Below are 72,089 nucleotides of genomic sequence, written 5' to 3'. Positions count from 1 at the left end.
CAGTTGTTCATTGGGAAGTATTAGAAGCTCATCAACCCACAGTTGTCCTGCTCTAAGGGAGAGCTGCAGGTGTACCTGAAATATTTAACTGGGTTCTCTGTACATCCTCCAGTGCTGGGTTAAATTTGTGTTAGTGAAGAGGACTAAATAAATGTTAATATGCTGTTAAACTCTTATTTTATAAGACTTTCAGTGGGTACTACTCCTGTTCTCTAACAAAAGCCTGTTCTCTAACATCAGCCTTCCTGACTTACATTAGATTGAAATAATATGTAAGCATGTGAATGTCTCTCCATATTTAAACATACATACATTTGGGATTTATTTTTCACTAACTTAGAGCTGTCCAGTGGTAGAATTCAGGAACAGTTTAGAAATTAACTTCTTTCTAAAGGTAAATGCTTCTTAGCTTTAAATAACATTTTCTTTTAATAATAAATATACTTCAATATCTCTGAAGTTATTATTAACTTATTTAACCTTCAGCAGGATTAACTATAGAAGAATGTGACTAACCCTAGCCATTAAACACTTAAAACCAATACAGTTTATTTACCTACTACAGATTTCCATCATGCTGTTAGTAAAATAAGAGGAAATTTCAACAAAAGTCAGTTTTCAAGCCTGCAAGAGATAGGTCATGAAATTATAACAAATCTAGCCACTAAAAAAGTGAGATATTCCAGCTAGAAAGTGTTAGACATTGACATTATCTCTCTCCATTTCTGGACAGTTTTTCCCAAGTGTTGTCCATTACTTTCACCCTATTTATTCACATCAGTGAGGAATATTGCTTGAAATTTTGGGGGTTTATTTGGTCCACAGTAAAATTTTTTCATGTGGTGTCAGTTCAGAATCAGCCATCATTCACACCTTGCTTTTAAAAGGGTTGCTCTATTGAGTACTTTTTGCATATTGCAAGCAGTAAGGTAAATATTAAATGGGGAAACAATTTTTTTCTGTTGTCGGAGGACTCCCAATGACAGTGATAAGCTCTACCTACAGCAAAATCAAACTGATAGTCCAATATGTTTAATGTGTTTCAAAAACAGCTAGTTTATGAAAATAATAAAAATATACCTGTTGTACTTAAGTGTAATAAACTCTTTATCACATTTTCTTTCTGTTCTTTGCCTAATAGAACTATTTTATAAGCCCCGTTTCTCAAAGACTACATCCATCCTGCATTCCAATGCTTATTCCTTTAACCAGATGAGACAATTATAATGTTGACCTACATTGTTATAATGATAAATCAAATTCAGACTGCTCACAAATAATGTTTTATCTTGTCAGTGTGCAGCATCAAGGCTGTGCTACAGGAAATTTGTGGCCTGACTTTTTTTTTAGCCATGTGACTTCAGCCTTCTTTAAGGCCACTGCTCGGAGTCCAGTGTACTGTAGGCAAATACCATCACAAGCTTATGACCTTTCCTGGTTTCATTTTGTAGCCAAGGACAAATAAGTGCAGTTCACCTTTGGTTTCAATATATCTTTCCTTTGAAGAAGTAGGTCTGGCCTTTCATCAATCTAGTTGTATGCTGCAACCAATTCTTTCTTCTTTTATTTTGAATTAGTTGATTGTCAGTGTTCTGGAATGAATCAAAATAGAAGGGAGAAAAGGTTTTCTTTGCTCAATGTTTAGCTTGTAATAAGAGCAACAGTAATATTACAGCATGGAAAAAGCAGACAAAGTGTTTTAAAATGTTGAATTTCAACCTTCTTTAGCAGGTGTTTTAGCAAGTACTCCTTTAAAGCATTGTCTGCTCTGGATTTAGTAAATTCTTGATCTTTTCTAAGTAAATAATTTTAAGAGACTTATTAATAAATGCCCAAGATGACTCAGCCTTGCAAAGGAGAAAGAACTATGCCTTTAGAGTCCTCAGCGTTGCAGTACTGTGAGGCAATTGCCTCTTTGAGGTGAAAAAACTTTCAGGGCAAAGTGTGTAATTTAAGTCTAAACCAGTTTTTTTATTAGAAGAATTCCTAATGGAAGGTGTTGGAAAAAATGGAAAAAGTAATCAGAATATATTAATCATTTAAACTTCCTTGGAGTCTGGAGGACTATAGTTTTAATTAGTGATGGCCAATAATGAAAAAATTTCTTTTGTTTGGTAGAGATAAAGGATGTGATGCTCATCATGTCAAAGTAAGGAGCTTATGGCATATTTTGTGCCTACCAATATGTTTTTGTAATAAATGACAGTAGAAGGAGATTAAGCAGAAAAGGTTATTTAAGTTTTATCATTCCCTGAGTGTTTGTAAGTATTTGTACTTACTCCTTTTAGCTTGTGTGGGCTGCTCTTTGTTTACCTTACTGTAGTGCCTGGAAGCTTTCCTTACTATATAGACCATAGCTTTTGTGCTGCATGGCTTATAAATGATGCTTGCACATAGAGAAAAGGGTCAAGTGTATATATGGGAGTGTACATACATGTGTATCTGGGAAACTTCAGCCATTAGTGAAGACTCTCACTTGTGTGGATCAAAAATAGGGGGCTAATTTGTGTTATTCCAAAAGTTTCTGTTTTCATAATGAAAACTTTGAAATTGGTTGAGTTCTGTGTTCCAGGTGAAGAGGAAAGAGAAGTTAAATTCTAGATATAAACCTGAAATCAAAATAGAAAATATATTTCTTTCTGATTTGCAACAGGCCTTTAAAGGTCTTGTCACAAAGGGCTGTTATAGGATAAGAGTTTAAAATATAAAATTGATGCCTTTTACTCTATGCATACATGGAAGTAAGACTTAGACAGTTGCATACTATTTTAAAATCCTTTACATCCCTGTCCATCAAGAAAATAAGATCTAAAATATTTCTATTGCATGATATAATAAGGAATAGCAAAACTGATTATTTTAGAACTTACTTAGGGGTGGAAAAGGCAGAGGTAGGAATGAGATTAACAAAATAGCCTAAATTCATCTGCAAATAATAGGATTGCATCAGGGATAAATTTGGCCCAGTTTGTTTCCTAAGCTTTTTATATCTGAAGCTTCAGTTCAGATCAATAAGAGAAGCTACAAGATGCCCTTAAGTGAGTTATAGGACATGACAATGCTAAATGTATTTAGATTTTTTTTGAATTGTGTTATAATGCTCTTTGCTGCTCTGTCACATTTTCTGGCTGTTGGAACATCACCAGAGGAAGAAATGCAGCTTCTTGGTGACTGAAGAAATTCAGCCACAGCTCTGATGGATCTTAGATTGTACCTATAAATGTTACATGCCACTCTCCTTCTCTGCCTCTCTTTTGAGATCCTCTAGAAGGCAAAGAGAAGAAAGCATTGAGATTGCAGAATATAAGCTAAACACATCTTTCATTTGAACTTTTCAAAATTTCTTATTGAGTTTTGACCTTGGTGATGTTGATTTGCCTGCATTCTAATTCTGTTCAAACAAGTTCTTCCATCTATGACTGATGAGACAGTTTCACTCTTTGTCCATTTAAAAATAACCCAAAATGATAAATCTCTAATTTGTTTCACTTTTGCAACATTTGCCTTTTTCTCTGCACAAATGAATTTCCAAACCTTGCTAAAAGTAGTTCACAATACTCTGTGGACTTGGCTGACCTCAGGAGGTTTTCTGCTTGTAATTTGAAGGCTTCAAAATCATCTTTCTTTGAAGTGAAACTGGACCCTTTATTTTTTTTTTTTTTGGTTGAGGTGGGGGTTATTTAATTTCATTAAATCTTGCAATCTAGAACTATTTGTTTGCAGAGAGAAGACTTCTTTTTTATTCTTTTTTTCCTTTTTTTTTTCTTCCCCACTCTTCTAGAGATATTCAGGAACTTTGCTCTGGGTTAATGGAACACTTTTGTTTATTATGTTAAGGCATAGATCTTTAGCTGTACTGGAAAAACATGTGTTAATAGAAGGGATGCATTTGATCTGTCACCTTTCCTTTCAGACATTGCTTGTTGTATTGTGATATCCTCAGAGTGGTTTGAGGTGTTTGACAGGGGCTCTCAGAGGATTCCTTTCAGCAACTCTGTGATTAAATATAGTCCTCCCACCCCCAGAAATGGGCTGGAGTGGTTATGAAGAGCCCAACCAACTTGACAGGTGCTTTCCCTGTTAGAGGTGGAAGAAGAGGCAGATCTTATCAAACAGACGATATCCTCCATCACTCAGGTTGTTTTTCCAGCTGCCGTTTGAGACCTTTAGAAAAGGTAAATACAGTGGCTCTTTCAGTGGTGTAGAAAGCATCTGACTAGTATTTTACATGTGAATATGACTGAAAAAAACATTCTGTCTCCCAAACTTCTACCCCTGTCAACCTTTCTGTGAGAAGTAGGCAGCTTTCAGGCTTGAAGCTCATTAATTAGACACTGTAGTGTGGGTAAACTTGCCCCAGTCCTGCCTCCTGTTCATAAGAGCACCAGGTTCAGAAGTTCAGTGTTGGGTCTTGCTGGAGCTTCTTCTCTTACACTCCCATTTATGAGTGTTATGTTTGCCTACTGAGAAAAAAGCAATGGCAAATAAGAGAGAAAAAAAAAATGAAAAAAGAATGACCTTTTCAAGCTGGAGATGTATAACACATACTCAGAGCTTTTGAAGGTTATAGACATAGCTTCAATTATGTCCTACAGCTTTATTGAAAGCATTCTTCGTTGCATCACAGAAGTTCTCAATGCTGGCAAGCAAAATTCCTCTGTACCTGAGGCATTTGAGGGGTGTTTTTGTAACTGCAAAACTCAGACATATGAATACAAAAGGTGTGTCCTATAGTTGTAGTTGCTCTTATGTTGGTTTTTCAAAATACTATTTATCAGCAGTAAACTTGGCAGCCTGTCATTTTTATTTGAAGAAGTATTGTTACATTTAAATAATCAGTACAATCACTGACACTGTAATGACTTAAAAGCAGCCATATTTCCTTAGGAAAGTTGTCCAGAAACTATGATTTGGATGCTTTAGATGCAGAGAAGTATATTAAATAAAATGTCTAGATTCTTAACTTTTGTATTTATATCCTTGGGGAGAAATCTGGAATCTTCTGCCAACTGGCCAGTGAAAAGTCATGCTTCAGAATGATATTAAAAAAATTCATGGCAGGGAAAGGTATATGAGGACACTCATGTCCACTTGCTATCTGGAGATCTGCACTCTATCTTGAGAAAGTGCACTGATATGATTTCTGTGAAGTGATTCAGTGAGGCTTTACTGCTGTCTTCTGAGCAATGACCAGAAAGGACAGTGAAAAAGATGTCACTGCACACTGTTCTTTGGTGACCAGGACCTGCAAAACCCAGGATAATCCTTGTTCTGGTTGGAGGGGTTGACATATTCCTTTCTCAGCTTCTAAAAAGCATCCCACAAAAACTGTGTGAAAGTCTTCACTGTACAGGAGAAGAAAAAATACTGGAGCAGATCTGCTTCTTCCTGCTCTGTGCTGCTGCCTGAAGGTAAAGGCACGGTTACAGAGGGAGTCCTGAGTCCTTTCTTCAGATTTTGCTTTAGCTGTAGTAAGTAGATAGCAGAAAAATATCACATAGCTTTGTAGGTTAGTAGATGGATATTATGTATCTCTTATTATGCATGAAATATGCTTTGAAATCAATTCCTTCCGAAGTGAATGCCCTTTCACTGGTTTGGAAACATTTCATCCCATACAGGTAATCCTCAGGCACTCGATGAATTTGATTTTTTCCACTCAAAATACATTGCAAAGCTCCCATTGTCTTCTTGCAGCTCAGGTTGAAATAGTTGTGATGCTCTGTCTGAAAAGGCACAAGAAAACAGGCAAAGAACAACTTTTCAGCTTACTTTGATGATACTGTGTCATGTTTAATCAGTGGAGAGTGAACCAGTCACCTTGAGATTCTGAGAGCATGGTTCAATACCATTTAAAACATTGATTTTCTGTAACTATGAATCCTCTCAAGTAGTCATTAACCAGGAAGCAAGTTACCTGGGGGGTGGGTTTTAATACAGAAAATGTTTGAAAGATAGAAATCTAGCCTGGAGGAGGCAAGCTGGAAACTGAGGAGCAGTTTGTCAGACCTGAAGCCAAGGTACATCTCCCAGGACTGGCAGAGGTGATGGTATTCAATTGATTCTCAGAAAGAACTAGAACAACTTTCCGACCTTACCTCACCTGACAGCAGTACATTTTAGATGACTAAAAATGGACAGAGTGGTTAAAGAAAATAAGAATCTCAGTAGATATGAAGAAGAGCTAAACCTTGGATCTCTTTTTCAGAACTAGCATCAGTCGTGAATGTTTACTGCCAGCAGATGTTTCAGTGTTAAGGCAATTACTTGAAAACATTGCCAAAGATTATGTGAACCTTTACTTCAGCAAAAATTTATTTTCCATAATCTCTCTTGGTGCTTGAAAATGTTGAGCTAAAAAAGAATGGTTATTACAGGTGTTTACTGTCATCACTTTTCCTCCCGGTTTTAAAATGATGGAGCAGCACAAGTACAGTGTTGTCAGATGATGTTTAAATTACAACAGAGGCTTGGAAAACCAACCATACATGCTAAAAATCAGCAGTAAGGAAATAAAATACCTATATATATCTCTTTTCTAATGTAACTTTTATTAGCTGTCTGCTTCTGACAAGTGCTATTTACCTAAATTACAGCAGTCCAGAACTTGCTGGAATCCTGCTAATCTAAGAAAAGCCCCTAAATAAAATTGCCTGCTGCTATAATTAGAAGTAATTTATAGGGGTATCCATGTGCATATATCCAAGCTATTGGGATTTTATATTGACTTCATCGCTGTGGTGTGTGGTCTGAATTTGGTATTGTGAAGTACAGAACCATTGACAGAAACTGTTATGGGTTATAGGGCTGTGTTGTACTGGGGAAAAAATAATGGAAATTACTAAAATAGTACATTGCTGCACAATGAAAGAGTGGGTTTGAAGGCTGTGTTTGGCTGTACTTCAACTTTGTCCTTCTCATCAGAGAGAACTGGTTCTGAAACTTATTTTGCAGCTGTCAAAAGGAAGGGAGCAGTTTGGGATGCAGCAGTTGAGATTCCATTTTTCCTGTCTGGCTACACAAATGCAACACTGTCTAGACATTTTGTTGGACTGGAAGAACAGTTCTGGTGGATAACTTCATAGAATTACAGGATTCTGGAATGGTTTGGGTTGGAAGGGACCTTTACAGGTCATATTGTTCCAATTCCCTGCCATGGGCAAGAACACCTTCCACTAGACCAGGTTACTCCAAGCCCCATTCAACCTGGCCTTGAACTTGGGGTTATTTTGTAGGTGCCTCAGCAGGAATTACCTGAGCAGAATAAACATAAACTGTGTAGTAATAAATTCCAACATTTCTCTGTCTCTGCAGTCAATGCTAAAATAGTTCATATTATTTCAATATTGAAATGCAGCAAATGGAACCAGTTTATCAGTGTTTCTTCTGTAAAACTTGTCATTAATACTCTTTGCTGTCCTGCTAACTCTCCTGTAAAATCTACAGACCTCAGTGAAGATTATGCATCATAATTGATTTCTGGATTTTTGCAAATGGCATAAATTTACCTCAACCAATTAATTTATTAAAGTTTCTAAACATTTTTCCTTTATCCACCACGGTTCTGATGGTTTTACATTTCTGTTTGAGAACCTGCTTTCCTGAAGGAGCTTTTGTTGTAGTGTAGCAGAACTTATTTAAAAAAAGAGGGATTAAAAATTATTTTTAATTATTTAATTTAAAAAGCTTCGGTAATACAAATAGGTTTTTAAGGTTTACTGAGATAGGAGAGTGGACAAGTGAAGATACTGTTGAATTGTCTCTGATTAAGAAGCTTGGCAAGGAGTTTGGTGAAAGCTATGGTGATGTAGGTCTTTGCTTATTGTGTGCAATGATTGCTCTGGGCCCAGTGGGAGAAGATGTTTATGTCAACATCACTTAATGTGACAATGACTCTCTCTATGTACCTGCTTGAGAACATACTAGAAAACTATCTGTGAGCAGATATAACTGACCTCAGCAGGGACTAATTGCTTCATTATGACAAAAATCAAGGGACTTAAAAAAAAAAAAAAGAAGGAAGAAAAAAAAAGACCAAAGAGTGTTGCAATTAAAATTGGCAGCTTTTTAAGTGTTTAAAAAAATTCTGTTGCAATCTGATGAGAAACTTGGCTGGGGAAAAAAGGTGCAAGTTGAAAACCAGAAATACTCTATTTAGAAAATATTAGAATGAAAGGCATTCTGTGTTCTTTCCATCAAAATGAACAGCTTGGTGACAGTTGCATGATTTCATATAAACACTGCAGTTTTGTCATAGCTTTAGCTTAAACAGACATTACAAGAAAATTGCACTTCACTATAAGATGTCAATCTGATTTATTTTTTCCCCTTGTCACAGCAGGCCTTTGGTTTTTATTTGCTTTGGACAGGGATCAAATTTTTTTTCCCCTGTCCTTTTACCTACTCTGATATATCTCACACTGGTTGTTGTTCTAGAGGTTGCTTTGTTAGAAGATCAAGTCAATACCTCATTTTGAGTAGCTGGGAATGAAGGGCCTGTCATTTTTCACCTGTAAATGTATCTTAGAGGGCATATGATTAATCAATTATTAACTCTGATCAGCTGCTCTCAGAGATACATATGTTCAGAAAGCCAGAAGAGGCTCCTCCAATCTCTTCAAAACTCACAGGTTTGTTCGTCTTTTCTTCTGGAGTGCTTTTCAGGCCACCATAAATCATGTCTCACAGTGGTCATAAATACTGATGAAGTTTAGGTAAAATTCATGTGTCTGAGATCTGGCTCAGTGCTTATTTCCTTGTGGTTATCCTCCCAGTATACATTCATCCATGAATAATAACAATACATATCCCCTAGTCAACAAAATGAACCTTAATCTAATGTAACAAACATATTTACCATGTATGATTCAAAAGATATTTGTATATTCCAAATCAGAATTCCATCAGTTATTAATGCTTTAAAATATTTAGTGTGAAATGAAATATTCATTTGAAACTACATATATGCACAGAGGATGAGCTTTCTGTGTTTCTGCACTACTGTGCTATTCTTATTTTTTTTAAATTAACCCTCTTGCTTGTGTGCAGGGAATATCTGTGGCCCATTTCATACTGCTTTTAAATTGATACATTATTTTTGTACCTTGACACTTCATTGAGCAATCCTGGTCTAATCATCAGTGTAGCCTCTAAGAAGTTCAGGTGTCCCATCTCCAGGCTACATCCCTTGGATGGAAGGTGGGTTTTAGAGAGAATGTTTGAGTCAGGTAACACTTCAGCCCTTCTTTCCCAACATTTGTCAATTTTTTGTTTGTTTGTTTCATAAAATTATCCAAATCATATTAATATCAAATAATTCTTATGGTTCAGGATTTCTATAGAAATAAGCTTATTTTCAGAGTAAACCTATTTATCTTAAGGAGAAGTGGCAAAATCTGGCCTAGATGGGAAGTAAGGATGATACTTAAAAATGCAAACAGTTTATCCAAAAACATGTACTAGTAATTAGAGGTACAATTATTTATTATGTTAAAAAATTCATGTTTTTAAGATGCAGAACTTCTAGTGATACCATTAGCACAGTGATATGTCATCAGCTGTTCAAATTTTTCATGTACAATGTAGTTAATTTTACCTGTTTCTAAAAGAAGTGCATTTAGCACTCAGCTGTATCTGTGCAGACATTATAGGAGAGTCACAGAGCTATACAACTATTTAATAATTCCTATCTGCCAATTGTTGCATTTTTTCTTCATTATTTTAATCTGTTGCAATGAATACTGTTGAATTGTCATGCTGTATCTGCCATACTGTGAGTCACTGAAAAAGCAAAGAGAATTAATTTGGTTCTGCTTCGTTTCCTGCTGGGTTTATAAATCCATTTCCAAGCAACCTCTAAAATGTTCTGTGAAATGAACTAGTTCACAGCTTACATGCATGTTTTGATAAAGACAGAGCTGAAAAATCAATAGATACCAAATGATAGGCATTGACACCGAGGCTTAGAACATCCAAATGTGAGGTTGTAACCTTCATTTCACCTACAGCTCTGGACAAGGATGGGGTAAGTAGTCTCAGGACTCTGACTTGGAAGGTGAGGTTGCTGGCACAGGTTGCCCAGAGAAGCTGTGGCTACCCCATCCCTGGAAGTGTTCAAGGCCAGGTTGGAGCAACCTGGTCTGGTGAAAGGTGTCGCTGTCCATGGCAGGGGGGGTGGACCAAGGTGATCTGTAAGGTCCCTTCCATCCCAAACCATTCAGGTTCTTATAGTTCTATTGAACAAACCATAAACCAGTCAATTCCTTTACTGACACTTGTTTATCCATCTTTGAAGCCTGGTCTGCATTATAACCAGTCATTGGTGCAGCTGCACCTGTGCACTGTGCTGGCAAGGTACTCCTGGTGTGACAGCAGCTAACACAAGTTAAAGCAGGCTTAGACAAATCCACCTCACTCAGTCCCTTCCCACAGGGCACAGCAGGCTGTGCCAGCAGGGACACAGTGTTTGCCTTTGTGACTGTCTGCCCCAGGAGCAGTGGTGCTTTGGTCACAAATCACACCTCATTACACAACTCTGCCAGAACTTTGTAGAGTAGAACTTGCCTGGGGCACAACGTCTCCCAAAGCTATTTCTGGGCTGCTACAGTTTACACAGAGCCTTTTGTTCAAGGCTGTGCCGAAAACCACAATGCAGCCCTTGCTTCTAAACAAACCAACACCTTCTTTCTTTTTTTAACATTTCCATTTTCATCTCTGACATTAGTACGTTTTGTGGCTTCAAAGAATTAATATTTAAGCTTTAATGTTGTTAATAGATCAGCCTTTAATTTACCTTTGTTGCTAGAAGCAATTAATAATACCTTAGTGACTCCCCATGAATAGCATAAAATATTGATGTAAGAGCAGAAAGACTATTTATACTCCTGGAATTATATACCCTCATTTTACTTGTCTATAGCAGACAACTTTAGTTAGACTTTTGGAGGAGAGTTATGTTGGCTTCTCATGTATTCTCAGCCTTATCTACTAATGTATTTGCTTTTAATCTGGAGTGTTTTATCATTAGATATTTGATATGCTTTAGTCAAGGAAAATATATTGGGTTCTCCAAAGTGCAAATGGGTAACTTTTTTTTTTACATATGTTCGTAGCAAGTGATACCAGATGGTCTTAACATGCCTCTTGTCCTTAACATCTCCAAGCAGACAGTGAAGCAGGGCAGCTAATAAGACTTCAGTTTAGGGACTAAGCTGAAAATTCTGCAGGAGAAATGATTTTAAGCCTATTGTGAGCAGAAATTGTTGGGGGGAGTTGGGTAGACACTATAAATTTGGAGGTGATTTAAAGTAAAAAGCAGTTCTCAATAGGAAAAGGCCTGTTTCTGTCAAAGCTCTGTAGGTAAAGACTAATAGGGAATGAGAGAAAGGTGGGGTACCTATTCCACTACCATTGCTACTGAATAATATATCCCCATTTGACAAGCAATGCTCACAGATCATCTTGCAGAGCAGAATGTGACTGTTATATGAATATTACTTGGGAGAGGAGAAGACAGATCACCCCATCGTGCTGAATAAGTTATCAGGGAGGGCAAAGGGAAAGGATTCCATGCTGATTGCTTATCCCTATTGTTCCATTGCAGTGAGAAAAATGCACAGTTCATGTGATTCTGAGTTTTAAAGCCCTAAGTGCCTACACTTTTGTTCCCCGAGTACTTGTCACAAATTCTGTTTTCTCTGAAGCTCCTTTGCAATTATATTTGTTATTAAAACCTTTTCATATGTATTTGTATCTCCCCCCCATCTCCTGTTTAAATTATAACTGGAGACCTGCAATAAAACCCCTTTGTTCTAAAATTGTTTGAAGATTTGTGCTAAGATTGCTTGAGATATGAGTCCAGATTTACATCTAAAGCTCAGCTAAAAGTGGGGAACTGAGAAGATGCACTTAAGTCATAAAGAGAAAACCAGGCCCTATTATAAAAAATCTTTTACTACAATGTCTGTTTGCTAAAATCCTAAGGTATAATTATACTTCAGAAACACCAATGCACGGGTGACAACTGTTCAAACACTTCATTGTGGTCCTCAGAATATTACTATATTATGAAATTAACTCAAAACATATCTAAAGGAATAGGAAATAGCACTATATCATCATATTTCATACTCTTTCATGTCAGTCTTGCATAAGAAGTCTGAAAAGCCAACAGTATATTTTATAGTGTATTGCAAATGTTCACAATCTCAGTAGCAAGCGACTGTGAGGAAGGATGGACAGCGAGTGTGGAACTAGTCCAAGGCTCACATTTGCCACTTCTACACCTTTTCTTGGGAACAGTTTTGCATGTGAAATTGGGAAGTGACTTATTCTCAATGTTTCTTAGTCCGGTATGTGGGAATGGGGCTAATAGAGTTTTCGTGTCTCACAGAGAAGATAAATTATAAATGACTGTGAGATGCTCAGGTTCTACAGTAAATGTGTGTGAAGTGTGAAATATACCCAGGCAGGGGTAGTTAATGTTATTTTAATAATCTCAAATCAGAAACCTTCACTGTCAAAACTGCATGTAATAATGGTACTGATGTGTCACTGATTACTACTGTTTCAATTATCTAGTGCTTTACATTGCCAACACACTAAAAGTAGTTTTATTTTGCCAGAAAGACAGTTATACTGAATTATGACAGGCTGGGTTGCTCGTGATTTTTGAAACATTAAAAGTTTTGTTGCTTTTTGGGCTTAAGGACAATGGAAAAGAAAAAAACTATTTTTTATATATAAACATATATATATATATAAAAAAAAAAGATTGTGACATTTTAAGCAATAGAGAAAGGTTTCTCAATAAAGCCTTTCTAAGGAGCTCCAGGGATCCAGGAATTACAAGTTATCTTATTGAATGGAGCAGGTCTTACATACATTGTTCAAGATAGAATTTCCTTCCTCTACCTCTCCCAGGAGCAGATGGTTTCAGTGTTTTCTTTCTTTGTTTTCTTCTGGATTTATGATTATTTCACTCAGTTGCCAAGACTTTCTTGTGTGAGGATTGGAACTTGACCTTTTCTTTCCATCACGTTTGGTTTTTTTGTGTTTTGTTTTGGTTTGGTTTGGTTTTTTTATTTGTTGTTTAAAAGACAAGAACATACCAAACTAAGTGTGACTTTGGGAAAATGTTTGTTTGGGTTTATGTGTGTTTTAATAGAAAACTATGGAGTTTGTCCTCTTACAATTGCTACAATTCAAAAATTACGTGCTAGAGAGACCAACTCTCAGCATCCATGGAGTTAAATGATGAAACCAAGCAGAAGTAGAAGGAGGACATGCAGAAGGAACTGTGAAGGTGTAAATGGCAGCTGGAAGCGCAATTCCCTTGGTAACCGACTTTTGTATCTCACCCAATATCTTTTATTTTTTAGTGCCATGTTTCATAGAGTCAATAGGATAAAGTCATGTGAATAGCAAAGATCCACTGGGAGTGAAAGGTGGCACAGGCAGGGCTGTGGGGCCTGTGGATACTGGATTTGTATCCCTTGCAGGTAAAGCTTTGTTTTTGTGCTGTTGGCAAATCTGCTGTGCCCTCTGTAGTGGTGTGTGATCAGAGTCTGAGCAGGGCATGGGGGTTGCAGATGATCCTGCTTCCTCCAGCAGGCAGCTTGGGTGGCTTTGAAATGTGAAGAACTGTAGTTGGGATCCACTTCTCCTTAGAAATTAATCAGAAGAAAACTCAGTGCAATGACATTTGGGAACCATTGTAAACACTGGTGTGAAAAACAAGACCTGGTGTTAAACATTGCTGCACTGTGACATCCACTTGGTCTTTTGCTTCTGACACACATGGTGTACTTATACCACTATAAAATTCTGTGTAAAATATTACATATAATACTTGACACAAGTATCAGGGGACACTTAGTTGTTCGAAACCCCAGTAAATTAGTTCACCTTGTCACCTCTTTTGGGTAGAAATGCAAGAAGTGGTATTTAAGTAGATTTTAAAATAGCTGCAATATTTTTCTTCGTATTATTGCCTTTACACTGTGTGTCAGATGTGATAAAGAGAGAAACATGTTGTCTGTTTGTGAGCGTGGCAATACCTTTGAACAAATCCAGATGACTTCTGAGCTGACAAGGAAGACAGACAAGCGTCAAAACCTAATACACATTAGACTAACAGGCAAATGTCATCTCCTGCTCATTTCCACATCACAGCTTTTGCTGTGTGCTTAGTAATTGCGAAAGCAGCAGGTATATTTTGGGGATTTTGACAGAAAAGTTTAGAACAGATGGATGGATTAAATTTGTCGAGTCAAATACTCCCATTTTCATTTGCTGTTATTCAGGCCCTGAAAAGAGCAAGGTTAATTTTTTTTTCCTATGAAGAAGAAAAGGCTAAGACAAATGTGATTTAATTAGCCGCATGATTCTTAGTAATAAAAGAAAAATGCTAAACAAGGAAGCTCAAAAGGTGTTATGTCTTGAGAATTATCCAATTGCCAAATTCAAATTTTTTAAAGTTTGAAAATATGACATCTATGGAAAGTAATATGGTTACTTCATAGCCTAGTTAGAAAGATGATACCATAATATTTATATAACAAATCAAAATGCTTATAGAAGTAGTATATTTATAATCAGAAAGCAGTGTAAATTTCAACTCAGGAATGTTCTTTCTTGTGTTTAGTCTTTGATTTTTCCAGATAAGCCATAGATTGTCAGGTCACTTTTCCACAAGCCTCTATGATGTTTTGAAATTGTCAGCTGACTTCAGTTAGTACTTTTGTATGTCCCAAAGCAAAAAAAAAAAATACTTTGTTCTTAAAACCCTGAGAATAGAGACAACTTTGTAATGAAATATGCAAAACACACAAATGCATTCTGCATTTTTTGAAGAATTTCTCTTTTCCATATACCACCTGGAAGAAATAACTAAGGTTTCAATCAGAAATATGAGTGTTTTCAATGAAATTCAGCTTTTCCTTGAAATGATGATAGATTTTTCACACTGATGTGATAACACTTAAGCACTCAGATTCCAAGCAGATGTTTTCCTATATTTGTGTATTTTGCAGCATTCAGGGTTTTTTCTGTGACCGTTTAAAGCAATTTGTTAAAATCACACATCATCCATGATGGTAACACTTTGTTAAGTTATTTACATTGAGGAGTATGTTTTGCATTTTGCAGAATTGCACACATGAAGCTTTTAAAAAAGACTCTGGCTTAGTTTAGGTTGTGAAATATCTTTTTTTTTAAATAGGTACTAACTTGTAATATTAAACAGATTTCATCAGTAAAATGGGATAAGTTCAAGAGACCAGTTCAGAACTTTATTAATTCATATACAGTTTGAACAGTGTTTGTTTGGTAAATCCTCATCTGTAAATGGAAGGTTTATTTCTTTATGGATTAACATTTGGTTTAGATAGTCATATAATTTAATTTAAATTTCATGAGCCAGTCACCTGTATTCACAAAGAAGAAGGTCTGCAAGCCAGAATAAGAATGTTGGGCCTGAATATATTGTGCTAGGACTGAGAAAGAAACACAGCTACTCTTGCAGAGCACATTAGGGAGTGTGTTCACAGATTTCCCCAAGGTTATCCCTGTTTACAGGCATGAGAGAACAATACAGCCTTTTAAAAAAATACACTTATAATTACTTTTATTGTGAAATTAAAGATGATGAATTTGAAAGAAGAGAATTAAGCATGCTGTATGTTATAACAAATCCTTTAGTTTCCCTTCAGCTGTTAGGAGTGTGCATAGAAGAGTCTGCTAAATTAAAGTGTAATAAAAGTCATAAAATACTGAACTTTTGCAGGACTTATTGAAAACCATTCATGAGAAAAAACCATAACTGTATATGCAAAATAGTGACTCAGGAAGCAAATAGGTACAATAGGTGGCTATTTGTGGAACAAAAGCCTGTGTGAGGCTCTCTTATCTTTTTTTTTTTTTTCTATCAAATTGAATTTACTTAGCATCATACCCTGTTGTCTTCTGTAATCTGCCTTTGCCAGTCTTTGTGCTGTTATTGTCTTCCTTATGGATGCACCTCCGTTCTGACAGGATGAGAACTGTAAATCCCTTTGATTTCCAGAACAGCTGTATTGATCTGAAGGACAGAAAGACAATCTTGGCCAGTTTGGGATGACATTGGACAGAACACTGCTCAGGGACAAGGCTTCCCGGAGCATCTCTGCAAAGGCTGCACTCCCCTGAAGTGTATGAACATGAGAATTTGAAGGCATTAAGGAATTCCTGCTACTCTTGCTAAATGTCTGGATTAAGGATGGTTGCAGATAGCAGGTTACTCTGTGCTCTGAACCACCCAAATTTGTTGCCACACAGTGAGCTGTAACTGCGGGGTGAACAACCAGTCATGAGATTCATTCGAGCTGATCAGGACTAAAGGGAAAAAAGTGTGAGTAAAATAATTGGAGTTACTTTTTGCAGGAATGTGCCTGTTTAAAGAAGCTCTTGCCGGTACCACATTTGTGATCAAAGTGTGAAGTGGATGGAGTCCCTGTGGCCCCAGAGCAGAGAAGCAGATGCTCCAGCCTGTGGCCACATCAGAGGAGCAGGGTCAGGCATCCGACTGTCGCTGGGTTGTCCCCAAAGAACCACTTCAGCTTTCAACTGTGTGAGAGCGACCAACTCTGTCAGTGGAGGCAAAGTCTGGAGGACAAGACAAGTTTTAGTCCCCACTTCAAACAAACAGAGCAGGGATTTAAGTGCACACACTTCAGGTGAAAGCTCGCTACTGAACCTTCGGGCTGCCTGTGATGAGCTGCTGCTTCCCTCTCTCTGCCACAAACAGTCTTGGGTTCATTCTGATAAAATCTAAACATTTCAATTATATTCCTATGATGGAATTTGTTTTGCAGCCAAAATACATTCAATTTAGTAGATTATCTAAATTTGAAATCATAGGTGATACTTTACACCCGTCTCTGATACAATTCCGTTGATATCAGAGAACTAACTTTGATCTGGGTGAGCTGCAGCAATGTGTATATTTTCCAAGACAGTGTAATACCAACTTCTCGCTGGATTTTTGTTATTGTTTGTTTTACTGCTGGAAGGGAAAAGCACACTGCTTATCCCTGCAGAGAAAGACCCATTTTGGAATGACACTGGAGTGTGCACACAAGGAGTGCCCCTGATGGGCAGCAATTGCTGATGGGCATTCAGTCCTCAAAGCCACATCAAATCAGTTGAAATAAATTAACTCCAGTGTGTATTATGGGGGCATTTCAACACCTTTTAGAGCCATTTCTATTGCAGTACAGTCCAGATGTATCCTGAATTTATAAGATTTCTACCAACTGTAGCAGAAGGGCATTTTGAAGGACTGGGAAGGATATAGACACTTACAAGGATGATATTGTTAGATAAGAATGTGGTTACACAGAACAGAAATCACACTCCAAAATTTGAAATATGAAGTTTTAGCTGGACAAGGTCTATTTTTTGTGACATGTTGTAATTGACTGCAGGACTTTGTGGTAAGATTGCATAATGGAGGATGCTGCAAGTGCAAAAGATAAAGACAAATTTCATGTGTTAAGGATTGAATCCAATTCTGACCACTATTTTAGATTTAAATCAGTGCATTTAGATGTAATTTTTAGATTTAAGTCAGTACAAATAGAGACTTTATTTTATGTACATCAGTGGAGGTTCTCACTCAGACAACCTGTAAGATTAAATATTAAAAGGTCCTATTTTGTTCCTTTCTCAGTTTTTGCTTTTTGTGTTTTTACATCATAATTCAGTATTGCATTTCAGATAAAATGCTTAGAAAATTTTGTTGTTTAAAAGTGAAAAATCAAAGTGTCCTACGAGTGAGATGTTATAATTTTCTAAAGAAATCAAGCAATTTCTGGTAGAAAATTGCTCTTTTCTTCAAGGGGTATATCCAGCTAGTATTTCAGCTCTGCTTGGATTTGACTTATTCACTTTTCAGTAGTGCACTGTCAACTAAAAAATATGTGTAATGCTGCTCTTCTCTATGCTATTATGGGATTTTCCTTCTATTACACTGTGAGGGAGAATTTTTGAGGATCTTGGAAGGTACCCCAGCCTGAATACAAAATTGGTGTTCAGTGTATGTGCTGAGAGACCAAATGATTGCAGATTGTTCCTGGCCTCTGTGCTGGAGACAGAAAAAAGTGCAAATCCAAATACATTTTCTGCTTATTTCTGTTGGTCACTTCTGTAATCCATGTAATATAGAGCAGATAGAAGGAAGATCGGAGGCATAAATTGGGAAGTGGCACCTTTTTAACCGTATTGTACAATAAACCAAGCAGGTATTAGTCCTTGGGACTGGTTTGTAATTGATTTCCTCTCTTACTAAAAGCTATTTTCTATTCTGATATGTTTTTCCATTACTGTCTTCTCAATTTTATTTTTCATGGAACTTCCAGAAAGGGATTTCTTTATATTTTTAAGTAAGGAATACAGCAAGTTCTTAAGGCACCTCAAAAATGTCACTGGCAGGACATGGGTGTGTATTTAAATTCCCTCCTTTCCATAAGATGAGAACTTTCAGACAGCTCAGATGGGGAGTTGGGCTGGGTTGGGCAGTAAGGATGGTGCCTTGGAATGTTGCACAGTGGAGTTAGACTGGATTCCTCCTACTGTACTGTGAGTACTGAGAGCCAGCTATAGTAGCTGTTCCATCTAAATTATCAGTCCTTGTCTGTTTTGAAGAACTTGTTTAACATGTTTGTGAGAACACCATGAAAAAGAGCAATAATACTTTTGCACTTTTTTTTCCTCACGCAAATATTCTGTGTAAAACCTAAAGTACTGCTTAGTAGAAAAAAAAACTGGGGGGATTTGTAGGGTATACCTGTAAATCTCAGTTTTCAGATGTTGCCCTGATAGAATTTGTGTCTCTACCTCTGTAAGAAGTAAAAGCTCATTTTTTTTGGCAATAACATTGTCATCTCCTTGCTCACTGAGTGACCTTATACCATCTGAGAAACTAAAGTGGGTGTTCCCTTAGCAAGAAAAGAGAGTTAATATAATTGTTGTATTTTGTACTTGAACTTTTAAATCCCTGAATTATTTCCATTTTCAAAATTTAGCTCTCTTCCTATTCTTTTAATTGAAAAAATAATATGAGGAATATATTGGTTTATAATTTTAGCCTCAGTCTCAGTACAACAGCAGATCTTAAACTCCTGTTGTGAGAATTTATACCCTGAGAACTATTTTTATAAGGTCACTTCCCTCTTTATATCTTTTGATGGCAACTGTAATTTTTTGGTCACATTTTACATGCTATATTGCTGTTTAATTATAAAAAGGATGAATTAATTTGAGTTTTCATCTTCAGAGGTGATACTAAAATCTTGTAAGCCTTCTAATGAAATTCTGGTGAAGTAGGTCGGAAACCTTGTTCAAAACGTCCATTCTTGTGAAAATCCAGTGCTCTTTAGGTCTTATCAGTAGTTTTAGTTTCATCCATTAATGTTGTGCATGGTTTTGCATTGATTGCATACTTTAGAACTCCTATGGCTCTGTTTCAGTTTTTGAGCTCTGTTTTTGAGAAGGACAAGGCTAAAATGTAACTGGATACTTTCCCTGTGCTTCCATTTCAGAAAGAAAGAAATTGGCTCCAATCTTCCAAGATCTAAATTGTGTGAGTAGCTGCTGTCTTATGCAACATTTGAGCTCCCTCAGAATGAGAAACACAGGAGATTAAATAATGAGCTGCTTGTATTCTTAATGTGGCACCACATTTGTGGTGGTTGCCAAAGATCACCGAGATGGAGGAATGTTCATGGGATTTCAAAAAGGTAATTACAGATTGATTGAATCCCATCTTGTTACTGCAGAGTAAGGGTTTTTTGGTGGTTGTCTTTTTTTTTTTCTTTTTTTTTTTTTAAGAGAGAGTTGACCTTTAGCCTTTCCGTCTTTATCTGACAAATTCAATGAAATTAAGTTAATGTTTCTGCCCTGACCATCACTTCTAAATAATTCAATATTTTTAAACAATTCTATACCCATTTTTAAAGTCAAGAAAGTCTGTTCCTTACTGAATTTCAATGGGTTTGTTTAGTTTCTAAATCAGAGGTGATAATTTAGATTTTTGTCACATTTTGGTATTGTTTGTTTTTAACAAAGAATGAAGATTTACTGCAAATACCTCAGGAAGGCAAAGGATTACTTGCCTACTGCAACTGTGGCAGTGTGTAATGTAGTATTTTTAATGTTAAAATGAGGAGAGATAATCCCTTCCAGAGATTCCTTAATCTGCTTGAGGGGTAGGGGTTTCCCTTTAGAATTCTTTGAAACACAACTATTTTGGAGCACTGGCTTTGAGCCTGTATTAAACACTTGTCACACCAGCAGTTACTTGCCAGAGGACATTGTTATAAGAGAGTTATAGGAGAATTCACAGAAGTATTAAGTTAGAATGGACCTGAAAAGGTAAACTAGTCTATCAGAGCCAGAGGGTAGGAGAATCAATTATATCTAAACAATTTCTGAAAGATACTGTTTTGCAAATATATCAACTAAAATTCTATAGTTTTTTTTTTTTCTGTGTCACTTATTCCAAGTTTTATCCATCCTCAAAATCAGCAGGGTCTCCCTAACACCTAACCCTTGTGCAAATAAAGCTCATTATGTGTTGTTGTCTTAATAAGGTTAATTTGTGGTACAGTTGGTCACAGATCTCTTACTGGTGGCATTTTAAATACTGGAAGATTGTTATTATGCTTTTATGTTCTTGATCAAAAAGTGTAGAGTTCTTTCAACATTTCCATGGTGTCTATAGCTTTAGCTTTTCCATTTGTCTGCTTGTCCTTCTTAAACCCAGTTTGGTGATACTGAAAGTTTATCTAAGAATAAGGAAAAAGAATTATCTAAGGATAAAGCCATAATAGTAAGTAGATGTGTTTTTTTTAATCTTCATAAAACACTGCCAAGGTGTGTACAAAAGATTTAGTAAATTATTCTGGTACTCTTCTTCAAATGAGTTCTTTCAATTGCAGTTTCCTGATACTTCTCTTCCACCCTTTCACTTGATACCAGGTTTGACCTTCCCCTGTCTTCTGTAACCAGACTTCCTTTCTCTGTTTTCCGAGAGACATCGATCTGCTCTGTAAAATTTGTTCTGCCCTTTCTTTGTAATGGACTCTCACTTCTTAGCAACTTGTTTATAGTTGATTCTGAATATATTCAGTGACTTTGTCTTAAACGCCATGTGAAAATTATCACACGAAATTGTTTGAAATAGCATCAATGTTCAGTTTAGCCCCAGGTGCTGCTACGTTAAGTTTTGCAGTGACATTGTCTGTTAGGAAAACCTTATTCCACTTTTTGGCACTGAAGAGTGCAAGGTTTAACGCTGCTTCATTACACAAATCCCAGGGCCCATAATGCTTTTGTCAACCTGCTTATAAAATAGATAGGGCAGTTGCCAACACGGCAGATCAAAGGATTAAATATTTAATCTTTTAGAGGCTTTGCTCCTTAGGATCTACAATCAAATGATAAAGTCACTTACTTTTGCTTTGAATGGCGAGTTCCTTAATCGTGAGTGTCAGGAGGTGTAGTCTGGAGAACAGATGAGAAAGAGCAGTCAGGAATAAAGGAGGGTTTAATATATGTAAGTTTGATGAAGGTCGTGGATGGAAACAAGGCAGGGGACAGCTTTGCTTCTCTCTGGGTTGCACAAAGATGAAATTAAAATGTGCTTATAAACAGGTGATGAATTACTCGTCCAGCAAAGACAAAAACCAAAATGAAATGCTGGATGCTCTCTTGATATCTGTGCTTTTCTGGCAAACTCAGGTTTGTCATTCCTAATTTCCACAGATTTAGCAATAGAAGCATGTCTCACAAGGCTATTTGATGCCTGTGATACAGCCTTTGCATTTTTGTGGGTGAATGTTGTGTTTGTCTGAACACAGGAGATGAACAATTTAACTTTGAATGTTTACATAACAAAGCTGGTCAGTCCTTGTGTTCTTTGTGCCAAAGCACATTTGTTTGGAATGAGAGTAAAAAACAAGATGAAACAAAACAGCTTCAGGTATTTACAGACCAAATGCACCCAAATACCCTGCTGAAGCACCTGTATTTGTTGGGATGGGCAGGAATTATTTCTGAGTGGGAAAGGATACCAGGGTCTATCAAAGTGCAGTGTGAGGGTTTTTACCACACTGCTGTGTGCCTTGTAGTGACAGTACCAAAGCTTATAGAAATGATAAATAAATTACTCATGTCAGGTTAATAGAGGTAGAAGGATCTTCCAGTCTCTAGTGAAGTGATCCTGTTCACAACTGGGTTGTAATGGATACATGTACTCACTGCTTCATTCCTTTAGGGAGATAAATTAGTGTAAATAATAAACCCTAACCCTGTAGTGCTCTTGAAACCTAATTTGCCGGAGGAAAGATGATCATCTGGTCAGTAAACATGGATATTCATTAGCATTTAGCTCACCAAGTTAATAAATTAAGGGGAGGAGGAGGAAGAATATGTGTGTGTGAAACACAAAAGTAGATTTAATTTAATGACATCTCTACTGGCATTGAGTAGTTCCAGTCTTTACATGGGCAGATGTTATGAGAATCCACCAAACCACTGCTGAGAATCACTTCAGCTCCTGGAAACTTCCATCTCATTAAATTTCTATGTGTGGAAAGCAGTTTCTTTGCTGTAGATAATAATTTTATGAACACAGCTATTAGCGCTACAGACCCTGACAAGGAAGCCAGAGTGCTAAAGGACATTTTCTAAAAATAAGCAAATTTACATATGTTATAATAAACTCATGACTAACCCTTCTTAAACACAAGAAAAAAGGACTCCAAATTAAAAAATCAAACTGAAATAAAGAAATAAAAGATCTACCTAGAAAAAGCCCAAGCTTGTCAATATGGCAATAAGATTTTCATGCAACTGTGTACGAACCTAAAAAGTTTCATGAGATTTAGTGCAAATAATCTGTAGTTCACTAATATATGCTCTAGGTACGTTACTTTCACCATTCTTTTGAGTTTCTTATCTGTTTTTCAGAACCCAATAAGGTAAGATAAATCATGTCTGTAGATAATCAGAAATCCTTGATATGACTAGTTCCCAATCAATACATATAATTAAATAATAAACTACAAGTAGTTCTTCAAATAATAATCAAGGATATAACCACAGAAATTCAAGTATTTCATAAGATAAAGGTTTTCTTTCCCATCGAATTAAATCTCATCTGAAGGTAATGATGAAAAGCAGCCAAAAATGGAAAATATGCCTTCTCAAGACCTGATTCAAATTACCTGGAAGTGGATTCTTGTCTTTCAGGTGGCCTTGGCTGAGAGCTATCCAAACCAGGGAAGTATTCCTGATAAATTTATAGTTCTCTTCCGTTCAGGAAAATGTTGGCACTGAAAGACTCTTGTCTTCATGTCATGCACTTGGTTAATGGGTAAAGTTGTGTTCCCTACAGCATCTTATTGGCAGGAGATGATTCCTCTGAGCCTTTTTCGGAGGAGAGTATTTGTTTTTGTCTTGTAATTTGGCAGAAAAGTGTAGACAACTGTGAAACAGTAAGGATTGGTGGGAGCAGATTTCAAGCAGACTGTGAGATTTATACAATAGATACCAGTAAACAATGATTACAGGTGCAAAACCTAAGGGGACAAGCTTCCATAAAATTAAAATGAGGAAAGAAGGCAAAATGACCCTATTAGGCTTAACATAAGAGGAGCAGGTAACTCCTGATGTATTAAATCACCCACATATTTGTTTTCTTCCCCTGACCCTGTCAGAGGTTCCAAATGTATGTCCAGGCAAGTAAAGCCAGATGTTGGCAATATGACCTTGCACTTGCACATATATCTTTATTTGTAGAGGAATCACTTTCAAATATGTGCCTTTACATTTTCAATGCAATATGGAGGGTTTTTTCTACTTTAAAATTCCTGTGAACCTCTGTCCCCTACTCCTGTATGTACTGCTAAGTAAAAAAGTGTGGTTAATAAATGCTTTTTCCCATTTATTCTCATTTGCTTAGCACTTTCTAGCAGTGCATTTTGAAGTTATGAAACAATGGTTAGATATTCTGATTGTAGGTGTTGACATTTGTTGTTATTAAAACTCAAGAGCTCCACAAACAAGCAGCACACACCAGGGACAAGACAACACAGAAGCTGAAAAAAAGCATAATGTGTTTTTTCTGATTCTGACCAAAATAAACAATGCTTTTCCTTTTCCTGAGGAATTTTAGAAATTAAAAGCTAATTGCTCAGAATTTTTTTATGATGTGAGAAATGCATTAAACTGACTCTATATGTTTGTTTATACCTATATATACACACATATGCATACACACACAAACACAGGGACTCCCAAATATATATATTCACATGGTGCTAACAACCTAGACTAAATAAAAAGCAAGGAAATACAAAATTCAAGCTGTTTCCTTTGCCTTATCTATTTCCATTATGCATGGTAAATATTGCAGATCATATGGTCTATAAAATCTCATGCTGTTTGGAGACTCCTTCAGAGCTTTGCCACAACAGGGGACTGTAAGGAGAGATGCAGTAGCAGCCCTGAGTTTTCTAGACTTTTTTTATTTAGTTGGACTTTTCATGATATCTGAATTTATTTTTTGCTTGTGAAGTTCCTTTTATTTCCCGTGGTTTTCAATTTACAAAAAAAAACAAAGAACAAACCCAAAATATGTTGAGGGAGGGCAGCATATGGGAGTTTTGAGGTTTTTTTCTTTCAGGATGTCTGAGTTTTTGAAGGAAATAGAAAACACCAGTGAATAGCAGTGGATGATTAGATAAAGAGGTTTGATATTTCTCTTGCTGGGAACTGTTGCCTGCTCAGAGTCTGAGCCCTAATGGGCACAGGCAAGTTCTCTCAAGTCCCTGGGCAGCTGGAACTTTTTCTTATTAGAGCATTTAGGCTTTAACTGTCCATCCAAAATTTATAAGAGAACTATCTTATAAAGGGAAAAAACCCACTCTTCAAAAAGCTAGGGTATGCAAAACTTTCCCTGAGATTGTTTGTGTGTGAAGTAAATACGTGGACATGTAAAGTAGGAGCTTAAAAGAACTTTTGTCTTTTGACAAATGGTTGTTTGAAATTCCCAAATCAACACAACCAGTTGCTTCTCTACCTAAGGTACAATTATTGTCTCTATGCCTAGAAAAATGTTGGTGTTATCACAGGGGCTATATGCGTTTTTTATGGTTTTCAAATGATTTAAGGGTCATATTTTGATTTAAAAAGAAGTTATTGTAAATTGTGATGAGTAAAGGCTAGAGGGAGAACTGTCAAAAAGGTGAGTTTGTTGTGTTAGACATGTTGGCATTAAGGTTATTTTTTAGTTTATTTAATAATGATATATAATATTTTGAGGCAGAGTTAGTAAGGTTATTATGCAAAAGAAGGAATCTCCTTTGGCTGTTTAATTACCTTATGCTATTATTTTAATTTCATTACCTTAAATTCAGGTAAGATTAAAATTAGCACTGAGCGTTACAGCAAGATAGCATAATGTGATATATGTTTTTGAGGTGATATGTCAATGGGATAAGTGCATCTGCATCCATAGCAGAGATCAGAACTCTTTGGGAAACCAGATGAACTGTTCTGGCTGCTGCTTGGGCTCAAATAAGAAATTCTATCCTCAGGTGGTTATTATTGTCTGCTCTCAGAAGCTGTGAATCCTGGTGACTTTGCTGTTTGTTTGATCACTCCCTGACTGAGGATCCAGTTTGCAAAGCCACCACTGAGAGTAAATTGAGATTTTTTGGGTTCATTGACTCAATCAGGCTAGCACCTATTGAGATATGAAATTCAACCTGCAGAGCTGAGATTCCATCTCTGCAGCAATCAAGAGGATTCAGGTAAAAAATACATTATATTTTAAATGTTTGCTGAATAAACCTGAGGTTTTGGCTTTGCATTTTGGGTTCCCATGCGTCTGTTTAAAAAGCTGAATTTCCTACCTTGTTTGTAGCTATGTTCATCTTCAGATGAACACTTGCCAGTTCACTGACAGCCCATCATGTAAAAATTTTTCCTCCTCATGATGCTTGTTCATTTAACAGTCATTTTTCCATAAAATATAAATATTTAACATGCTAAAATGCAATGTTCAACAAAAGAGGGAATTAAAACAATAAAACTATACCTACATAATAAAAATAAAGAAAAAAGATATAGTTGTCTTAAGGAACATCAGAAGAGCTCTCAATATATGTGAATAAGGCTGGCAATCTCAAGAGAGGGGTTTTTAATTAAAAGAATTCTATTTTATTTTAATGAATCAATACTAAAGGTTCCTCCTATTACAGTTCTTTAATGTTATGGATTACTGGAAAAGGAGACATCTATTTCCTATGGCTGAATTTAGCTTATAATTGCTACCCATGTGTTAAAAATTCCTATGGTTCTCCCTCAATCTCTAAGATTTCTTTCTATTAGTTATAAAAGTACACGAACTCCTATACGTACATTAGGAAACAGTTTGATTTTCTCTGTCTTATGAGAACATTCTCTCCTTTAACCAGTAAAAATATCTGCATATTCAGTTTTCTTCTGAACTTTCCAGCGCTGCACAGACGAACCCAACAAAGGGATTTTTCAGTGTTGGTTTCACTGACTTCAAAAGCATTATGTCAAAGTATGCACTGAGTCCTTTACAAACAGCTAAGCAGAGAAAACCTTTATTTCTGGGCTGCTTTGAGGCTGAAAGTAATGAGTTCTGTTCCTACAGCACCAGTCACTGCTGCTGATGAGATGGTGATAATGCCACTGACTGCACGCTCAGTGAAGGAGCATTGCTATAGAGTCTGGGTGGGAATAAATTTTGCTAGAATGTGAAATGGTTCAAAGCTGTTTATGCTAAATACTGTGTATTCTGTTCACATTCCCTTTGCAACAAACTTCGTGGGGGGTGAGAAATGGCTGGGAAGCATTATAATTATTTTTTAATATTTTTTTCTGATTTAAGAGCTCAAGTAGATTTCTGGTAATTTTAGCATTTCAAATATTTTGAGAGCAGCCTGGCTGAGAAGGACTTGGGGGTGTTGATGGAGGAGAGGCTGGCACTGAGCTGGCCATGTGCCCTTGCAGCCCAAAAACAACCCATGTCCTGGGCTGTGTCAAAAAGAGAGTGGGCAGAAAGTTAGAGGAGGGGATTCTGCCCCTCTTTTACAAAAGCAAGTAGTGACAGGACAAGAGTGAAGGGTTTTAAACTGGAAAAAAAGTGGGTTTAGATTAGATATTAGGAAGAAATTCTTTACTGGGAGGTTGGGGAGGTCCTGGCATAGCTTGCCCAGAGAAGCTGTTACTGCCCCTTCCCTGGAAGTGTTCACGCCCAGGTTGGATGGGATAGTAGAAAGTGTCCCTGCCTACGGCAGGGGGGGTGGAATGGGATGATCTTTAAAGCCCCTTCCAAACAAGGCCATTCTATGGTTCATTCTATGATTCTGCATTTCAGCAGATGTTAAAAATAAAGGGTATTTTCCAGCAAGCAAACCACTAGTTCTAGTTCACAGTTCAGATCAGCAGCTTTCATGCAAATCTTGGAAAAGCTGTGCTTGGAAACATCAGCAGCTGCTTTCAAAGCTAAGTTAAAAGTCTAGTTCAGAAGAACAGTACTGAATGTTCACATGTAAAGTATGAAAAGAAGGGTCTCTCTTTGCAAGAGCTTCCTGCATTTCATCCAACATAGGGTTCATCAAGTCTTCTCTGTGACAATAATACCATCTTTAATGGTAAGAGATTAGAGCTAAACTATCCTGAAGATTAAAAGTCAGTGATGCTGATCATCGATGCATCCTGTTAAATATAAAATTGCAACAGATGCAGCTTAAAAGGAAAGTGTGGCAACGTGTTTACTGATGGTTTTGCATTAGCACATTGCAGCAGAAGGCTGGAGGCTCACCTGGCAATCCCAGGTCAGGTTCTGGATGACTGGTGGAAAGGACCAAGTGTTCGCTATCACTGTGATTGTATTTGTTGCCTATGTTCCAGTTTCTGTTAATGCCACTTATGATACAACATCTGCTCAACTGTTATTTAATTACTAAAGGACTATTCTTTCTTTGATGGTGCTTCTAGAAACAAAGATCATCTTACCTTCACTTGGAAAGCAGCATGAATCACATCACTCAAAGTCGTTTTACAACAGAGCAGATGTAAAAGCAGTTTCCTTGTGTAAGAGCAGGAGTTGGTTTTCTGAGTTCTGGTGCCATTTTAGAACAGCATCCTATAAAATGAACAGCAACCTCCTTGCAAAAGACATACTGGAAGGGAAAGGGGGATAAAAGATGATGGTGGGTGTCATTGTTAACATTTGTTGAAAATTTGGGGTCCGGCAAGCACAGCTATGTGCTCCAGCACAGCTCATAAGCAGAAAACATTCTGAGTGATGCTTTGCTCTTGAACAGCATTTGTCCTCAGTGAGGAGCAGGAACAGCAACCCTTCTCTTGGAGACAATTTTAGACATAATCTCTGTGAGAAATCTGACATACAGATGATGACTTAGAAACATTATCCTGCTAAGGATACCTTTGAACAAGTTCAAATTAAACTCAAAATTACTTCTAATCTCCTCACTTGGAGGAACAGAATCTACTTCAAGGGAAGCAAATAGGCAAATATTTGAAAACATAGTTTTTTGAAAAGATCTAAACCTAGTGATCTGCAAGTGGAAGTGAGGTCAATAAAGCATTTTCTATGAACAATTTTTATGAAGGTTGTTGAAAATTTTACCCATCTGTCTTGTGTGCTGTTCTATACTGTCTGGACACAGTTTACACAACCATGACTAATTATAGTTTATTCAAAGAACAGACTTGATTGGTTTTTTTTCCTCCCTCATTGTTAGTGTGTTCTAACTGTTCCTAGAATAGAGAGGAGAATGTTGCTCATATATCCTGGCTGTTATAGCACTGGTGACAGATGCTTTCAGAGAGAAGCTATTTTTTGTATTAATGTGTAGACTGTGCTGGGGTGAACAAACTTTGACAGTGGTTTCATTCCACCTGGAGTCCCCGCTTTAGACTGTCACATCATTCAAAGGCACTGGTATTTGTTTATACTTAGCTACACAGTGCTGCAGGCAAGACACAGACCTGGAGCTGCTGTGCCTGGCGAGCGTTGATTTGATGTCGCTTGTTCCCTCAGAAATGCAATTCATGTCCCTTGTTCACATACCAAACCTCTTGGATACTCCGTGATGGAAATTGCCTCCTCTACATCAAAAATTGTCTCTTTTGCTGTTTTGGCTGCTGGTCTTGATTACATGTCATACCTGCTTCCAAGCCTGGCTCCAGCCTGGAGTGTCGGGAGGTTGTTGCAGGAGAAGGAAACAGACGGTGCGATCGATCTTGGTGACTCCTGATGCACATGACTACGTTCCTCCTGCCTAAGTGGCGCATCCGAGGTGATTAAATAATCAGTGCTATTACCCTGGAGGAATATCAATCCCTGAAGCAGTCACTCAGAACACTCTTCTGGTCTCTGAATAAGGAGAGGCAGCGCTGCCTGTTCCACTCACAAGATGAAACACAAATGAATTCTCGGTCCCTGTGTGGGTTGATGTCTTTCAACTCTTTCACTTGTTTGTCTCAATTACTGCTTAATCATAAAATGCTTATTTTCCTTCTGGTATTGAATGAAACTGGCACAAGAGTATAACTTAGAATGGGATGTTGTGTGTTCCCTAGTTTTGGAGGGGAAAAAAAGGATTTGACAGTTCCCTTAACAAACATGATTTTATTGATATGTTCAGCATCACCCTTTAAAATTTACCCAGAACATGTTTTAAAGTTTTAGACTATTTTTAAAAATTCATCAGGCAGAGCTCCCAATCCAAAACATAAATAGACTTTGAACACACATGAATCAAACAGCTTTTATTAGCAACATATCGGGCAGTACGAGCAAAGATGTTTTATATGTTGCTATATGTAAATCAGTATTTGTAACATCTATAATATTGCTTACAAACCACAGACAGTGTTAGACTGACTTCACTGATGTTTGTTACCCTGATTGCAGAAAAGGCAGCTTACTTGTACAATCAGGTAATATGGAAATCATAGTTATGTCTTCTCAAAAATACACAATCCAGGCAGACTTTAATTTAAGAAGAAAAATTAACCCATTTTAACTGTGTTTCCTAATTTGTCAGAGCTGTAAGTCTCATACTGCCACTATGAAATCCATTTGTAATAGATGGGGAAATATTTTCTAGGAAGTAAACTAGCTTGGGGGGAAAAAAAGAGGGTTAAGATTTATTTATGTCTTTATATTGTTTTATGCAAACTTCATTTGCAAATTTAAAGTGATTTTTAAAGTAATGTAAGAACAGAGTCAACATTCATAGTTTGTCTTACTTCTGTAGTCTAAACTGCCGCATAAAATCACCAGTTGAGCAAAGATGGAAAAAAAAAAGTGCATTTTTATCCTACAATAATTGTCTCAACTGAGCACTTCTAGACAATTGTCTCAAAGAATTAAAATTAAAGGTCCTTGGGAATCTGCTTGAATTATAGTTGAGCTTCAGGGCTGCTGTACAAATAGCATGCTACCAAAAACTCTTTTATTATTATGTACTATATGCATCTCTTAAACTGAGCCAGAGGTGGAATAAGAAAATTTTTGTCTTGCTTATATTTCTGCCTAGAGGAAATTCTCTTTTGCCATTTAGAAACCTTTATATCCTTTTGCTACTTCCTGGTGTGGAGGAATCGGTTGAGCTAAGACCATCTTCCAAAAAGCAGAAGGTATGGGATGAACTTTCTGAAAGTATTTGAGCTGATACAGCAGTTACTATAAAAAGCCACCCACCAAATCCCCTGTAATTTTCTGCACTGAGATTCCTGGTATTTGATAGTCTAATGACTAACAGTATAACACATTTTGAACTTTAGAGTACTCCTGCTTCCCTCAGGCAGAGAAATCATCCAGTGGCTTTGTGTCCTCATTTTTCTGAGGTATCTTTTATTTAGTTTACAAAAAACCTGATTGCAGAATGTGTGACTAAAAATAGGCATTTCTGAGAACACTTCAGTCAAAACACTGTGAGAAAGCTGCTACCCAGATATATCTGTTACTTGTACTGACTTTCTCCTCTAAAACTTTCTCTTTCTCTTGCTGATTAAGGTCTGCTGCCTATAAAGATGAGGCTTGGTTTGCAGTAATGTACTGGGAAAAGCAGAATTAATTTCTCAACCTGGCATTGCAGGTAGATTTTCTTTGTTTGGTTAGTTTTTTTCCCCCTAGAAACGGGTTTTGCATAAATACAGCAGATTTGGGTTACTCTGGTCTTGCTGACCAGCCAGTCTCTGGACAAAGCAAGTCACAGGTTGGGGGCTCATAGAAGGGCCCTGAAAGCTTCCATTTTTCTTTGGAGGATGGTCCCTCCAGTTTTCCATCCTGGATTCACTATTTGGCTACATTCCCCTTTTAAGAATTTACCTGCTTTATATGCATGATAAAATGTGTGCCAAGAGCTCCTGTCATGAAGGTATTTGAAAGGGGAGGTAGATATAGTAAAAATATGGATAATAACAATATTAAGAGTAAAGGAGGAGGGATGATTTCCTTTGTTTTGATTTCTTCTTTGGACTTTGGGATTCAGGGAGCACATCACGGACTATGTGTGCATACTATGGTAAAATTATCAGCTTGCTTATTTTACCATCAGTTAAATCTTTAGTAATATGTTTTAATCTCTCTGTTGCTCATAGAAACCTTTGTAGCATCATCTTTTTCTGTCCCAGGATATTGTGATGGCTATTAGAAACAGGAGTTTCATTTGGATTTTGTCTGATTTGCTTTGTTTGGCTGAAAGACTCAGAAGTGATGTGTTGTTTTGTTCAAATAACACAGAAGAAGGCTGGCAGCTATACAGGCCTTTCCAAGTCACCCATCTCGTGCAGGAAAAAAACTTGTGAAGATTGAACACCTCTAAGGTAAAGTCCAAAGCAGTAGTTTTTCAGCATATTTCAGAAAATTGGTCTCTAAATAGATTAATTATGTAGGTTAATAATTTTAAATCTGTGAGCTAAATTCAGTAAATAGTTGCAGTCAAAATGCTTGCTCTTTAGTTAAAATATGGAGTTATTAGGATTTAAAAAAGGGTAATTATCAAAGGAACAGAGGAGATTTCATAATTTAATTAAGACATTTGTTGTTGTTTATTTCTGTCAGCAGAAAAAGTATATTTTTCTTTGGCTCATATATATATGAGCTATATATTTGTTTTCCTTTTTGGTCTGTCTGCAAACTAAGAAAAATGTTATTTGCCTGGCTTTCCTCTGGAGGTAAGAGACTTACTTTATTCCCATGGCTGTTTCCTGATCAGTTGTCTCTGGCTGAGAGTGCTAAACACAGGACCCAGCTATCACCTAGACTTTTTTGCAGTGCAGACATTGTTCATTGGAAATTGGATGATACCATCAAACTCACTTCCAGACCATCAGAAAGGATTTATCAGGCCTAATCACATGCTGGTTTCTGTGGTCATATCTCCTGTTTCATTGCCTCCCAAGGAGTGAACGGCTCCATCAGTCTGGTCGATACCATAATCCCCTGTAAGGAAATACAGCTGCAGAAAAGAGTCTCTCTGTGTTTAGCATGTGTTTATTTTTCCCCTTTGTGACAGGAGCCGGAGCTCATTAGCAGCCCTGAAGTCAATGAAATTAGAGCAGTGTAAGTCCAGCATAACTAAATGGGGGTTTGTGTCTAATATTGTAACACTATAAAAGCCTTTATCCTCCAGAGCTCCTTCAAAGACAACTCCTTCAACTCGGAAGCAGAGCTGTTTCATTCATCTGACAAGTCATCCTGTAGATTCAAGTGGCATATTGTAAAAATATATATAAAAGTAATGTTAGTGATGCCTGAAACGTGGCAAAAACAACACAGACTTTCTTAATGCATGTTAAGAACTGAGGAGCAGGGATTATTTGGCGTATTTTTGTAACTTTATGGTCAAGAAAAGAATTTTTATTTGAGGATAAGGGTGACATCACTCAGCTCATTGCTCGATAGGTCTTATCACCTCTGTTACTAATTCCTACTTAAATTGGTTCTATACCAGAATCTACTAAAATGTTCTTTTTTGCAAAATCACTCTGGGTCTATATGTTATATTGAGTTGCTTAAAGTAAAAGGATATTGGGCAGTTCTAAATATGTTCTTTCATTCTTTATCCTTACAATGGAAAGGTAAAGTGTAGTGAGTGGTCATCATTTGTGTACTAGATTTGTAATTAACTTTTTGGAGGTCATCACTAAAGTGTAGTTAAATTACTACTTACATTGAGTGGTGTGTTGGAATCTTTGCTGCATCTGCAACTCGAGTCATTGTTTCTATATTCATTGTGTAGTGGCAAAGAGAAAACTAAGACTAGAATGCTATTGAGAACCCTACTAAAACTTCCATTGACTTTGAAAAGAGCAGCATCAGGACTCCACCCCACTTTGTATATGATTAGGAAATGCAGTGTTAGTGTTAAAGGATAAACTTTTAGACAAAACTCATCAGTTGCAGTCAATTACTTGCGTCAAAAATCTAAAAAAAGGCTCCCAATTAAAAAGTGTAATTTAGCAATGAATGACACTATCTATGCCCTGATACAGCACAGTCTGTCACTGGACTGATTGCCTAATGTGCCTTCGTGTTCTATTCTGAAAGATCCCTTGGACAGAACTGGCAAATATTTTAAGAACCTGTTATTGCCAGAGTCAGTACTGAGCAGTGTTGCAGATTGGAATGGGAATGATTTCAATTCCACATCTTATCGCATTAGGAAACTATAGAATTACATCCCTTCAATGGCTCCCACTTTGGATCAAGTTTGAAGTAAAAGTGGAACGTTTTCTATCAAAAAGGACTACTGCCTTCAGGTCCTCTACTTGGGCTGCTGCTGTTGCAGTTACTCCCATTTCCACAAGAAGGAAAATGGTAGTGCAGAATCACAGAATGGATTGGTTGGAAAGGACCTTAAATATCATCCTGTTCCAGCCCCTGCCATGGGCAGGGACACCTTCCACTATCCCAGGTTGCTGCAAGCCCCATCCAACCTGGCCTTGGACACTTCCAGGGATGGGGCAACCACAGCTTCTCTGGGAAACCTCTGCCAGGGCCCACCACCCTCAAAGGAAAGAGTTTCCTGCTAACATCTAATCTAAACCTACTCTCTCTCGGTGTGAAGCCACTCCCCCTTGTCCTATCCCTACAGTTCCTGATGAATGATAGTTTAGTGGCTGGCCTAGTGCTACTTTCATAATGAGTTATTTACTATCCATATAAATCAGTGTCATTCCAGGATGAATTACCATTAAATGGAAAGCAGTGACCTTTCAGGATTTTTTTTTTTTGTACTTCTAAGAGAATTATGTTTCTTTGTATTGTTTCCCTTCTCTTTTTTAAAATGAAAAGCCTCCTTAGGTTTTGGAAGTGAATCAGTACTGTACCATTTCATTAAGTAAATAAACCTAATTAATTCATTTTCATATAAAAAGTCTGTGAAGATAGTCTTAGGGAATTGCTTTGAGGGCAACAGTGGTCTTCTGGCTGAACTGCTATTGCAAACATTGTTATCTGCTGATGAGAATGTATTTGCACACTCATGATTAGCAAACCAGCTCATGGTGTAGAGTTAAAACCAAAAACACAGGAAAAAGCATGGGGTAGAAAAACTTTTAGGAAAAAAGTAATTTTTATAGGCTGCAACTGCAATTTGTTTAAAAGTATGTAAAATTGTCATACCGTTTTTTGGGTCGGGTTGGGAATGGTGTGTGTGTTATCCAGGTAAGAGCAGCAGAGCTACCTGTGGCTGTATCAGCTACATCAGCTGGCAGTTCTATTATACAGTCACCATGATGACAGTCTACAAGAAGTGGATAATATTTCTTAATTTTGTCATTTTACAGACACCTGGAAAGTATGTATACATATATAGGCTGAAAACAGATTTTTTTAATATCATGTAATTTTACACTTTCATATTTGTTATGTATACAGGGCTTGTGTAAAAATGAGGTGTTTCATCAAGAAAGTTTCTCTTTCCATAGAGTCTTGGAACAATTGTCTTTTGGTTTTGGCTGTTTGAAAGCAGTTCTGACTGAATATGTCATCCTGTCAAAAGAGTATCTACATCAGAAATAGAAATAATAAAGGTAAGTGCATGGAGAAAACTGAGCCACTTTGTGTATTTAAGGGGTTTTCTCATCATTATTTTATTAAGTAGTTGGCAAATATTAATTTTATATATGCAGTTCCTGATCCCTCCTTACGCTAGCAGAAGTTTGGATGACCATTGAGCAACCTGGTCAAGTGGGATGTGTCCCTGCCCAAGGAGGTTGGAATAAGATGATCTTTAAGGTTCCTTCCTAACCAAAATTAACCCTTCCCAACCTAAACCATTCTGTGATTCTATAATTCTGTAATATATGTTTAGACCCTCTGTTAATTTTAAGACAAACAGCTTCAAATTATTTTGTTTAATAACTGGTGCTTTTTTACTCAACAAAAATAGAATTAAAGTGATGAATATTTTCAAATAGATGATAAACCCATACTATTTAAAACTATTTAAATTCCCTGGAAAAACCCTACCTCTTTGTAAATCATTTCAGTTTGGCTTTGAACTCTGTGGACTAAAAGGTTTACAAAGTTATACTATAATGTGGAAATTGTATTATCAGAGATGTGTAATGTAGGGACTTTAAGTTGTTTCTACCCTAAGATAAAGTGACTGATATTACAGTGTGCTTAGTGATGTGGAAGTACAGGGCTGGGGAAGGGAGAACTTGGTGAGAAAATGAGTAATTTTGGTTTTTAAGATGACTACACATCTCTTTTGAGCATCAGTTAATAGTATTTTACATGCTAATCTCTTGCTGTGTGCAGGACAGGGTTTTTTAAGTGAGCATTTGTATTTCATGCTCTGCCCACATGCACTGTGGTAGTAGCCTGGCTCAAAAATACCTCTAGATATCCCAAAAAAGTGACAGGTCAGCCTGTGAGTAACCAGGCTCACACTGGGATCCAGAACCACGTACTCCCTTGAAGCAGAGTAAGATATATCATGATTAAATGTGTGTATAATAACTTAGGTTTTAGAGGAAAAGAATTAGTAAGTGAGCCTGTGGTGTGCACGTAGACATCCCTTTAGTCAAGACACCTTCTGTGAATTAGCATAAGAATTATGCAGATAAGCTCTTTATCTGGCTTCTGTGTAGTTCTTTGAAGTCTTTAGAAGTTTTGGAATTAAGCTAAAGGAAACTGAATAAGCAAGAGGCATTTTGTTTGTACAAGAGATTAACTTTGCTTAAATATAGGTATGGCTTCACATCACTATCTAGTGACAATCATTTTCTGTGTGCCCATGTAAAATTAATTTTGTATCTGAGATGAGTTTTACAACTCACAGTGAGTTGTTGTGAGTTGAATTCAAACTCATTTTTAATTTCTTAAGAAATAAGGGTATTGCCATGATAATTTCAGAGTGGTTTTAACATTTGTGGGACTCCCAAGGACAAGAAAATAAAAGATAGATAGCAGCATCCAAACATTAGATGTACTTACAATTAGATTTGGAGACAGGGAAGGAAGTCAGAGATACCAACCAGGAAAGGACTGTGGAAATTTAAATTTCACAATGAGAATGATTCCAAAATTATGTGTGTATCTCCTGCTACCAGGATCCCATTGTCAGTTCATGGATTATTGACTCAGTTCATGCAGGTTACAACATGATACCTGTCAAAGCGAGGGAAACTGAGTTACTCCAGATTTCTCCTTTTCTCACTGGGGTTGTTGCTCCTGGAGAGATTTGTCACAAGTTCAGTATTTAACATGCTGAGACACATCCCCAGCTGGCAACATGGCAGTGCTGGTCTTCCATGGTGACACTTTAATGTCATCTCCAAGTGTGCTGCTACAGTCTCTCCACATAGACTTGTAACTTTTTTAGAAGCTCTTTGTCACTAATCTATGAGTAATTTTTCAAGTGAGTCACACTGATTTCCCCTTTATTTCCCTCTTGGTCATGCATCTTAAAGTCTTTTCCATGTGCAAGAAGGCTTCACTGTGGGAAAACTTACTGAAAAGAAGGATGTCCTGGTTTCAGCTGGGGTAGAGTTAAATTCCTCTCAGTAGCCTGTACGGTGCTGTGTTTTGGATTCATTCAGACAATAAAATTGATAACATAGTGATTTTTTGTTTGTTGCTGAGCTGTGTTTATCTTAAATCAAGAACTGGTTTGTGTCTCATGCTCTGCCAGTGAGGAGATGCAAGAAAAAAAGGCTGTGAGGAGCATAGCCAAAGGAATATATATGACTATATACATATCTGTAACCAGTATATGGCCAGTATATAAACTGGGGCAGTCACATCAGGGCTCAGAAAAGGGGTCTGGCTTTTGTCAGTGGATGGTGAGTATTTGTGTCGTGCATCACTTCTTTGTTTTGCTTTTCCTTTTTATTATCGTTATTACTGTTCACTATTATTATTATTATATTTTACTTTGTTTCAGTTATTGAGCTGCTGTTCTCTGAACCTACAACTTTTACATGTGATTCTCCTCCTTGTTTCACCAGGCTGGGGCAGGGGGGTGAATGGGACTTCGTTGCCACAACAAAAGGGTTACCCAATGCTGGATCTGAAACTGGCTTTGCCTGTGCTGCAGGCAAATGATTCATCTCAATAGGTAGCAGGTAACTGCCTTAAAAAAATCAAAAGCAAAACAAACTTAATTTAATATAGCTCTGTTCTAGGAACACACATTTCCCACTGAACTAAATTTATCAAAACAGATTATCAAGGCTTTATAATTAACTTCCTGGCAAATAAGAATTAGCATATATTATAGGAGTGCGGTGCGTTAATCAAATAATATTTAGTGCTGCACCCACCTATGCATGGCCAGGAATTACAAAGTTAATGAAAGACGACACTACATGAAACTGTAGCTAATTAAGCAAGACACAAAAATTTCTGTAGATGTTTGACTGAATATGTTAGAATTAACTCATTATCATATTTACACGGTGAGTTTATTCCAGTACTTAAGTTTGGCAAACTAAGCTCTTCAAAGTTAACTTTCTTTCTGCTGTGCAGGTACACACTCACTGTATTGTTTTGTTTTTCAACTTCTATATTTTAACCAAAAGGAATTTAAGTACCTAAAGGGTTTTTACCCTGGGTAGGCTGAATTAGCCCTTGAGGTTGTTTTTATTTCTTGCAGAAGGAAGCTTACAGGCAATAGGTGCTCAAGATCCATCAGTAGGTTACCAAAAGTTAGGTGGACTAAAACAAGGGCTCAAAGAAGTACCACAGCCCAGGGACTAAAGTGTATTAGAAATGAATAGGCTACACTTAAAAATCTTCTTAACAAAATTTCAGCTATTTCATGTAGTTGGTGCAATTCTACATTGAGCTTTCTCACTTATTTTACATAGGCTGATTAAGGATGCCAGTGATAATTCCTCTTTACAGAGGAATGAACGATGAGAGTGTAAACATCCAAATGGTTTTCTACATATTTTTCCAAGAGAAGAAGAGTGGTTGTTTTAGAGGTATGTAGAATAAAAGTGTCTAATATATCTCTTTAATAACAGTCTAGGTTGCAAAGTGTTCTGTAGACACTAAAGTATGAATATGAGGTCACCCAAATTTGTACCTTTTACAAACAGTGTTCTCCATCTTTAAACTGAGTTGTATTGTACACTCTGACATTAAAGCAGATACAATGTCTGACCCCAGATTACCTCTTTTTTTGCATGATGCTTTATGTAGGCATTAGGGAATCATGTGAGAATATTGACAAGATGTTTGTTTTAAGGTAATGACGAGCTGCTATAACTCTATTTTAGAAAATGCATACAGGAAAGGGAATGTAAAATTATATAAAAAATAATCTTTCATTATAAAACACAAGTACACGCAATGGAAGAGGAATTCAGATGAGAAACTAGCACTGTTTGTGTCCTTAATTTATTTCCATGATTTTCTGGATTAGAATATGAAATGCTCTGGCTGTTCTTAATTAAACCTGTAAACTGAAGACTGTTTACTTTCTTTTACAAAAAATATTGTTAGTTATAGCACATATGTTGTTTATCTAGAATGCGAGCTCTTGCTGTTCAGATGTAGTTGAGTTTCCTTTGCATACACTTTGAGCTTGTGAGGGGGTTGTTGGTTGGTTTTTTTTTTCATTGAAATGTCTTTGGGAAGTGAAATCTATCAGCTGAAAGTCATCTTTACTGTTAATCCAACAGAACTGTGGTGAGGGCAGATTCTTGTGCTGCCATCGAGAAGGATCAAATATCATATTTTCTTCATCCCCTCAAAAAATGATTTTTGGTCCTGTCAAATATTTGGAGAGGAAGGGGAAGTGGGCTTTCAACCTGCTTTCTTAAGGAAACAAGGGTAATGAGACTTTTGGTGTCCCCTCCCTGATAACATTTGTAATCTTTTGGGCAGTTTCAAGCAGATTTGGCAGTGTTAGAAACTCAAACTCACCGTGTTTCACTCATTTGCTGAACTTATGTTACCAGCACTTGGATTGACATTAGAATAGTGCTGTGGAGGTAAGAAAAGCAGTAGTCTGAGCTCAACATCAGTACAGAACATTAGAAAATCCACTTGACACAGCCATTAGAGACCCATTAGAAGCCCAGCTAGACACTCTTGTAGCTTTTGGTTTTATTGTATCCCCCATATGTCAGGTTCATTCTTCCATTGTTGAACAGTGGAAGGGACTTGGGCATCCTTTTTGCAAATGCAGGACTGTAACCTTCTCTTTCAAAGAAGTAGTGCATGTTCTTTTTTCTTCCTTTCTGATCAGACCATGCACAGGTTATAGTAAAAATAAGCTAGGACCACTCAGGAAAGAAATTATCTTCCTCTGAAAAATCAAAGAAGAGAAGTTGATATTTCAAAGATGTTCCTCTTCTACTAAATTATACAAAGATGTTATAAAAATCAATATAAGAGAGATAGAGGAAAGATGCTTGGAAGGGATTAGGAGGATATTTAAAGTGTGTTTCATTTGGGGAACATGTAGTTTGGAATCTATGCTCTGCTATTTCTATGTATCTGGGTGGTGCCCTGACTGGACTATAAAGACAAGCCCTCATCTGGAGTTTCCATTTTTAATAAATTGAGGAGAGTAGCTCTGAAATACAAGACATTGAGCTCGATGGTTCTGATCCTAAAGATGTTGATAAGGTTATAAGATTACAATATTTTATGCAGCAAGGACCTAATGGTCAGATCTGCCATTGACAGGTGTCATTACAGGAGGAAGAGGCAGAACAAGACTTGAGAATGTCACAGTACATTCATTGTTATTACTAATTTCCCTATTTTAATGTATTAGTAGCAATAATGTGTTAACATTCAGCTTTCAGATCTGATTTTTAATTAGTTATTTTATCAAGAGGTGTGTCAGGGAAGGTAGAGGAAAGTAAGACTTAATAGAGCAGTTATTAAGTTGACTGACTTTCACTTGTTTTGGTTGGTTTGTTTGTTTGTTTGTTTTTGTCACATAAAATGTCTAATTACAGTCTAAAATAAATACAAAATTAATTCAAACACCATTGTGAGTGATCCCCAAACAAGTGCATGTAAAAAATTTCCCATTCAGGTGAGTTTGGGGAACAAAGTATTAAATGCAAACAGAACTAAGGTCTGTACTCATCACTAAGTACACTTTTTTACTGGATTTTTTTGACTATATCTAAATTACAAGAGAAAGCTTCCAAATGCTGTTATCTCCATGGCTGTTTCCTTTGTATCTCTTTCATCTCAATGGATTGAACACAGTAAAGTGTTTCACAGGAGAGGTCTGAGCACACAACTAATTCCTGTGCCTTGCTGCTTTATTTTTTAAAGACTTGTGGATCTTAGTGTATACAGAGAGGTCACCAAATTCTTAAGACAATGTAGTGTGGCTGCAAAAGAGTGTAGAAGAGCCAGAAGAGGTTTTCCATGTGGCAGTGCAGTGCTGATGGCTTAAAAATGGATATGAAAGACGGAGAACGTGCTGTTGTAATGTGGAGAGATAGATTATAATGATATTAATAGATGAGTTCATTACCACTGTATTTAAATGATGTCCAGTTAATGTGTGCTAGTCCCCGATGATGAAGATTAAATGTGAGATTCATGGCTAGTGCTGTACTGTGGACATCAGGCACAGCTCACCGTGGTGGTACCACCAAATTATCAACCATCTGTATAGCCAGTGTTGCAGTCAAGATTTGAAATTCAAGAATTTAGATTCTCCTCTGTCACTCTTATTGTTTCCTACAAGTTCACAGAGGTTATTCCTTCTACTTTTAATTTGAAATCTATTCTGTATTTTTCAGATCTGCTTCCACCTTCTCTGCCATCACACAGCAAGGTACAAGTGATTTTTCTTTATAATATCTTTACTCTGAACATTACTAAGAAATGAAGATCAGATCAGCCTTTTTTTTTCCCCTCTGTATACTTTTTTTTCTGGTGCTTTTGGAGGGATAAAGCAAAGGCCTTTCAAAGCAGGTTGGCTTCATTCCAGCATCAGACAATGCATTTGATTATGAGGCCTTGAGATCAATGCAGGTTCTTGAAGCTACCCTCAACTTCAGATAATGTGCAGATTGGTTTGATCTGCATCTTTATCTATACACTGTCTTATGGAGTTTTTTTCCAGGAGAACATTAGAGGACATTTTTCAAAAGTTTACTTTTCTAAGTTGACAGTAGAATTAACACTGTATTTTGTATTTCACATTTAACCCTTAATTCTAGACTCTAATTTTTGCTGTTCCACAGGAATTAACACACTGCCTCAGTTTTAGAAAGACACAACAGGAATGGCCAGTGCTGATCAATTCCTAAAATCATTAACATTGAGGATGTTACACCAGTGGATACAAGACCCTATCTTTTTTTTTTTTCCAGGAAAGGTCAAAGTTTTTACATCTGTTGTCAATTCTCTTGATTTTTTTTTCATTACTTGAGTGGGAGGTGGTGTGATATTTCAGATGCCCTGCTTTCTGCAGGCACTTGGTTAAGAATCTCTGCTCTTCCATTTTAACACAAAAGAGACAATAAGAAAAGAAGAGTGTTTATCTTGCTACTGCAGTTTACCTTGCCATTGTGCTACCAAAAATGTATATAGTAGAAAATATTTTGATTTTTGAATATCACTTCTTGCATATTTTCATTCTATTTTAGAGAATTGAAGGCAAGGTGATGAAATAGGAAATACATCTAAATGAGAAAATGGTCAGAGAGACTGAAAGGTAAATCAGTGACACAAATTGTTATTTCCACAAGCTGTTAGATAAGGTAGAACCAAGAAAGCAGGTAATAAAAGTAGACCAAAATGGAACAACAGGAGGTTATTGACATATGATCTAAATTAAAATATCTTGTGTTACTGGAAACAGTATTTCATTTTTTAAGCATTCAGTTTTTGCCACTTTCAAAAATTAATAACAGTTGCCTACTGTCTTCAAAAGAATTTAACGCTTAGGTGTCCGTATATTATTATTTCATATTCTGTCTTTTGTATACAGATCAGAATAAAATCAATTTTATGCTTTCAATATATGTATTGCTAATTCTATTCTTCATGAGTCACAATAATTTTTTTTTAATTTTTTTTTTTAACTTGTAGAAGTTTGTGTGTAATGGTAATAGCAAAAAAAAGACTGGAAAATGTTCAAACAATTATGTGTGTTAAAGTCTTACTAGATAATGCCCAATCACACCTTATATCCACAGCACACAGCTCTACTCTCATGAGATTTAACACTGGCTCTCAGATTTCGGTATGTATGCTTTGGATACAATCTCTGAAGATTAATAAAACTCAGTGAAATATTTACCTTAATTGCACTTCAGCCTCTTTCTTTTAATCATATTTAATAGATCTAATAGCAAGTGCTGCTTTCCACTAGTGGTTTTCTCATTAGCACACTATTTGAAATAAAACTGGAAGATGAAGGTTAGCCTCTAAAGCAGCAGAGGATTTAAGGTAATGTATCCAGGGTTTTTACACAGGATGTTCACATAACCCTGCTAATAAAAGTTACATCACTGAGGTTGGCACAGAGTTCTGCAGGTTGTACAGTCTGATATTCCTGCTCAGAGCTGGAGCAACCAGGGCACGTTCCTGGGCATTGCCCAGCTGGATTTTGAGTATTTTTAAGGAAACTCCATGACCTCTTTGTGCAGCTTGCTCCACTGTTTGACCACTCTTGTCTTAAAGAAGTTTGTTTGTGTTTTTTGTTTATTTTCCCCTTTCGTTTAAACAGAGTGTTTTGTATTCTTGTATTACAGAAGCTTCACATATGAGAGATGTTTCAAGCATCTGAATGGAGTGAAAAACTCAGTAGTGTCATTGGGAGGTAAGAATGAAGACTAAAGGAAGGTTATGTCTAATTCATATGTTTATGTGTATATATAAGGAGGTATATATATATATAATATAGATTGGAAAAGTGTGTGAGAATAATCTCTATCATTGTCCATAACAACTTAAAAGTTTCTTAAACACACACATCTGAGACCCCTTTGTTAACTGTCCATCTATGTGCAAAGAAGAGACCCTTAGTTTCACTGAATAGTTTCCTGATATTATTCTTCATGATGGTAAAATTTTGATCTTTACTGTCTATTTTGACACTTAACTTCCTTATCAGGCAATATCTCTGATTTCAGCTTATAACTTTCAAGCAACACAAGTCACCCAGGAATTTTGTAAGAGTTGTAGCCCTTCAGAAAGGTGAACTTCAGGCCAGGCTCATCTCTGGTTCTCAAATCCTCTCAGCATTAAAATTGAGGCAAGGGAAGGTTTCTCAGTATGAGAAGTATTCAGCCATAACACACAGAAATTCAGAGCTCCAAGTATGTCCTCATTTGTCATTGTCTTTAGTCATTCATCATTTATGATCGTTACAGCTTCATGCAGCAGCGGTTCAAGTTCTGTTTAGAAAGAGCTCACACTGTAACTTTGTAGAACCCCATTTAAAATCTCTGAAAGTGTGAATTTATATGAGACAGAAACTGCTCTTTACAGTCTCAAATTCACACTTAAATTTATGTAGGCCAAACCATGCTATTGCACATCATCTTCATTCCTTCTTTCACTTGAATGCTGTTTTTCTTAAGCAGGAAAACAAAATGTATTCCTCTTGGTTTTTTTTTTTTTTTTTTTTTTCAGAGAACAAAGCATTTGAAAATAACTTGAATTGTCAACTGCAATCTTGTAAATTTTCATAGTACTTTATGTTAGGGTTAATAAGCTGATAAGAATCAATGCAGTTGATCATCTGATTAGTTGAACTAAATTGTAATTAGGTGCTAATGAAGATCATTTGTAAGCATATGGAATGCATATAATTCTTAAGTTTAATTTCTAAAATTTGACAGTTTTCTGGTGTACTCATTTTTATTTTTCTCTTTGTTTTGTGTTGGTATGTTTTGACCAGGAGTACAAACTGCAGCTGTCAGTAGTATCCCCTAGGAATTTATCCAGGGACCAGTAGGCCTTAACATTTTTAAGAGGTTGGATGTGGGGACAGAGTCCCCTCTCAGAACAAATACATCCATACCAGCACAGTCTGGGTATTTTGCTCTTTTGTAATATCTGGTTCAAAACAAGGAACAGTAAACAGAGAAATTTAATATTCTTTGGGCAACTTGGTGTTTTTTGGAAGCAAAAATAGAAGCAAAAAAATGCTTTAGAAGCATTTAAAAAACGATAGGAACCAAAACACTCAAATCCCATTAAATTTCAATGCACTCTGATTTCCCTCACACAAACAAGGTTTCATGTTGTTGAAATTAAAGGTAATTAACATTTGTTTTGCTTGTTTGTTTTCAATTTAAAATAATGATGTGGAGTTAATTCTCTGCTATCTAATATCTGAGTCTTACACACAAACCCACAAAAAAATCTCATTTGCACCAAGATTGTCTGGTAATGATTTTGATCAGAGAATTATATTATGGTTTCATTAAATCTAGCAAAAAACTTTTGTTTCTTGTGCGAACACCAATTATTTTGTTTCAATAAAGGGATAGGTTGTTGTACCATTTTAGGGCTATTTCTCTTTGGAAAAATAAGATATTGAGTAGTTCTGCCAGCATAGTTAGTGTTCAACAAATTTATAGTTAAGCATAGTTCTGTGCTTTCAATAACTTGATATTACTTGAAAAAACATGTAATTACAGAGGACTCAACCCTTCTTTAGTATGGGTTGGCTACCACTCTGTCAATAAGGCAATAATAATAATAACTTGTAAAAATAGCGAAGCAATTTCGATATCATGATAAATGTTTTGGAGAAATTGCTATCTTATGCACTCACCCTGGTGAGGGCCTTCATGGCAGTGTTGGATGATTATATACAATTTGTCAAACAAAACAACAGTTTCTGAACTTAAAAAATTAAATTGCCCTAGCATAATTTTAAAAAATGGTGGTGGGGGGGAAAAAAACAATAAATGCAAGTAGCTGTTCAGGTCGTGCCTTTATTAATAGCATGTCATTAAGCAAACTAAAAAGCGTGAACTGTGCCATATTTAGAGATTAAGTGGGAGCAGAACCTCATTAGCTCTAACAGGAAATCTCAGTGAGATGATAACAGGGCTGGGAGCACTTCACTGAGTATGTGTGAGTCCGTCCTGATTAAAGGGTCACGTAGAGAAACAAGGCACCTTAAGTACTACAATATATTGGGTGGGCTCAGTCTTCTAGAGGGACTAGGGAGCTCCTCCTGTCCTCCAAGAAGCCATTTGCCTGCCTGACTTGAAAATGTCTCATGTTATAAAGGTTTGAAGAAAGGATTTGTGCATTATGACCCCAAACTACTCAAGGGAATAATCTCTGTGTGAAACCACTTTAGGGGCCTCTTGGTAACAGACAAATATCCTCATCTTTACCACCAGCAAACAAACAAAAACCAACCAAAGAAAAAGAAAAAAAATAAAAGTAATTAGTGATTTTTAGGGGGAAAAGGCTTGGATTGCAGAAGAGGTTAGTGCTATCTGGACACTACAGACTGCGTGTGCAGAAAGTATTAAATTCAGTACCAACATCTGTTTTTCTCCTCAGTAGCAGAAAGATTGCTGAAGGAAATTAGGAGCCATTGAAGACACTGTTGATTTACTGATATTTTTTTCTCACACCAGTTCTGTGAAATTATTCTTTTGTAGTCTTGTAGCCCTGTAAATATGGTGTTACTGTCGCTTGCAAAAGCAAATAGTCTTTGTGTTAAGATAACAGTGTAGGTCTTGGGACCTGTCAGGCTTTGTCTGGAATTGGTTTGGCCTGTGTGTGCACTTTGGTTTTGCTTATTTAGTTGTAACAACAATTATCTGACACACAGGTGCTACTATCTATTTTTTTATTATTATTTTTAGCTTTAGTACAATTGTCTAATTGGTGTGTGTGTCTAAATATACATGCTTATACACTGTTTTTTGTATTTCTGTGACTGGTATACTGGCAAAGCAAGTAGGTTTCCTGTGCAGAATGAACTACCCATGACCCTGGAACAAAAATGCAGCATAGAAGAGTATGGGTGAGAGAAAACAGCAGGGGTGTGAATCTACAGGCATAGGATAATACCAAAGTCCAGAACACCATAAATAATTCTCCTGTGGATAATTTTTGTTAAAGGAAACAAACCTGGGTGAAACCACTTTTAGGGGTAGGTAACAAAGTGAAGAAAGAACAGATGTCCAGCATTCTTGAAAACACACCATATATATTAGAGTAGATATGAGTGCAACATGTAATTGCAAAGCAGGAGAGAATGAACATGTGAGCACGTAAAAATGGCCTTAAGTAGCTTCAAGGGTAAGAAGAAATAAAACATGGCTAAGGGTAGGCACAACATCATAGAAAAGCATTGGGGTTAGATATTTTGAGATACTGGTATCTCTGTATTTTGAGGTATCAGTGTAACTGGACTAGATCTTTGGACTTCAGTTAAAGCAACGGGAATTTCTTGGCTTTGCATTTGAGGTGTGTTCCTTTTGCTCATATTTAGAATTTTAGGCCAAGGAACAAGATTTTAAGCACAACACGTCACAAAGTGGTGGGAATTGCAATTGATGCTGCGATTTTGATGAAATAAATTAACTCCAAGCTGTGCCTCCTGTGGTGGTAAAATTCCCAAGGATTACCCAGATCCTTCCTGTAGCAGAAGTAGATGGTAAGGTTTTTGAACAGGGAACACCTATGACCAAGACAAACTAAATCTATTTCTAGAAGTACAAATTTGCCAGTTGACCACATGGAGATCAAGCTCCCCCACTTCTCCATGGGGCAATGAAAACTCTCAGGTTTCCAGCCAGTTTTTCTCCAGAAGCCATCATTATCTATTTACAGTCCAGAAATACTGCAGTCTATCTAACAGCTGAATCTTTAATAAAAGTAATAACTGATGAGTTTTAGAAGTGTGAATTTCAGGAAAGCCTCCCCCCAATCCTCTAAAATTTTAACCTTTTATTAATAATTAGTTTAACTTCACTGCAACTATACACTGCCCATAAAGGCAAATAAAATGTAAATATTTCTCAGCTGAAATACTAAATTGCCTAATCTCTCTCATAGTGGCATATTTTACTTCAGCTGTGTCTGATTACACATTGTCCTACCTATAAATAAAGTCATTAGATTGTCCACAGAGCCTTCCAGACATGTCTATAATCAGCAGTGTTATAATCCCAACACTTTCTGTTTTGGGAGTTTGATCTATACAAACATGAATACAATAGTAGAGGGATTTTAAAAGTCAAATAAATGTCACTGGAGTGCAGGAGTAAATGTGTCCAAGGAACGTGCTACCTTAATTGAAAATTCAAATTACTGAGCATTGCTCCTTTTCAATAAAACATTCAGTACTGTTGAATGAAAAAATCAATAGGTGCTTTATAGTGCATTTTTCTTAAGCAGTAGGCAGGCACTCAATTCCCCTTCAAAGGATTTTTATTCTGTCTTTAGTATTTACTTCTCTTCCTCTTTTCCTCTCTCTCCACAGAAGAACAGCCTTCAGCTTCTTTTGTAAACCAAAATATAGCTCACTGGAAAAAAACAGAACATGTGGTATTCAAATTTGCTAGTCATTCTTGTATTTTAAAGTCATTATAAAGTCAGGTGCCTGGATACTTCTTTTTTTCCTGAGTGAACACTTGGTTTAGACTGTGTTTACTGAGATTTCAGGAAATACTCTGGTTCGCATTGGGATAGGATACAATTTAATTTTAAGGCAGGAGCTTTGACATTCTTGTAGGATAATTTGAGATTTGTCCTTGATATTCAGGGAACAAGAAAAAAAAAAAAGGGGTAGAACAAATATGTAAAAGCTCAGCTGGAAATGCTAAAAGTGTACTGGAGATTTGTAGGTTCAAAGGAAATTGTAAATACCTGTTAAAGCAGAGATCTTTGTGGAATGTGAAGTTCTCTGAGAAGATTCTCCATGATGCTCAATGAAGTTTGAGTGCCCCTGTTGCTTTTGATCTTTGACCTGTACAGATGGCAGGCTTCCACCTGGGTAGGCTCTGGCATGAAAGGACCAGTCCTTTGTGTCACTTTGTCCTTTCTGTTTTCATTGGGTTTTGTAGAAGGTGTCACAGGAACCATGTCAGTGTTGAACTGCACATGAAGCAGAACTGGTATGTGTCACCTTCTCATACCTTCTTTTCCTGTGCACTCGTGAGTCAGTGAGGTTTTAGAGCAAATAAATCTGCAGGTTTGAGGGTTTGTGAAAGGACTTACCACACTTTGTCGTTCCAGCAAGTGCTCTCATTACCAGTATGGTAACTACTGCAGTAATCTGTACCACTGTGAAACATTTTCAGGTTTACTGTACAACTTGTGGCAAGAATAGCTATCATGTTACAGACTGCTGTGCACACAGACTGGTGGGAGTTTAGAGTAAAAATTATATTAATCTTTGTAATAAGTGTAAGGGGTGATTAAATTCCAGCATATAAATCGCAAATATTGATTATAGCTGGTACTTGAATGCACAGTGTCACTACATATGCCATAGCCTGAAGTTTTGTGCATATTGCACATTCTCACAGCTTTGAGAATGAATTCTAAGCATCCATTGTTTTCCAAAAGAGGAGAGAGCAAGACACTAAGTGTTACTCAGAGTATAAGCTCCCAGGGCAATGTGCCTTGTGAAAAGATCAGGAATGAGTTTTAATTTAAGTTTGCAGATCAAAATAATTCCTTGGAACACAGATGAAAATTGTGTGTGCCAATATAGACTCATTTGTTGAGATGGAACTTGTCCTTTTGTAGTGTTAGCCTGATGTGACTTAGCAACAAGGATCATTAGGCTCTGAGCTAAAAACGAGAAGGAGAACAGAACCAGTTCAAAGTGTGCATTACAGCAGGGAAACCACTGCTGATGCATGTGCAGGAAGTGCTATTGCCTTTCCCTGAGATAAAGATTCCTTCTTCATCTCAGCCTTGTTGCCCCCAGTGCTGTAAGCAGCTGTCTTCTTTTTCTTTTTTTTTTTTTTTAATTTAATTTTGTATTCTGTTTTTGTGTTCTTTTCAAATTAACAGGTGCTTCTTGAGAAGCATGTGCAGGCTGAGAAACCTAAAAATTCCAAAATGCTGTGGAAATTGGGTGGACTGATGCTGAAATTCTCCCACATACAGTAAATCATGAAGAACCTATGGCTGCTCACCCAGAGGCAGAATCTCGTCTGTGTTTGTGATAACAGATGTAAGTTCTGGAAGCTTTTTCAGCATCTTATACAGTTTGTTTGCAACCAGCTAAAAATGAGAGCTTGATTTTTGACTCATCGGTGAAGTTAAAGCGTGGTGAAAGAACCAAGTGTGTTATTTTGTTCGCTGCAGATTCACTGTCCTTAAGTGACTTGGGACTTTTCTCAGTCAGTTTAAGATGCTCTGCTATTTGTGCTGTGAGCATATCCATGAGTGATAAGCAGAGTCCAAAGCGAGTTCAGTCTGCCCCTAAATCCTCACCTGTCTGGCTTTTACACCAGAGCCTGCTTTCAGCATGGTGAATATTGTCCAGCTATGTCCTGGCTTGGTACATTCTCTGTGTTGTGATACCCTTCTGGTTCACTTCAGAATCAGAATAAATTCCTGTTACTGGCCTTCCTGCATCCTTGGAAAGTGTCCTCATATGTGATCATTGTGCTTTAAGTGTTGTGTTTAAAGCAAAGGGAAGGCACAAGCTGCCACATCCTGCAGTTCTACTCCATTTCTCAATATTTGATGATTTGGATATTGAATGTTTTTAATTTCTACTTTTTCCCCCAGGAAAATCTGTTCTCTTTCAGAAAAAAAAAAATAATAGAAAAACAAACTTAGAAAGTAATCTACCAGCAATTGCAATGGGCCAGAAGAGATAAGCAACTGAAAAAAAAAACATAGCAAAGGAAGAAATACACAATAAGTGATTGGTAACAGCAAGGGAAGGTAATAGTGAAAGATCCTAGTGTAATTCTGAGCAGGTCTTGCTAACAAAACAAGTCATAGAAGATGATATCTGGAGGGCTATAGAATTATTAGGTCATCTTTAAACTTGGCTTAACCTTGAAGAATTTAATTGAAGTCAGTGACTTTGTAAATAAGTTTAGTCAAAGTATCTTTAGTCTTTTTCAAGTCTGTAAGTCAGAGTCTTATTGCTGTGAAATAGCAAGAGATGCAAAAATGCCAACTCTTTTTACTGAAGGATTTTGTAAGTTCTCAGAAGTAGTAAAAGAATGTAAAAAGATTTTGAAATTTAATGTTTGATTGGTTTTATTTGTAAGACAAAAGAGTAAGAATTGTGAAGTTTTTCTACATTTTTTCTAAGCTCCTAAAATCTAGATTTATTTATTTTTATCCTACAGAGCTATAGGTTTTCACCATTTGTGATGTCTGTATCAAACAGGATAACTGAGAAATGTTAAAAAAAAATCAAATTGCTTAGAACATGTTTCCCCAGAGTGACATAAATCCTGGCATTTGAATGCAGTGTTCTGTTACCTTACCCTAAGCAGGAAAATGAATGGCTATTGCTAACACATAATCTTATTTTTAAGCAATGCTGAACAGCTTCCTCAAAATTAATTTCAGACAAGACAAATGATATGGAGGAGCCAAGCCAATCCCCCCATGACCTCCCCTGGAGGCTTTTCCAAACTGCCACTGCTACTGCTTGTAAAGCAAGTCATGGGATCTGTCAGAGACTGAGCCAAACAGCCGAGGCACAGAGCCAGATTCCAGGGCTGGAGGCGTTCCAGGCTTGCTGTCTCTGTCAGATGTTTGCTGATAGTCCTCCATGTGTGGGTATAAGGCTCCAAGAAAGAGTTCCTGCCATAGCAAAGATAGCCAAGTGGGATGTTTTCGAATATCGCCCTGTGTCAGATGCCTTTCAAATCCCTTGTTCTTGAAAAGTGCTCTCAGAGCTGACTGAAGCACAGGGACAAGGTAAGAGCCCCCAAGTGAGTGTTTCCATCATGGATTCTGCAGGATGTGTAAACTCAGCAATTGAGATGTGACTGAATTGGATGTTTACATGGTGGCACTTTCTAAGTCTTACGGAACAGATTCATCCCTCTTTATGTCCTGATTTTCTATTCTGTAACAAAAGGGAGTCTGAGTGGTTTTGTGATATTATAGTAACCATTCCAGAGGTTCTTTTTCCCCATTTCTATGAATCCCACAATGTGAACAGCAGATAAAAGGGAACAATTCCCAATACCGTATAAACATATACCCGTAATCTCAAACACTAAAATATTTCTTTCTTTTAAATAACCTTTTTTTTTTCTTATTCAAACATAAGAGGGTTTATAGCTGGTTTTAGGACCTATACATGGCTTTTGTTCAGCCTGATTTCAACATCACCAGAACAAATTGTGCTAAACTGCATTAAGTATTAACATCAGAGGGTGGCCCAGCAGACCACACGAAGCTTTTAATTAGACACATGCAATTCTGTGTGAGCTGGTTGGCTCACACAGAGTTAAATGAGGGCAGAGTTTGACCTTCTGACTACAGAGTGCTAAATGCTGCAGCACTCAAGACACTGTAATACAAGACACAGTGCTAACCTTCCCATGGAATACAGTCCATTGTGGCTCTTGCCAACTGGATCAAATGAACATTTGGAAAGGTGTGTTAAATAGTAGCCAGATCCCATTCTCTTAATTATGCAGCTTTCACCAGTGTGCTGCACTAAATCATCCTTGCCCAGGGGTAGTATAATTATTGCTGAATAGCCTACTGCTGAATAACTTAATATACTGGAGGCAATAATTATTCCCAGAATGTGTCTGTTCCACTTTGCCTGTTTACTTGTGTTCTTCAGAAAAACTATCCCATGACTTAAATACTCTTTAGGGCAGTTCTGGTCCTTGCCTTGAATATTTTGGTCACAACTTCATCCCTTTGAGAGTAAGCTAAAAGACTCCTTTAGAAGAATGAAATGGTAATGGAATACATATCTTCAGTAGCTCTATAGAACATATATTTAATTCTGTCATGGTCGTGCTATTCATTTTAATTTAATCTCTACTGCCAACCCATTGCTTTTGAATAGCTCAAAATTCTTTCTTCCTGATTTGAAAGAAAAGAAAGCTAAACTTACAAACCCCAATAACCAAAGGTCACTTTTATCTTTAATATTTTAATAACCCGTTATAGTTTACATTTGCAACTGGAGAATTTTCATCAGATCCAATTCTAGATACGACCCCACTTCTTTCAGGCACGTGGACCTTTGCTTGCTTTGTACCTGGTGTGAGTGGGAGCAGCTCATTGCTCTCTCCACTGAACTGCTTTTATCACATTTGTGTTGAATACTGGGGTGATACTGGTGATCCCAGGCTTTTCACTGTGAACAGTCTATGATTTCTCTAAAAAGTCTATTTCATTTCACTATGGTGAGTCTAAAGGGTTTTCAAAACCTTCATCCCACAAGTGCTGCTGTGGGTATTTCCTCCAGATAAGGAGTGTTGTTGGCATTGCGGAGTGGGACTAACACCAACCATCTGATGGTTTTTCCAACTGAATATGTTTCAAAATTATATGTATTAAAATCTAATTTTAGTTATTTAAAACCTGTATCACAGTGAAGTGATTTTAAAAATGTTGCCTACTTTTCATTGGAAATGTTCCCTTTTGAGTTATAAACATGTAGTGTTGATCTATCAGTTTGTATTTGCCTGACAGTCTGGCCTCAGCATTGTATGCTACTTATCTTGAGATAAAACCTTTGGGTCTCATACTGATTTGGCAATTAAATTTCACTTAATTTTGTTTATTACTGTCTGGCTTTAAGATGTGAAAGGAAACACTGGGAATAAAGAGTTAAGTCTACACAGACTCGCACTAAACTGTCTGAATACGGCTCCTGTGACCTTAGTACTCTATATTTGCCCAAGGTGCAGAGCTCTTTGTACATGATCCCAGACGACATTTCTGGGCTTGTTTAAATGTTGCAGCAAACAGTTAAGCTCCTGAGAATAAGTGGGGAATGGATAATATTACTTCAGCAGACACTCATTCGAAACCATATTTGCTTATAACCTTATCTGAATAAAGGCTGCCCTGGTTCAGAAATCTATAATGTTATTTCATTACCCTCACATTCAAACACGCATACAAATCTGACAGGCAGGAAATTCATTGGCTGAAAGCAACTTCCACTTCAGCAGCTGTATCTATTTTGGTTTATTGTCTTGGAGGCTGTGTCAATGAGCCTCGCTGTTCAAGTGTTCAGTATTCAAGTGCTGAAGATTTTTGATTGGGAGCAGACTGATATTAATCTTCAGTTATCAAAAAGTCTAATTCATCGTCTATTTCCCCAAGTCCCCAATAAAAAGAGCTGCTTTTTTTTTTTTTTAAGTCTTCAGACAAAAAATTCGTTTTTATTTGCTGAAGTAAGATTTTATTTAAACAAAATTATTACCACCCCCAGAACAGGATATGAAACTAAAGAACTTAAGTGTCTGATGTTATGGCATGTGAAATCAAAAGCATTCTCTGTACCTTGGAGACAAGACCTACCAGATGAAAATCAAGTAAACTAATTAGTGTTGAGCAAAGAACATTTTATATATTATGGCTCTCTGGGCTAATGTCACCCCTTTTCATCTACTCATTATATAAAACTCCTTAAATCAGTAGGACATAAGGCACTGTACTGAGAGCAAGGTCAATGAAACCAGACTCTTTTGGGATATAATGAATGGAGACAGAATTATCCAAGGGATCTTCTTAATGTATGTCAGGAGCACAACAGATCACAGACTAGTGATTATGGATCTGCAGTTCTATTTTTTTTGCCCCCGACTGCTGTTTTCATATTTTCTTCTTGAGCAACTGAATATGAGGATTTAAAAGGAAGTTCTCATTGCGAAACTGCCTCTTCATAGGAAAAAGGTAAAGCTGGACACATGGAAAAAAATCAGGAGTATGTTACTAATTGGTTAAAAACCTGAAGTTGACTTAGATTATTCCTTATTTTATGGAGGTACATTTTTAATGTATATCTCTAATTGCAGAGCTCCTTCAAGTAGGCTGTTTGAACACACAGAAGGAAAGGGTCCAGTAAACTCCTGAAACTCCAGGTGAGTCTTTCTCAGTTTATTTAGAAATACTGGTTTTCATTCTCATTGAGAAATGACTGTAACAAACCCCCCATTTAGCAAAAATATTTATCATATGTTGAAGTGATATGCTAAATACATTTTGCTCAAGCTGTAAGGTCATTTTTACTCTTATTTTGCACACAATCACAGTAATTCTGTAGCAAACCTCTATGAAGAAAGATCAGGGGAAGAAAAAAACACCACCAAACCTTATTTTGAAAAGAAAGAGGAAAGAAACTTGGGAAAAACCCAAAGCAGAGTTGTATAATTCATAAATAATTATATCTGGTAGGAATGCTAGTCACTAGATAGTCAATTTATAAAAGTTACAAGGGCCTTGCTTTTGTTTTAGGTAGTATTTGTCAAAAAGATTTCAGTTAAAAAAATTGAATAAAGAAAAAAACACATACACACACACAAATAAAAGGATAAGTACCTTAAAAGAGAAACCTAAACCAATATTGTATATTTTCTCTTGAAACCGTATAAAAATTTGTAATAGCTGTGTGTTTTGGGTGCATAAATGTTCATTGAGTATTAAGGTTAACATCATGTAAAACCAGGCAAGAAAACAGAAGTTAATAGCTCATCTTAATGCAGGTTATCCATTAGATTGCAGTGATGTACTGGATCCATCCAAATCTAATAACTTTGTAGAATCGTTTCTATTCCTGCAGGTTTATTTCTTATATGAAAAGCATGACTTGTCCACACTGAGCATGAGAAACAAATCTCTTTTATTGTACAAAGCACAAATTGGTAATCTGGAAAAAACAAATATATATATAAATTTCTGATTTATGTCTGAAGGCAAATCTGATTTAGCATAACCTTGTCAGTGTTTTGTCAGGCTGCCTTCAGTCACAAAGGCACGTGTGCTCCTATGGTCTAGTCTGCCTCTAATGATTTTTGATGTGCTTATCCTTAAGAAGCTATTTTTCTGTGAACTGCTAAAAGATTTTATACCCTGAAGTACCTCTGCTTTCTCCATTCATAACTAAATTGGAACACTCAATTTTGAAATAATAGTTAGTGTGATTTATTATTTACCAAGGCAGCAATGAAGAAATGTATTTGAAAAGAAGCCAGTAGCAAATTACAATCGATTTGCACAATATAACAAATAAAATCTTTTACGGAGGCAGAGTTGCTGTTTGAAGTGATATGTGATCCATAATAATATTTCCAAGATGTCTGCTTCTTTATTACTGTCAACAATTCATTAATCATCTTCCTACAAAAAAGCAACTCATCCTCTCCCCACTTCAGACATACAAGAAAGTGCTGATTGTGGCTCTGCAGTTTCTCCCCCTGTTTTACAAAATGCTGTTGTTTAAGTAAAATATGCATACAGACCTTCTAGGTATCCCTGCAGGTGCTCTTGGAGTGAAGGCAGGTAAAATTACTTATCCTGTGATGGGACTATAATCGTGATTATGATGCTGGACTGCAGTGACCTGATGTGTTGAATAGTGTCTGTCAACAAATACAGAAGTGACCATATGCACAAATCATTAAATCCATCCTAAAACAATGTGTGCAGATAGAGATTCCTACAGCTTTAATTCCCCTAGAAGCAGACATTTCTAGTAATTTTCCAATAAGATAAAATATTCTATATTTATGAAAAACAAACAAAATTTGGTTCAAGTCATAAAACCAGTGACTTGTTTGGATTGGAAGGGACCTTAATGATCATCTAGTTCCAGCTCTGTGGGCAGGGACACCTTCCACTAGACCGGGTTGCTCCAAGCCTTGTCCAGCCTGGCCTTGAACACTTCCTGGGATTGGGCAGCCACAATTTGTGCTGTTTGTAACTATTGGATGTTCATCCCTGGTATTATTTTACCTGCACTTATTGTGACACAACTGCTGTGTTCTGTGCAGTTCTGTCACGTGGGAAAGGACACTTCTTTCAAGTGCCATTGATGTTGCAGCTGTTGAGTTAATCCATAATATTTTTCCAACTATTTAGCCACAATATCTTCATCTTCACATGTTTCACTGTGTGTTTTCATGGTTGTTGGTGTATTTCTGAGGAAGAAAAGGCAGCAGTAGCCAAAGAGGCCTGAGCTAAAAAAAAAAAAATGTTCTAGCCTAGTGATAGTAAAGTGCCTAAATGAGATAGACTAGAGAATAGGAAGGGTTACTGAATCCTCTCCTACTCAATGTGTGTATTTTTCAGATTGTGCTGGATATTTCATTGCATCCATGAGAAAACATAGATGAGTTGCACAGGGATGAATTTTCTGCTTCTAGTAAAGTCTAAATGAAAGATTAGATCTACAAAGATGTTTAGGCATGTAAAGATGCAGATAAAAGCTGACAGGATCATCAGAAATCCCAGTTTATTCAGAATTAAGTGCATTATCCATGCAATTCACTTCTGAAAATATCATGCATCACCAAACTGGATGTTTAAATGCCACTGTAAATCTGGCCAAAACTATTCTTACAAGAAGAGGAAGACTGAGGAAGAACAGCTGCAAAATTTATAGAATACTAACAGAGCTACTGCTTTTTTTTTTTTTCCTTGGGAAAAAGACAAAACAAAACAAACAAAACCACACACACACCAGAACAAACAAACAAAAAAACCACAAAAAACACACACAGAAAAAAAACACCACACCAATAAAACAAAACAACCACAGGCTAATCTCCAAACTTAGCTTTTTACTGTAGAGTAGATCATTTTGCCAAAAACACATAGTAGTGCACTAAGGTATCCAAAAGCCTCAGGAACTACTTGGCCAGAGAGCACAATCTGTTAAGCCAGTCCTTTGATATGCTATCAACAGACAGAGGGCAATCTATCCGTGCCCATTCCCTCTGTTACTCTCCGAGATTGCAGCTTGGTTGCTGTTCCCTGAGTTCGTTGTATTTCTGTGCATATCCACGCATTTAGAAATCCTTAATGGATTTCCCTTACATGAGTTCCTGCAATCTATCCTGAACCAGTGCTCAGGAAGGCTGAAAATGCAGGGTTAGAACCCTTATTTCAATCAAACTCAGCTGGAAACTGCAAAATGTGACATTAGTACCCATTAATTTAAACCATCAGCAAGAGGTTTAACCCCACTTCTTGCTATATTCTGCTACTTACAGAATAAAAATAACATCCAGCCAGTACATCAAGACTATTAAAGAACAAGTGGATAAAAACCTTCTCATTCAAGTAAAACAAGCTGCATTCCCAGCTTGGAATGAATAAAATCTGTGAGAATGTTTGCTGAGACAGGTGTGTTTTAACAGTATTTTAATGTAACTATAAAAAACCACAATACTTATATATTAATATAATCGCTGTTATTCCTTGTCTTCATTACATGTGGTTCAGGGGAGAAAATGTGGGAAGAAACAGTATGAAAGAGTACAACGTGACCAGAGCAATGTCTTCCCAATCTTTCTTAGTCATTGAATTTTAATGTGCACAAGAAATCTTTCACAGAAAGAAAGGCAGCACTGAATTTTTGTTTGTTTGAATGCAAGTCATTTGCTTTTGGAGAACCTTCATGTGTTTTTCAAGTCTTTCATTTTGGAATTAAACTCTGCCACTTGGACAAGGCAGACAGGTAGCTAATTAGCTGGAAAATGGGCATTGAGAGCTCTTGGGGGAAAAAAAAAAAGTCACACTTTTGTAAGTAAGATGATTGCTGAGGATATGGCCTTGATTTGATCGTTTTTCAGCTGAAAATGTTTGCTAATTGGAGAACCAATTCCGTATTTTTATTCCCAGCACAGAATCAAGAAGCTTCTGAATTAAGCATCAAGAGCAAATACTTGCTGAATGAAAAAATGAATCCAATAAAACCCCAGGATGTGGTACTGGATGACGTGTCAACCTGGCAACCATGCTCTGGGCACTCTGAAACTGCCCTGTAAATGGACAGGTAGAAATAATCATAAATAAGAATCAAAATTTAATATCAATGAATGCTAGTAGGCAATTACTGCTGGCCAAGGTAGTAACATTTTTCAACTGTGGTTTTTATCAGAAGGGTCCGTGGGGTTATAAGTACATTTGTTGCAGTGATTAACAGTAAGATATGAAACCTTCTGATGTGTTGCCCTTTTTGCACAGAATTGTCTCTTTTTCTGAGAAATCATTGTGATAGAAAGAAATGGATAAAGATGAAAACTAAAAATGTCAAATGTTTCTTGAAAAGCCTTAAAATTTCCAACAAAATAACTGAACAATACAAGAATTAGTTTAAATTATTTTTAAATGGCTACCTTTTTTCATTTCCCTCAAGATAACTTTATTTCACCAGGCAGTATTAATCCTGTGTTAATGCAATATTCAGGAGAGATAAATCATATCTCTTTTCTGTTTCAGATGTCATTCAAATAGCAAAAAGCATTTGGTGATCTATAGGAGCTGAATATTTGTAGGCTGCTGGTATCTGCTGACAAATGACACCAATCACTTCCTTACATTCTTCAAATTTTCTCAGGTTTGTTTATTTTTGTTGTGTTCTTTTTTAAAATAAATTTTTTGTTCTCTTTCAAATCAGATATTGACATTTCTGAAAAAGTGCCAGGCACTAGCTTGAGTTATTTCAATAAATATGTGTCCAGCATTACAAGAGCTGTATTAAATCCCCCCAGCAACAGTATGCTCCCAGCCCATCCTCCCTTTGTAACACCCTCCACCCCCCAAGAAATAAGATATCTATGCAGCTATGGGATGCTTGCTGTGAAGATAACACAAAATATAGAAGTATAAATAAATAAGTGAGTGCTTGTTTCTTCCAATGTGTGTGCCTTGTGCTGTTTTATATCCCTTTCCTGTCCCTCCTTTCATCCCTACTGTCTCGTTCCTTTTATTAATTGCTCTGCTTTTATTCCCCTTCCTTTTTTCCTGGCCTCTCTTCTTCTGCAAAAGCATAACTTCTGTTTTACTCATTCATTTTTGCTCATTCATTTTTCTTTTCTTCACTGTCTCTTGACCGTGTAAGTCTCCCTTCCTATACTGCAGAGAGATTTTCTCAGTTTTCTTATTTCACTCCTTATGATCTGTCTGCTCCTCCTTCTGGCTTTAATTCTTCTGATCTCTTTGCCACATGTGCCTTGTCTTACTGACCTCTTTCTTCTGCATTCTGCTTCTACTCTTTATGGCCTGTCTGACTTTCCTATGGCTCCTACATAACTGATTTAATCCTTTTCTCTCCACCACAGTGCACAGCTGGCACATCCAGCTCTATCCACTGATCCTCACAGAACTACAGAATATCCTGAGTTGGAAGGGACCCACAAGGATCATCTAAGCCTAACTCCTGGCCCTGCACAGAACAACTCCAACAATCCCACCCTGTCTCTAAGAGTGCGGCTCGAACACTTGAGCTCTGTCAGTCTTGGTGCTGTGCCCACTCCCTGGAGAGCCTGTTCAGTGCCCAACCACCCTCTGGGGCAAGAACCTTTTCCTAGTACTAGCTTAAACCTCCCCTGACACAACTTCAGGCCATTTCCTTGTATCCTGGCCCTGCTGACTCACTGCTGAATTTGCCATATTCTTTAGTTCTGTTACGTCGTGCAGCATCTGGGATTCTTCTGGACCCTTCCACCACTTCACTGAGCTGCACCTCTGGCTGCTTTGGGTTGTTCTACTGGGGCATAAAGAAGTGAGAAAGACCTAGAAGCTTATTCCCTTTCAGAGGAGGTTGAGGAGCTGATCTGTCACTGCTCCAGAGTCCTCTCCCTGTCCACTGGAGCGTGTGGGGCTGTGGTGAGGGAGAGGGGAACCAGCACTGGTGCCTGCTGTGCTCTGATTGTTCTGCACTTCCCAGAGCTGTGAGATGCAGAGCATAATTAGATCAGCAATGAAGCTTTTTACGGTCTAGAATAATTTGTAAGTCCCACTGACGGTTTTGTATAGTGAAGGGTTGATTTTATTTAGAAAGGAATTTATTGAATTACAATATGTCAGTCATAATAATTACCAAGGCCTGTGCTTGCTGAAGCAGGATATTGCGGGTTGTTTTTTGCCTTTAGGTAGGTTCTAACTTGGATAACAAGGATTTGAAGTTTCACCTTCACATCTAAACCCCTCTTATACCATGGGAAAGTCCATTCTGGATCCAATAGCTTGGTATCACCAAAATCTCTGTGCCTTTGACATTGATGGACTGTTAGGTGTGTTGGCAGCATCTGCACCAGACTATGAGCCCTCTATTCAAGCTGGGAAGTTGTTCAATGTTGGCATGTTTTCCACTTTTGTTGATTTAAGTAGCATCTACTCAACCATGCTTGAGCAGTTTGGGGATTAGCTTAGGCCAGCAACCATCCCCTTCTAGGCAGTTGGGGTAGGACTACCCTGTTTTGGAAACAGGAATTTAGCTGAATGGAAATGAGCTCTGCCTGTTAGTTGGTCCAAGGGCCTGAAAATGGTTCCTGGATTGTTCTCTTGTGAAAAGTAATGTGTTATTTTTAATCTGTTCAAAGTCAATTCTGTAGCATCCTATGGACTGGAATTCAGGAAATCATTCACAATGGTCATTTTGTGTCTGGAGTGCCAGACTTGCAGAGAGATGGATTTAAATATGCCAATAGCAACAGAATTTTCTAACAGTCGAATCGATTCCCCGATTCCTTCCCTGAATCGGTACTGTATGTGGATCTATTGCTTAATGTTCTTTATAAGCTTTGTTAAACTGGTGGAATGAGCAGCCTTAGACCTATGTGGAACATCTTTTTTAATGTACCAAATGGTTTTGTCTTTTTTTCCTGGTAATGGTGAAAATACAAATGTTTTTACTGGTTTTCTTGGGTGTTAGTTCACTTTGATCACTCTCATCTCTCTTACACCAGTGAAACTCCACAAAATGCTGCTAATTATATCAGGTAAGAATAAAAATTCAGTCATACACAAGTTTTTTACATAATATTCCGTTTTTTATGTAGGAACTCTCCTATCCACTGTTTTTTCCATGTGTCTTTGAAATGGGAGAGGCCTGCTCATGTCACATCATTCCCTCTGTTCTTGTATAGCAGGTTATAAACAGATCCCAAATTGTGAGGTACTGAGATAAATTGTTAAATACTGAAATAACCAGGTTCCTTTCCTTTTCCCCGCAGGCTAATGTTAAGAAACTTAGTCTAGGATGGGGTTTGGTTTCATTTTCCTTCCACGTTACCAATTTTGCAGATGCTTGTAGCAATGCTACCTGTAAATGCATTTCTAGTTAACCCTGCAGTCCAACAAGGAACGTGGCTGTATTTATCAGAAACATGTGTGTGGAGAGTGTGACCCATCTCCTTCACCTTTTCCTGTAGGAAGAAATAACTTATTTTATTCAGAAATTAATATTGTATGTGTTTGCTAAATCTTGTATTCTACGTGTCCTAGGAGTTAAAGGTTCAAAATGACAGTGTAAATCTCAGAGTATTTTTTCAGCATTGATTTTCAGCTCTCCCTATTCTTTAAGTACTGTTTATTCTTGGAGACAGGTTCCCATGTGATCTTGCATCTGAAGTAATTACTGTGTTAGTGTTTAAGGCAGAAAGCATTTGTGGACTATTAACATACAAGATGGGAGGAAATTCTCAGCAGATCTTCACTCAGATTTTCAATTCTGTAATACTTTTCCAGAGCCTTCTGATTACAAGCTGAGTGGTTGAGATGTCTTTATTGTAACCTCAAGTGTCTCTGTTTGCTCCCAGGAACAAGTTTCTAACCTCTCTCCTCCCACCCATTCCCATATTTTTTACCTCTGGATGATCTGTCACAGGGCCTCCTACATTGCATGGCTGTGATGATCAATTCCTAACACATTTACAAGGTGCTTCCAAGAGTGACTTGCATTCCAAGTGTGCAATTATAGACAAAGGTGGTAACTTTGTTTAATATTTTATATTTTAATAAATCTTTAAAGTATCTTATAAGCTCTAATGACAGGGTTATCAACAAACATAGAGAAAACACAATATGAATTATTTATTCCCTCATCTACCTCCCAACCAAATAAAGTCATGTTTAGAATCAAATCACAGCTCTGGCAGAGACATGTATTATGGTGAAGGAGTCAAAGATGTGATGACAAATTTATTTCTTTCAGCGAAACTCTTACAAGGAGATTATAAATTAATATATTTATATTTACTTATGCATTACATATAAGTGTACTTATATGCTTCTCTCTATAAATAATATTCTTGTATAAGTTATATTTTTACATATACAATTTATATAACAAATATATAATAAGTTTACCTAAATATATGTATAGCTTCATTCTTTTGATTAAAAATTTTTTTTTAAAAGTTGGTTTTTTCTGTGACAGTCTTCAGCAATTGGCACATTTGATAATTCTTTTTCCCCACTGGGATTTGCAGAACATTAGAGACTGCTCTCATTCATTGGGACGAATTGGAATATTGGGGTATATCTGTAGTTCCCATTTAAAAAGTACCTAAATAAATTTCAAAGTTTTAGTCATGGAGCTTCTGACTGGATAAAAGACTGAAACAGAACATTCTGAAATTTCTGCAAGAGCTCCCCCACTACCAAAACCTTGCCATGCAAACCCAGTGCAGTAGAGATTATGCATATTCCAGATTCCAGGGGTTTCTAAATTCTGGCACCTTTATATTACATTGATTGTATTGACAGCTTCATCTGGAAAGGAAATGGAATAAAATATTCATTTTAAGTAGGTTAATTCTGTTATTGATTTTAACTTTCATACCTAGACACTTGTAACTGTTCCCATTATAGTCTAGGAATCCATGATGGTTGAATAAGGGGCTTAGGTTTATATTGCTTTTTAAGTTATCAAGTAATTCTTAAAAGTGATTAAAAAGAGTAATTGCATAACTTAGTAATTCTGTGTAAAATCTCTCAGACCATGACTAAGCTATTCATCATAAAGGATGCTTAGAATTCACAGCATTCATACTTTAAATAACCTGTCATTGTTTATAATCTCAGTTTGCACACACCTATGTAAGAAACAAGATAATGTGCTGAGAGGGTATGGTTAGATAATATTCTGTATGCAATGGAAGCAGAAAAATAGCAGAGAAATAAGGCTACAACATAATTTTTAATCGGTTTAACAGTAAATTGCACTGAGATGTCAGATCAGGTCACAATTACAAATAAACTGCAGAATCAGTGCATGGAAAATGAGGTAAGGACCAGGCTGAGATTAATTCTGAATTTTTTCCTTTGTCTTTTTAACTATAATTTGGGTAAAGATGGCTGGTTTTTTTGCTTACTAAAGCCTTAATACTTTCATATAGAATTTAGTTGCATTAATTTTTATGTGCACATCACGTAAATGTAAGATCTATCTTCTCTCAGTGGCAAATAAAGATGAGAAGTGCCGACCAAGAAGTCCAATTGCCAAATGTCATCTTTTCACTGATGTAGCAAACAATTTCTCTGTTCAAGCACTAGTGTTACCTTCTGATCTTGAAGTTCAGTTACTAATTTTCTTATTCTTGAGTTTAGCTCAGCAGAATTTATTCTCTCTTGAACAAAATGACTCACAGTTTCAACCGTACTGTCTGGGAAAGATTCAGCGGAACATTTTATACTTTCTTTTCTGAAGTACCTCAGACTTTTTAATTATCAAAATCATAATTTTATGATCCAAAGTCACAGGAAAAGGACAAGCAAGGAATAGGTCTGAGAAATTATTAACATCAGCTTCATCCAAATATAATATCATTTTAATATGCATTTTCTTTTAAGTCTTTTCAAATTTTACCTAGGAATAAAATGAAAATAAAGTTACTACATTACTCCTTCAGAAAACAGGACTAATATAGTATCTAAAACGGAATTTATCAAATTACCTTTAACCACCCAGGAAAAGTATCCAAACACAAAAGGGAGGGACCCATTTTATTTCCAGCACATCAGATGACAGAGATTGTCCTCATGATCTCAAAACCAAGAAACAGTTCACCTTCCAGCTCCTCCTTAAGGAGGCAGGGAAAGACCAGAACCATGGAGGGCACATGCACGACAGAAGAATACAAATTATTTTTTGGAATAGAATGAACCCTGCAGAGCCTGGTCGCCATCAGGTCCCAGTTACCTCAAAGAGTCAGTGGCTCTGGAACACATTTCTTTCTACCAAAAAAACTCTTCAAAATTTTTATTTAATTTATATCCATCTCAAAAGCCTTACTGATAGAGTTGTTTGAATCTTCAAGCTTGACTATCCCTTGTCAAAGGAATGGGAAGACATATGGACCCATATAAAATCAGAGGGCATCATTTCCCTTTTATGCTGAATAGGTGCCATCTACCAGCACCAGATGCAGAAGAGCCATAAATCCAGTTCTGGCTCATTCAAAAAGTGTTTCCAGCCACATTTTGTTTGGAATTCCAGGTCCTTCTCTTATTCTTAAGCACCCCCTTGATCTTTGTCCAAGCCACTGAAGATCTGAGAGGGTCAGTATCCTCTTTGGCTTCAGCTGAAATCATTTGTTCTGGGGCAGCTTTTCCTTACCAGCTCCAAAACCTGCTACACAGGATTATTTATGCAATTGGCAATTTGGCAACTTCTCTTATCTAAAGATGCCACAGATGCTGCAAACTCATTTCATCAAAATTGAAGATTCATTTTCTTTGTGCTTTGAACTGCTAATGTGCCATTTCAGTCCTTTGCACGTTGTCCTATGAATATATCACCAGTTGGTAACAAACACCAATATCAGTTCAGGCGGTATATTCTTTTATTTCTTGCTTTAAAACTTAGGCAAAGAGCAGACAGCTATTTTATTTTTTTTCAGTTGAAATCTTTATACTCTCCATTATCTTCTAAAGGAAGCATTTAAAATCTGTTTTGTATTAGTTAAACTCTGAATGGTTTAAAACAGTAACATACAGGTTTTAAATCTTGTAACAAGTAATCTCCAAAGTATTTGCTACCTGGTTTTAAGAATTATTCACTGAAACCAGGTGGAGCTCTGAAAGTCCCAGAAGCTCAATGAAGCAGTCAGTGATGCTGCTACAAAAATTGTTTTGGAGATTTGGCCATCACTATTCACCTTTGCTGTGAACCAGCCAGTTAATGCAGGAAAAAAAACCCACCTAAAGTACTGTGGCTTCCCTTGTCATTGCATCTTTGTTTCATAATCAGGACTTGATACTGTGAACAATTTAGAATGTCTATATTGATTAAACCTTAGGAGTCTTCACTTTAAATTCTATCTGGTATTCTGCAGACTATAATGAACATTACCAAATGCATGGTGTCCTCTGGGAAACACCTTGAGATTATCAAGTTTAATTTCCCCCAGGAAGTTCTTACAGCAGTGCAATCAAGCTAACTTTTACTCTCTGTAATGGAAGAAGATTTAATCTACAATTTTTCAACCACCAACATTTCCTAATTTTCCTCTTTTAAAAAAGGAGGCTTGCTCTGGTTTTAGGTTCCTGCTAGACATTTTCCCATAGTGCAGCTCATGAATATTCCATCCCTTTTTAGTATGCTGAGTATGTACAAGCAGCTTAAAGCCTATGGTTAGTAAGGAATTTATGTCAATATTGCAATTAAATCTTGCCTGTAATAATAGGTGACCTTTAATCTACTATATATTGAGTCCCCTAATCTCCCAGATTGTAATTGAGTGATGGAGATGCAAAGCTTTATGAAAGAAAGGCAGATCATAAGAAAATAATTATTTTTTTTGTGTAAACTGTGATTTTCCAATTACTACTCTCAGCTGGGACAGAAAAATTTCTAACTCATGGTATGTTCTGGTCCAAAATTAATCCTTTTGTAACTGTTCTTTTTTTGATTAAAGACTAATTTTTTTTCCAGGCAAAATCCTCAACCCCTGTGGTAATTTTAATGTTGAGTTGTTTTCTTTTTTTCTTTCCTAAGATATTATTAACGTATAAGCATATTGACAAACACGGGTTTAAACAATATAGAGGACTATCCAGATAAATAATCATTAGAATTATTTTATTATCTATAAATATTGCTTTGATGGCAAAGTGTATCTGGTCCATGAAAAAAAAAAAAAACATAACCACAAAAACAAACAACTAACAACAAATGCCTGAGTAGCATGCAAGATTTCTTTTTTCAATTTATGAAATAAATATTCAATTTTTATAATTTAAAGATATGTAAAAATAGTTGTAGATGCTGAATACAGAAGGAGTAAAGGTTTTGGGGACGTGGTATATGAACCAAAAAATAGGGATAAGATTTGAGTGGCCAGAAATTCTGGGCAAATATTGATGGAGGCATTTATTTCACAGAAGAGAAATTTTTAAAGCTTGACTATGGTTACAGGTCTGTGCATGTGCCAACAGAGTCATGCAAGAAAATTGTCACAGTGACCTTGTTTGTAAAGTAGTTTGACATGTGACTGATAAAATGAGCAGTGTAAGAATGAGTTTAGATTTACTTTAACTACTGTATTTCTGCTAATGTTTTTGTTTCCAATTCCCGTATTTGCTTATATTTCCCAACATCAGTAGTAGTAGGAAAAAGTATTCCCCAGTTATCTTCTTTGTAGAAGCTAATGTACAGCAATATTGGTGAGGGCTATTACTGGATATTTTATCCTTCCAATGTCTGCTGTTTGACAGGGGGAAACCATCAGGTTTGTATTGGCTGCTCTGTGTGAAACTCTCCCCAGAGGACAGTTCATCAGTGCTTTTGTCACTCCTCCTACAGCAGTGGCCTGGGGATCCCCTTGAGAGAAAATGAGACAAATAAAGACAAATCAAGGTAAGCAATGGATCCATTTTCTCAATTAGTTCATACCTTTGCTCTACAAGTTTATTCTCTTCCTCGTGCTGCACTAGCATTACACTGATATTTTAAAGATGTATTTACATGAGCTCAAAAAAATATAGATTGAACTTCTTCTTTTTTTAATCCTTGAATTAGAATTTAATTTATGTTTATATGGTCTCATTAACATAAAGATTTCAATGATTTTTATTATTTTCTTTTTAAATTTCCAGCTCAGAAAATGCCAAACCACCCTCTCTATTTCCTTTAAATCTACTCTGGTTAGGAAACTATAATGAAGACATGAACCCTCTTTGTGAGCAGCAAATGAGATCAACTCACTTCATACACTTAAAATTATAGGAAAATTCTTTTTAAGGTTGAAGTATTCAAGTATACTTCTCAATCTCCTTGGTGTGGGCTATGTCAAGAGAGGGCCCCAGAAGAATTTGAAAGAAATCTGTGCATTCCCCCCTGGGAATGAAAGAAGACTGATAAATACCCTCTGAAGGATAAATTAGAAATTTTTCAAGAGAACCAAGGGAGAAAAAGGCACAAAAGCAAAAGGGGAAAAGATTTTAAGTAAATGGCATGTCACTAACTGTGGAAGGGGGCTGATAGGTGAACAGGGAGGAGAAAGGAACATTCCTTATGTATTTCTACTTCAAAGAGACCATTAGAGACTTAGATTGGTTCTGGTGGAGTGAGAGGGATGGGTCAGTGGTTAGAGAGACAGAGAGAGATCTGAAGATGGATTGTAAATAAAAAACTTTAATCAATGTAGAAACAAGATAGAGACAAAAATGAAAAAATAACTGAAAACACAGAGCAAAGGAAATATTGTTTTACAGACAAGTGAGGTTCTGTTTTCTTTCATGGCAAATGAGAAAGAGCTACAAAGGGACCAGAAAGGTTCCTTTGCCCAGTTTCTCCACATTGACACACACAGGCAGAAATGGAAGCAAAAATAGCACAGCGATAGAGAAAATAATCAAAAGCAGTGGAAAGGTTGCTGGGCTACAAACACGAGATTAAAAGTGAGAGTTAAGAGTTGTTAATGCCCATTTAGAAAAGTAGGAGATATGAAAAAGAGTGAATCTCTAATCCCATGGCTGTAGTATGACACTGCTATAGGTTGTCACAGGTAAGTCATATGGCAGCATGAGCTGAACAACACCAAGGCAGCTCCAAAACAAGTAGGAGGGAGGAGACTTACCTGGAGGAGAGGGCAATTCAACACACAGAGCATCCCTCAAAGCTTTTTGAGTGGTTAAGACTTTTTTTCTCAATCTGTACAGGAAAGGTTCACCAGGAAACCTCCCTTACAGAAAAGTTGCTGCCTCTGTGTGAGTGGAGTCCAGATTTCAGGTATCTATTTGCTCTTCTTAAGTAACTTTTTGCTAAAAATATTTGTTTCCTTACTCTCCAATCCTTGCAGCTGTTTGCTAAAATTAAAAGAGCCTGATGGTGAATACAAGTTTCATAAATGCCAAGGCAATTTTGCAGGATGAGTTTAAAATGTGTCCTGAACTAATATAATTGATAATTTGTAGGTTGTTCATGTTGTTTATGCCTGTCCCTAATCACCTGAGGTATGTTTAAGCTTTTTAACTGATGCCTAGTGCTTTCAAATTAGTAAATTAATCCCCTGGGTACACAGCAACGTACCTGGGGTCACAGTACACACAGATATTTCTTTTGCTATCTACAGATTGTCTTGACATGCAGCATATACCCATAGGGTCAGAAGAATTGCCCTTTGATTACATGTACAATAATCTAGATCTCCCAAGGTATTCAAGTGCTTAATTAAATATCAAGTAATTGCTAAAACTACTAAGTGACATTTAATTAGTATGTTAATTGATATCAAATTTGCTCTCACTATCTTGTTTTATGTTAATAAAATCCCTAAACATTTCTTCGAAGTAGATTAGGAAACAATGTTCTTCAAATGTACTAATGCAAAACAGCCTTAAGCATCACTTCTGCTTCTGGAATGTAACTTCTGACTTAAATTTTTATCCCAGCTGTCTCTCTATCTTTAAACTTACTTTGTGCTAAGGGTATATTATATAGTATAGTATAGACCTCTCTTGGAATGGATTTTGACTTTTCTAAGCCTGTAATCCTTTAGAAATCTATCCAAAGTGTGATAACTCTGAAAAAAATCTAAGGCTGCCTCTCTTCCCTTGGGCATCTACCGAGTGGAGATAGGAAGGCATACAGGGAATGTGCAGTGCCTCCATTTGGCAGATGTGAGGAATGGATTTCTGCACTGCCTCCCTGTGTGGAATGTGGAAATCTGTGCTTCACACATAACACAGAATTGCCATCACAATGTTAAGGGATTATTTTGATTATTCTGTGGCAGCAAAATGCTGCTTTAGGGGTAGTTCACACAAGGACAGGTGTTCCCCTCCTCCTCTCCATGAGCTTACCCAGGAAACAGCCCTGCTTTACCTTTCGGTTTGAGCCTTCCAAAACTTTCAGTGCTTGCTTTGATTGAAGAGCCCAACTATAATATAGAAAAGAGATGCCTTTAGGCTTGGGTCCAGGAAAAGACTGACTGAACTCCAGAATGACAAGAGCCCTGAGCTTGTCCTTCCTTTCAACCACTGAAGTGTTCCCAGTGGCCACATCAGGAACAGGTGAACAGACCAAAGACTAAGAGAAAAAGTTGTTTTCTTACTGTTTAATTTGAAAACACACTGAAAAAAAACCCCTATGAATATTCATGTGAATTTTTAAGCGAATTCCTTTCAGCTGTGCTCATGCCTTTTGTGTGTCAGCTTTCTGTGGAGCTGCTTCTGCATTTTATTGGTGCCAATGCACAGAAAGAGTTGGTTTTACATTCAGGATCACAAAAAAGCAAAGTCTAATTTATTCTCCATGAACATTCACACCCAATTACTTCAGAAGAGTCCAACCGGGGGAATAGAAACAATGGTGTATGACCATGCACAGGGAAACTACACAGCTCTGATGCTAGCCCTTCTGTGCTTCAAAATTTGGAAAATATATGGAAGCAATATAAGCACTGTTAAGGAGCAGGTTGAGGAGAGACTGTCAGAGAACTTGGAATTATGAATAAAGAAAACCGTGACCTGTTTATTCATGGATATTTCACAGAAAAAAAAAAAAAAGGAAGAGAGAGAAAATTGGTGAAATAAATTATTCATTACAAAGTACTCAGCCCTATTTATATGTCACCCAAATACTACTGTAGAACTAAGAATGCATCAGAATGATAGGCAAAGTATGACACTGATTTTCAACTATTTTTTGATTGATTGATTTGAACTTCCGCGGCTTCTTCTGTATAATATTGATTTAGACTTTATAAATAGTTTCACACAATATGTTTTTGAAGTTTCTCTTTGGATATATTTTGCTAACCCACATTCACTAATCGAAAGTTTTTTAGCAAGTGAAATATTTTAAATCTTCCATAATGCAAGATGGATTTATTGCTATTACTTGTATTTGCCTCTAGCCCTTCTATCAGTTCAGAATGTCCTCTGCAAAGTTAACTCTAGTTGTTCAACTTGTATACACTGAAGTAATGATACATACCACAGTAAACATAATTGTAGCCTATTCAGGAGTTGTGTAGACTTAAATTCTTTTTTAAAAGTGCAAAAAAATTCAGAATTGAGATTTTTAGCTATAAAAATCTTCAAATGAACTTGTTACAGGACATAAAAGCATTGCTTCCACTTTGAGTCCCCTTCTTTGAGTCCCCCTTGCCCATTAGCCCTGGCAGACAGTGTCAGCTCCAGAAGGATTTTAAAATACCTTCCAACTCCCTGCTAGCAGGTACAGCTGTTTGTGGTCACTGCCACCACAAATGCTCTCTGATCTCCCAACAGCTACACTTTCTCTGCTTTCCACCTTATCTTAATCAGTGTCTTACCTTTGCCTTGAGCCCTTGTGGGCCTTTCTCTTCCTATACCTTCGAGGGTCAATAAGCTCCAACCCTGACATCCCTCCCAGCTGTCTGGCCACCCCCACCTTTCCCAGGCACTGAGGAAGGTCATCAATCACAATGTGCCTCTCTTCATTCATATGAAGCAGTTCCAAGTCATTGCCAAATTTGGGGAATGTCTTCTAAGAACTTCCATAGTTGAAAACAAAATAGTTCTTCGGGCTGTAAATACCCTATCCCTGGTATTTATGCTTAATAGCATTGTTGGGGTTTTTTTCATTTTTGTTGCAAAATTAGAAGAGTGACCAGTGTTTACCAAGAGTTAAGCCAGTAGTTTGATTATTCCCTGCATGGCTAATATGATTTCAATTGTTTCAATTATATTTGTTCAGGCATAAAATCCATTGTGGATCATTCAGCTAATTAAGAAGAGATGTACTTTGCTTTAAGTCCTTTGTCCAGCATCGTAAATCTGAGCCCACCAGTTAAGAACTGCCAATGTTAAATAAAAGTTGAAGCACCCACCTGTATAATGAAATTGGTCTTACAGCCCTGTCTGCAGCAACACAGTTGCAAGAGGTCATAGTTTTCATGTAATTAATAATAGATTGTACTCACATAAAGTTTTGAGATATCTTAATAGTTTAGAAGATTTGATGCTTAACTTATAAATATATAAAGTGTATATGTCTGTGCGTTAATCCTTGTGGCTTCCTTACAACTCAGAATATTCTGTGATATTTTTGTATCATTTTCTAATCCGTATCTTTTTTACTGTTCTCGGTGTTTATAATGTATACATCTGCCAACTGCACAAGTTTTGTGTTTTCTCTGAGCTG

The 72,089-nt window shown here is 36.8% G+C and overlaps 2 long non-coding RNA genes across 2 annotated transcripts; both read left to right on the top strand.

Annotated features, from left to right (window-relative positions):
• The first annotated feature begins 37,547 nt into the window (after positions 1-37,547).
• Positions 37,548-41,385, top strand: LOC126637305 (uncharacterized). Its single transcript, XR_007628306.1, has 3 exons — positions 37,548-37,692; positions 38,437-38,553; positions 41,350-41,385. It is a non-coding gene; the product is annotated as an uncharacterized LOC126637305 (long non-coding RNA).
• A 1,924-nt stretch (positions 41,386-43,309) lies between these two features.
• Positions 43,310-62,679, top strand: LOC126637304 (uncharacterized). The gene is made up of 6 exons (XR_007628305.1): positions 43,310-43,379; positions 49,565-49,727; positions 54,526-54,591; positions 58,352-58,505; positions 58,952-59,069; positions 59,794-62,679. It is a non-coding gene; the product is annotated as an uncharacterized LOC126637304 (long non-coding RNA).
• The last annotated feature ends 9,410 nt before the right edge of the window (positions 62,680-72,089 follow it).

The sequence above is a fragment of the Myiozetetes cayanensis genome, unplaced genomic scaffold (genome assembly GCF_022539395.1).
Source record: "Myiozetetes cayanensis isolate MyiCay16 unplaced genomic scaffold, myiCay2020 scf15, whole genome shotgun sequence".
Taxonomy (NCBI): domain Eukaryota; kingdom Metazoa; phylum Chordata; class Aves; order Passeriformes; family Tyrannidae; genus Myiozetetes; species Myiozetetes cayanensis.
The sequence above is the reverse complement of the archived record's forward strand: the minus strand, read 5'-3'. Positions and strand labels throughout refer to the sequence as shown.